This window comes from Bos grunniens, chromosome 4 (assembly GCF_055505025.1).
Source record: "Bos grunniens cultivar Pamir isolate PY7600 chromosome 4, Bosgru_T2T1.0, whole genome shotgun sequence".
Classification (NCBI taxonomy): Eukaryota; Metazoa; Chordata; class Mammalia; order Artiodactyla; family Bovidae; genus Bos; species Bos grunniens.
This window is the reverse complement of record NC_141168.1, coordinates 11,408,217-11,480,305: the sequence shown is the minus strand read 5'-3', so window position 1 is coordinate 11,480,305 and position 72,089 is coordinate 11,408,217.

Below are 72,089 nucleotides of genomic sequence, written 5' to 3'. Positions count from 1 at the left end.
CTGCTTTTCAACAGCAATTATCACAGCATTTGGAAATTCATATTTTGTTCCTCAACTAGACTGTAAAGTCCAAATGGTACAAACTTTTCACAGTAAACCCAGTTCCTAGATTATTGTTTGGTGGCCCTAGCGGTAAAGAACCTGTCTGCCAATGCAGGAGACATAAGAGATGTGGGATTGACCCCTCAGTTGGGAAGATCCCTTGGAGTAGGAAATGGCAACCCACTCCAGTATTTCTTGCCTGGAGAATCCCATGGACAGAGGAACCTGCTGGGCTACAGCCCATGGGGTCACAAAGAGTCAGACACGACTGAAGTGACTTAGCACACCCACACGAAGGTACAAAAAATACTGATTGCTTATCTACATGAGGGAATTCTTTTATTATCAAGAAAGTAAAATATCATTGGTAAGAAAGTAAAATATCATTTTTATGTGGAAATACACACGTACTAATAGCACAAACTTATATATGAGATTGAAAATAGAATTTCTCAGGGCAGAGAATGAGACCATTGACATAAGTGGGGGTAGAAATCAACTCCCTAAATAATGTATGTTTTTAATTTTAAAAATCTGAAGATTTTCCAGATATTAGAATTAGGTAGAGGAGGATGATTGGTAATTGGGTGTTAATTTTATGTCTGTATGTTTTAGAAAAAATATTTTGACAAAAATGATTAAACAAATAACATAATTGAAGACAATCAGACTCGCTATGTTCAGTGCTAACTTTTTTTCCTCTTCTTGCTTTAAATTAACCTTTCTACTGCCTTGATGATGAAAAAGTACATTTAGCTTTATGTGGAAGTGAGCAATAATGAGAACAGGGAAATTAAAGGAAAGTGCTTACCTAAAACTAAATTGTTGACCTTAAAGCACCACAAACGTAAATTCTCAGGCAGCAGCATTTTCTGTTTTCAAGTGGAAGCCACTACCTACATGGAGAAATAAAGGGGCAAAAAATGTTAAAAAGTTGTAGACCTTGTCCTCCAAATTGGAAAGACTATTTTTAAAATTCTAGTGATGCTTAGTTAAATATGGAGTACAGGTCATCTCATTACATGTTATTCAAAACAACAAGAAATCTGAATGTTAGGTCATATGGCTATGCATTGTTCAGATTTCATTTAGAAATCTGTGAAAATTGCTTTAGTAATAGAATAAACAAACATTCCTCCTGATAAAGCTTCTATCTTTGCCTTTCTTTGTTTTAAGCGCTGTTTCAGGCTAAGAAGAACAAAAAAAAGGTTCAGACATTGTCTCTTAGAAATTATACTGAGGCAAAGTTAACATCCTGATACTTTAGACATGCAATTCTGTGGTTGCATGAATGAGGGTGGGAAGGTAAACAATTATTTACAATTGCGGTTTGGTGCATTGCCAAGATGCACAGCCTTACAGGAAACAGAGCTAATCACTCAGTCAGGGGAGAGGCTTCCAGAGAGGAAGGAAAACTTTATGCATCAGACACTTTCCTTATCCAGATGCCCGTCTGTCAAAATACGCACAAAGTGCATTCACTCCTTTGCACAGCTTCCTTTTGTTACCTAGTGTGGGGCAGCTGCTAGGGGAAGCCAGAGCTTCTCTTGTTGTTGTTTTTCAGCCACTCAAGTTGTGTCTGACTCTTTGCGACCCCATGAACTGCAGCACGTCAGGCTTCCCGGTCCATCGCCAGCTCCCGGAGCTTGCTCAAACTCATGTCCATTGAGTCAGTGATGCTATCCAACCATCTCATCTGTTGTCCCCTTCTCCCCTTGCACTCAATCTTTCCCAGCATCGGGGTCTTTTCCAGTGAGTCAGTTCTTTGCATCAAGTGTCCAAAGTATTGGAGCTTCAGCTTCAGCACCGGTCCTTTCAATGAATATTCGGGGTTGATTTCCTTTTAGGATTGACTGGTTTGATCTCCATGCTGTCCAAGGGACTCTTTAGAGTCTAAAAGCCCACTTACACACAAGGACTGCTGGTGCTGTAGCTTGTTTGATGCAGGTCTTGTAGAAGAATCATTCCCATGCCTGGGAGAGGCTGATACAGATGGGGTGTCAGATGACCCCAATCAAAAGTCATCTGAAGTAGCTGAGGCTCTTCTTTGAGCAAGGGGATGAGGATGGTGGGCAGAAGAATCAAGGGAATCTAGAGGGCACAGAAACTTGGCTGTACAGTATAGGAACTCAAGAAGATTTTCCAGAAAAATTTGAATGGGTAGACTCTTCCTTAGCTGAACAATGAATACATGAAAACACTTCACATAAGCAGAATCTTGTTTTGGATACATACACTTCTTGTAAAATGCGGAAGGAAATGAACAGTAATATTAATCTAATGGAAGCCAAAAGCCTTAAGTCAAAAAAAAAATTCTGAGAATTCTTTTTTTTTATTCTTTTGTAAAAATATTTTATTGAATTATGGTTGATTTACAATATTGTGTTAATTTCAACTGTACAGCTAAGTGTTCTGGATCCATAATATATGTATTTGTTATTTTTATATTCTTTTCTGTTATGGTCTATTAATAGGATATTGAATATAGTTCCCCGTGTTATGCAATAGGTCCTTATTGTTTATCTATTCTATATGTGATATTTTATATTTTCTAATCCTATCCTCCTAATCCAGCCCTCCCCACCCCCCTGCCTGGACAACCATAAGTCGGTTCACTATGTCTGAGTCTGTTTCATAAATAAGTTGATTTGTGATATAGTTTAGCTTCCTTATGTAAGTGATATCATGTGGTATCACTTGTATGATAATTTCTAGGCCCATCCGTGTTGCTACAGATGTCATTATTTCATTCTTTTCATGACTGAGTAATATTCCATTGAATATACGTATCACCTCTTTATCCATGCATCTGTCAATGGGCATTTAGGTTGCTTCCACGTCTTAGATATTGTACACACTTCTGCAGTGAACCCTGGGGTGTGTGCACCTATACTTGTTTCTGTATGTAAGGTCAGAAATGGAATTGCTGGATCATATGGCAACTCTATTTTTAGTTTTTTGCCTGTTTTTCATTGCAGCTGCACCAATTACATTCCCACCAACAGTATAAAAGGGTTTCCTTTTCTTGAGGAGAATTCTTCAGTGAAAAAGACTGAGATGAGGCTGAGACTCCATTAAGAGCAGCCTAGTGTGTGACAGGCTCCAGCTGGGAAGAGCTGCTTGGAAGATATGCAAGATGCATTTGATTTTTGTGATTGGGGTCAGGAAGCATTTTATCTGATCTAATAAATTCCTGTTTTTCACAGAAAGAATCTAGAAATGCTCATGAGAGAATGGTCAAGGCCTTTTTTAAGGTCCTTCTGACAGCTCTTCTGGGGTTTCTCTCAGGGACATCCAGGGCTGTCTGTTGAGACATTACTGAAATAAAATGACTGAGCTCAAACGTTAACCTGGGTATTGGCATTTTGTTTTTGGCAGACTGCCTAAGAGGATCTATTTTGGATAGACTCTTCTCTGAGGCCTCAACAGCTATATTCTTTAATAGGGTTACAATCACATGTCTCAGAAACAATTAGGAGTACATCGAGTGCTTTAAACGCAGAAAGCAGAGTGACTGAGTCTAAAGGCTTCAGAGCCCTAGCTCTACTTCACTGTGTGACTTTCTCCAAATTTCCTTCTCTGTTAACTGTGAGGAGGGGATAGTCATATTTAATCCATAGGTCTATGGTGAAAATTAAATGAAAGATTCATATATAATGATATATATGTGTGAGTGCATGCTCAGTCATGTGAGACTCTTTATTACCCTCTGGACTGTAGCCTGCCAGGCTTCTCTGTCCATGGAATTTTCCAGGCAAGAATACTGGAGTGGTTGCCACTTTGTACTCCAGGGGATCTTCCCAACTCAGGGATTGAACTTGCATCTCTTGTTTCTCCTGCATTGGCAGGAGAATTCCTGCCAATTCCTTCTTTACCACTAGAGCCACCTGGGAAGTAATGGTATATATACAAGCACTTGATATGAGTTGATCCTATATATTACACAGTTCTTCCCAACAAACTCTTAGTGCCTTGGAGTATAGCACATTAAATTTCATAAAAACATAGAATGATAACAAGGTTGTGGGGGGGACTTTAGGGTAAATTAGCTCATCCATTATTCTCCACAAAAACTCCTGTTTTCTGTGTTAGACCATTTTTAGTGAATGGTTATCTAGTCTCTGTGTATCACTCATGGTAATGAACACACTACCTTGCATGGCTGCTTCAGTTCAGTAGCTCAGTCACGTCCTACTCTTTGTGACCCTATGGACTGCAGCACACTGGGCTTCCCTGTCCATCACCAACTCCCGGAGCTTACTCAAACTCATGTCCATCGATGATGTCATACTACCATCTCATCTTCTGTCATCCCCTTCTCCTCCTACCTTCAATCTTTCCCAGAATCAGGGTCTTTTCTTTGCATAAGGTGGCCAGAGTATTGGAGTTTCAGCTTCAGCATCAGTCCTTCCAATGAATATTCAGGACTGATGTCCTTTAGGATGGACTGGTTGGGTCTCCTTGCAGTCCAAGGGACTCTCAAGAGTCTTCTCCAACACCACATTTCAAAAGCATCAGTTTTTCTGAACTCAGCTTTCTTTATAGTCCAATTCTCATACCCATACATGACTACTGGAAAAACCAAAGCTTTGACTAGATGGACCTTTGTTGGCTGCTTCACTACTGGGCAAACTTCCTTCTCCATGCTAAGTGGAATTGATCCTATGTCTCTGCAGTGAATTATATTGTAGTTTTCTGGAAATAGCAGTTAGTCACATTATATTCAATCTTATTTGTTGGCCATCTTCAATTGACATTGGAAAAATACAATTTTCTTGATGGAATAAAAAAGAGAACAAAAGTAGTAGTAATTTATAATTTGATTTCTTATTCTCTATCACCAGTAATTAAACATTTTTAATGTCAGGAGTTGAGAATAGGCCTCTACAATTGCATTACGAATTCTTTTTTGTTGTTTTAAAATTTGTTACAATGTTCTGTTGGTTTCTTCTGTACAACAATGCAAATCAGCCATAATTATATATGCACCCCCTCCCTGTTTAGCCTCCCTACCACCCACCCCCCATCTCTCCCATCCTACAGGTTATCACACAGCTCCAGACTGGGCTCCCTGTGCTATACAGCACTTTATCACCAGCTCTCCATCTTACACCAATAGTGTATATATGTTGATAATACTTCGCCCACGCATCCAACTCTCTTCCTCCCACACTGTGTCCACAAGTCCATTCCCAACCTCTGCGTTTCCATTCCTTCCCTGCAAAGAGGTTCATCAATATCATTTTTCTAGATTCCATATATACGCATTATGCATGAATTCTAACTTGGAAGTGACCTACAAAACTAGAGAATTCTTCTCAGATCAACACCACCGTCACCACCACCATCATTATCAACAATAAAACCTGTCATACTGAACCACAGGCACAAAAGAAAGCTTTTAATTAACCTGTTCTATTAGCTGAAAGTCCAGGATATGTTGCCTTAATTGTTCTCTTTAGGAATCTACAGTAGGAAGATAAAATGAATATTGCTTTCTTCCAGTTGTCAAATGGAATTAGATAAAATAGCTTGAATAAATGCCTCTTTTCATATTATCATATTTTCAGCTCGCATTATCTATTCTCTGTGGAAATGGATGGCATATTTTCTTCTAATAGAGGGGAAGCACTGACAGCCCATTGTACTTTAGGTTAAGTTATTAATGATTGCTTTGAGGGTTGGACAGAAAGGAAAGGGAAACTTGTACACAGAAGCCCAATAAGTGCACTGCCATTTCCATCATCAACAGGTACAAAATTCTCTGTCTGGAAGCCTGAGACATGTAGTTGATTTTGAGAGGAATTAAAATACAACAACAGCATAGCTGTAGCAAGTAATTCAACTTTTTGCATATTATCTAAAGACTTTCATCTGATTATGTATCTTAAGAAGTACAGCATTTGGAGAGAAAAAAAATGAATGCTTAAATTAACTATTAAGTCTTCCTGAGTATTCACATTAATACAGAAAGAAAGAAAAGCATGAATAGTGATGTTTAGACTGGTATGGTTTACAAATGCTAATGTGCCCTTTTGCAAAAAATGACTAGCTTTATACTTTAAACCACATTTATTTTATTTGTTATAATTATATGGGTAGCGTAAATGTGGACGGGAAGGGTCAATGTTGTATTTATAATTATTTTCCTTTCATATGAAGAATTATTTTTTAAAGAATCAATAGGTGTCATTGGAACGGAGCTTCCAAGGCATAAGTCAAAGAAAGCTTATGGATGACGATAGCATTGTTCTCTTTTGCACATACCTTTCCATTAGTCCTAGGAAAGCCATAAGATCAATTTGGAGCCATTATATTCCCATTGGTGAAAAAAAAGAGAGGTTACAGTCTATACGCTCCTTACATGACTGAGATTTTGAGATCAGAAGACATATGTTTTAAAGAACTTTGTTTTGATAATGAACCTCAATGATACAAAGAATTATTTTGATAATAAATGAAATTTGATTAATTTGGTGTTTAGCTTGAAGCATCTAGAGTTTTGAAATTTTATCCCTGTAAGTGTTATTAAAAGTTCAATATTTTTAAGTGGTGATATTTTTCTCTCTCTAGATTAATGATACATCACTGTAAGTAGACAAAATGAGTAATTTCTAAATACTTCAATATCCACATATATATATATTAAAATATAATATGTTCACATATTCTGGACTGATCCCTCTCTGATAGCCTGCAACTTCTTTTACCAACCACATATTTCTATACTATATTAAAACAATTTTTTGACTATTTAATTCATTTAAAATTACTATGAAGTTTATAAAAGCTGCTCAATATTGCAAATTGTTCAAGACATATATGACTTGATTCTCGTATCAATCTTTTGAGGTGAAGTATATTTTTTGTAGATGAGGTAGTTTGTAGATAAGTATGCTATGGTTTATGTTTTTATTCCAGACAAGAAAGAAAATAGTATATACTAACAGCACTCACATAAGATTTATATGTAGAAAGTTTAATTTCCACTTGAAATAAAGAACATGGTGTTATATGTGCTGCTTGACTTTCTCAGAAAAATGTACACTATATAATCATAAAAATGTTTGAAAAATAAAGTAATATAGTTATATTTTTTAAAAGAAGTAAGGATACTTAAACATGATTCAATAAAGCTAAAACACGAAGACAATTTTGTATATGAATATAAGATGTCTGTATACTGAGTATATTTCAGATAGTAAACTTAGATAAAAGAGTTCTGATTAAAGAATTATAAGAAATAAAAAGGATAAATCTAAGTATTGTTGTTCGGCTGCTAAATTGTGTCCAACTCTGTGACCCCATGGACTGCAGCACACCAGGCTTCCCTGTCCTTCACTGTCTCCTGGAGTTTGCTCAGACTCATGTCCATTGAGTTGGTGATGGCATCCAACCATCATCCTCTGTCACCCTCTCTCCTCCTGCCCTCAACTTTCTCAGCATCAGGGTCTTTTCCAACAAGTCAGCTCTTCACATCAGGTGGCCAAGTTATTGGAGCTTTAGCTTCAGCATTCTTCCAATGAATATTCAGGATTGATTTCCTTTAGGATTGGCTGGTTTGATCTCCTTACTGTTCAAGAGACTCTGAAGAGTCTTCTCCAGCACTACAATTTTAAAGCATCAATTCTTCAGCGCTCAGCATGTGGTCCAACGCTCACATCTGTCCATGACTACTGGAAAAATCATAGTTTTGATCTAAATATACCAGTGCAAAAAACTTGTCTCCTGAGCATTTCTAAAAGGAGAAAGTTCAGAATGAAATACAAATCCAGTAATTATAAGTAAATGTCTGAAAGGTATGATATATAAAATATATTATCTCTCTGAATTCTTTCAAAAATTATCTCCCTCCATTTCCCCAACACTTGTATTTCTATATTTCAGGTATGGGTATGATGCTTAGTTTCAAACAATGATTTTTTAAAGTCCTTACCAAAAAATTACTAAGGAAGTTTTGTTGGAATGTGTCTAGGCTTTCTTCTATAATATAGTTTTCATTCAGTTCTTTTTGGCCTTTTTGAGGCCAGGGACAGAAACAAACATCATATATAAGTCAATAGCTTTTATAGAAAATTATTTTTATGTGGGTGATGCGGATAACGTTGTCTTTCAAAACTTAAATTTGTTCATTTTTTACACTGGAGGAAGATTTTAATTGTTAAACTTGAGAAAATACAAATATAACTTGAACTACTTGCATGATAAGAAAATAATAGTAATAATGGTATAGTAAAGAACCCCAGGTTCCAGTGTTGATTTCCCTTATAGCTAGTTTTTATTTTTGTATGTATTTATTTATATTTTGCTTTGCCAGTAAACATGACACAGTTTAAGTTCTTTCTCCCTGTAACATTTTTCTGATAAGAAGCTCAAGTTTTTCTGGTCTTATTCAACTGAGCATTTTTATATAATTTTAAGAAACTTTTCCTTTATAGACACTTTATAAATAGACTATCCACTTACAACCAGAAAAAATAAAACAATTATGGATAATTTGTGGTTGAGCACTTCTGAAGCCTACAGGAGTAGTACAGGGAATTTTAGTAAAGTTAATGTTTAAGTCCTCCAAGAGGATGGTAGTCAAAAAGACTCTGTCTCCCAGGAGTGCTTGATAGCCTGCAGCCATGCTAAAGAACTTCTGTTAGTGGTTGCGTGCCTAGAAGCAAGAGCCTGTAAAACAGAAATAGGGAAGAGAGAAATTGACTTAATTAAGCTGGAAAGTCAACTGAAAAGTCAGAGTGAAACAGAATCTGGGGGTTCAGGGGAGGGAATTGTAGGAAGACAGTAATGAAGAGGACAGAGAAACAGCAAGGTCAGGGTCAAAGAAAGAGTAGCCTGTGGTTTAATGTCTCTCAGAGCATTCTTCTTCCATTTGGTTAACAGGGTCATTTTGCTTTTGCTATCAGTGTCAGAAGTATGCCAAGTATCAACTCTTGAATACTGACTACAGAAATTGACAACCCACTCCTTGGCTGCACTGACTTTATGCCTAATCTATGTTGCACTGGCCAGTTCAGTGGAACCCCTTTTGTTTTTCTGACATAGTTGATCAACACCATGTTTTATGCTTAACTAAGTAATACTACATTCTTAAATATTAATATTCACTCTGCTTTGAAAGTTTAGTTTCTCTAAACTTTCCTGCAACCTTCACTTCCTCTCCTCTCTTATTAATAGAGCCAGAGAGAAATTTGCAATTTGAAAGCACTATGGTGCCAGCTGTGATCCCAGCTCTTATGCCCTTGGCAGATTCAGATTTGCCCAATAGAAGATCAGGCTGAGACTAAACTCAGCCTGGTGATTTCCTACAAGACTCATGTCTGGTGGTAAAAAGTTAGATTTCTGCACTCAGCCAGATCTACATGAAAAATTGGAGCTTATATAATACTTAATCCTAAAACACTTTGCAGCCAATAATCCTATGTTAGCACACTTGCTCTGGTGATTTCTTTATTGCATTTTGTTTCATGGTACTGAATTCTATGAATTATCATGGTCTAGTGCCTTAGAAATGCTTTCAAATTACATGATAAGCTCTAGTTATTTTTTTTCTGCACTACATTATAAATTCTTGAAAGCAGAGACAATTTCATCTTTCTTAAATATCGCCAAATACATTCTAGCAGAATTTTCTAGAAATCAATCTTTAATATTCATTGGAAGGACTGATGCTGAAGCTGAAGCTCCAATACTTTGGCCATGTGATGTGAAGAGCCAACTTATTAGAAAAAACCAAGATGTTGGGAAAGACTGAAGGCAGGAGGAGAAGGGGAAAACAGAGGACGAGATGGATGGATGATATCACCAACTCAATGAACCTGAGTTTGAGCAAGCTTCAGGAGGTGGTGAAGGATAGGGAAACCTGGCATGCTGCAGTTCATGGGGTCGCAAAGAGTCGGACATGACTGAGTGACTGAACAACAGCAACAACAACAAGAGTTTGCTGCCTATTAAACACTAAATCAAAATTTTTTATCATTCTTAAATGAACTGTTATTACTTGTGATTTCCAAATGAATCACATTTGAATTTAAAATTTAGTTATTAATATAAATATATTTTTTTCTAATTAAAAAAAAAAACTCCTGAAATTTGGGCACTGAACAATTAATTCATAAGCTAAATGATAATTAATTAGTCACTCCATTGTGTCTGTCTCTTTGTGACCCCATGGACTGTAGCCTGCCATGCTCTGTTGTCCATGGGATTTTCCAGGCCAGAATATTGGAGTGGATTGCCATTCTGTTCTCCAGGGGATCTTCCCCACCCAGGGATTGAACCTCAGTCTCCTACATTGCAGGTGGATTCTTTACCATCTGAGTACATTAATTTACTTTTCAGAAGTGTCATGGAGGGGAAAGGGTTGAGATTAGAGCCTCTGTTTCAGGAATTGAAAATGTGAGCAAAGTAGAGGGGCACTCAGATTTAAACTGGGGACATCTTGATCTGCAGTCAGATGCTCTACCCCTGAGCTATACTCCCTCTAATTAGTTAATAAGTGATTTTTAATAATAATTAATCAATTAATTGTCTCTGTTAAATGTTATATGTAACATGGGAAATATTTAAATTCTGGACACAGATGATCTGTCTGGGTGTATTGTGGTACAACTTGCTGGACAATTCCAAAGCAGTTCAGTGCATTCAAGAGTATGTTTTGGGATCAGCTGTCTTCACTGTATCCAACACTTGCTTTCAAATATACTGAATTTGATTTTACAGTTTGGACCTTGTTTGATCCTTACTTACTTATGACAGTGTGCTAAGTCGTATCTCAGGCCAGCAGAGTGAGTGCCATGTTGAATATTGCAGCAACAGCTATTTCTTTTCCTTCTCCTGAAATACTGATGATCACTGAACTTCCTATTGTGTTTAGCTTTCAGCTGTGTCATGGCCTCCTCCAGCGGAAGCTTAGCAGTCCAAAGAGCTGATTGACCAGTGGGAAGGAATATGCAACTACAGCCCAATATCAAGGTTTAGGCCTCTGAGAAATAGTATTATAAAATCAATTTATCAATATCTCTTTTAAACAACTCACCTAGAAAGATTTCTCGGGTAACTTTTCTTCCTTGGAAAAAATGCAGATGGTGTAATCATAAAAAAAAGTTTTGCTCAAATAAATCAGAAACGATTGAAATGTGAACAAAAGTTTAAACCGAAGCTGCTGTTTCAAATGCTGGTACATTTTAGAAGGAAGAGAAGAACCTAGAGAAGATGGTAACCAATCTAGCGTATCAGCCAAGGTCGATATGCTGCTTGGTCAGAATCAAGCTAGGAGTGATGGATGGGGTAATATATTAAGTTGAGCAAATATTGGAAAAAGTGCTTAAAGAAAGCAAACCCAGTTTAATCCACTGTTATCCAGGCTCCTTTCAAGTTTTATGCTTGGATCTTAACAGATATTTTTTTCAGTAAATAAAAAAATAACATTCAGTCCCCAGTTGCTTGGATTCCTGAAGAACTGACTAGTTATTCGTGTTTATTTTACTTGGAAAATGATTCTGTGTACATAAAGACAAAATGTGTGGTCAGTCACTCAGGCACTCAGTCGTGGCGACTATGCTCCTCTATCCACATAACTTTCCAGGCAAGAATCCTGGAGTGGGTTGCCATTCAGTTATAAAATGTAGTATTACAAAAAGATAAGAGCTACTTTTTGCACTAAACTATATAAAATACTGAACAATCACATATATACTATTTTTCTCTATGCTCCTGTTTTCAGGTCTGCTTTATACAATGTAACCATGGTTCAAGTAAGATTTTAAGATGCCTATCCTTTTAGTTTTTGAGGCTATTGTTTTTTGCTTATCATCTCTGATTCATATGTTTACTTATATACTGTAAAACATGGAAGCCAATTTAAAAGAAGAATGACTTACCTTGCTGGGGAGTTTCCTTTACTCTGAAGAAGTTTTGTAAGCCTTCTGACAAGTTTAGTATTAAAGAAGGTATCAGTTAGGAAATCATTAGAAAACAATACTGAGGCCACTGAAAAATTTGAGACGGAGTTTAGGGTGTTGAATTTTATGAGTAAGGTATATAAGTGCCATTACAGAGGCTAATTCTATACCACAGATGTCATGAAATTATATTGCCATTAATCTCCTAAAGCGAATTTTTCTAGAAGACCTTGGGAAGGTGTGTGGGAGCAAGAAACAGGAAAGCTTGTGTTAGTTTCCTTAGATTAATATTCTCTGGAAAAAGCAGAGACTTGTTTAGTATCATTTGAAGACTACTCCTAACAATACATTTGGAAAACAAGCTAGAAATTTAAAGAAATGTTTACTAATATCAACCTTTTTAGTCTAGCAAATTATCAAACCTTAACATTGAAAGTTTTTTTTTTTTTTTTTTAAAGAACAGATTTCTTCCTTCCAGTCAATGCAGAAAGCCCTTTCATCCTATCTTGTATAACTGGGCAGTTGACAGGAGTTCACTTACTTCCAATACAAGGTACTCAGAGCCCAGGATTAAAGACACACACACTTCATTCTGAGTGAGCCATTTTGGAATTTAAATCTTGGCTTTGTTGCTTAAACCTTTCTGAATCTCTCTGCTCCTACCAGTAAACATTCCTAAAAATTTTACAGAGTAGTGAGGATTATATTAGTCTCTGCATATAAAGGGACTAGGTTAGCAGTGTGTGTGTGTATATATATACACGTATAGTTATTCATTCGCTCAGTCGTGTCTGACTCTTCATGACCCCATGGACTGCAGCATGATAAGCTTCCCTGTCCTTCACTATCTCTCAGTTTGCTCAAACTCATGTCCGTTGAATCGGTAATTCCATCTAACCATCTTGTCCTCTGTTGTTCCCTTCTCCTCATGCCTTCAGTCTTTCCCAACATCAGGGTCTTTTCCAATGAATGGACTGTTTATATCAGGTGGCCAAAGTATTGGAGCTTCAGCTTCAGCATCAATCCTTCCAATAAATATTCATGTTTTATTTCCTTTAGGATTGACTGGTTTGATCTCCTTGCTGTCGAGGGACTCTGAAGAGTCTTCTCCAACACCACAGTTCAAAAGCATCAGTTTTCAACATTCAGCCTTTTTTATGGTCCAACTCTCACATTGGTACATGACTACTGGGAGAAAAAGCATAGCCTTGACTATATGGACCTTTGTCAGCAAAGTGATGTCTCTGTTTCTTAATATGCTGTCTAGGTTTGTCATAGCCTTTCTTCCAAGGAGCAAGCATCTTTTAATTTCATGGCAGGAGTCACCCTGTGCAGTGATTTTGGAACCCAAGAAAGTCTGTCCCTGTTTGTACTTTTTTACCGTCTATTTGCCATGAATTGATAGGACTGGATGCCATGATCTTAGTTTTTTGAATGTTGAGTTTTAAGCCAGCTTTTTCACTTTTCTCTTTCACTCTCATCAAGAGGCTCTTATATACAGGGCTTCCCTGGTGGCTCAGATGGTAAAGGATCTGCCTGCAATGCAGGAGACTCAGGTTCAATCCCTGGGTTGGGAAGATTTCCTGGAGAAGGGAATGGCCACCCACTCCAGTATTCTTGTCTGGAGAATTCCATGGACAGAGGCATCTGATGTGCTACAGTCTATGAGGTCACAATGATTCTGACATGACTGAGTGACTAAAGAAAAAAAAAAAAAAAACTCATGTTCTTTTTTACAGTGCCAATTAAAACTGTGTTTTGTTTTGGAAAAGAAAAAAATCCATCAAAGACTGCATTACTATAAATTCCATTCGTTCAATTCCTGTTGTATTACCAAGAATTAGTCTATTTCATGTATATCATGATATGTTTTAAGTATTTAAAGTCAGCCTCAAAATTTATTTTATTGTTTCTAGACCAAATAAGGAGAAGGCAATGGCAACCCACTCCAGTACTCTTGCCTGGAAAATCCCATGGACAGAGGAGCCTGGTAGGCTGCAGACCATGGGGTCCCTAAGAGTCGGGCACGACTGAGCGACTTCACTTTCACTTTTCACTTTCATGCATTGGAGAAGGAAATGGCAACCCACTCCAGTGTTCTTGCCTGGAGAATCCCAGGGACAGAGGAGCCTAGTGGGGTGCTGTCTATGGGGTCGCACAGAGTTGGACACGACTGAAGCGACAGCAGCAGCAGCAGCAGCAGACCAAATAAACAACCACTCCAACAAAATAGCAAACCCCTTGATTCTCAAGAATTCCTTAAAGACAGTATTCAGATCTTCCTCCACACACATTTATAATTTTTCTGAGCCCCTTTAAATAGAAAATTCTCAATTTAACTCAGAAACTAGGAAGAATAGAAGAACAATTTTGATGTGAAGTGCTCCAGAAGTGTCATTTTAGTGAAATAGCAAATAGTGTGGAATATGATTGACAAAAGATTGAATGTGAACAGTGTGATTGAGAGATTGCTAAAAAGTTATCTGGGAATTAGATTGAGACAGGCCTTGAAACCATATTAATATATTTAAGTAGTTTGAAGTTTCCTTTCAAGGAAAGGGAGAAATATTGATGATTTTCTTTAAAAGAGGAAAAAAATGTATCTGGATCTGCATTTTTTTGCTTAGATTATTAACCTGACAGCATTGATTGGCAGTGGAGGCTGCAAAGTGTAAAGTGACAAAGATCTCAGAAATTTATACAATAATCTAGATCATAGTGATGGGACCTGAGTAGGAGCAATGACAGTGAACTTGGAAGATGCAAAAGCAAGAGAATTCTGAGATTCAGAAGAGGAAGCAGGGAGAGTTGACAATAGACTGTAGCCCACCAGGCTCCTCTGTCCATGGAATCATCCAGTAGGAATACTAGAGTGGGTAGCCATTCCCTTCTCTAGGAGATCTTCCCAACCCAGGGGTTGAACTCAGGTCTCCTGCAATGCAAGCAGACTCTTTACGGCCTGAGTCACCAGGGAAGAAGCCTCTTATATGAGTAGTTATGAACAAATAGAGACTCTGATACAACTGAGACTCTGGGAAGGAGTAGGGTAGCTGAATGAGCAGATGGTGATAAATCCACTTAGAACATCCTTACCAGGAAACTCTTTTTCAGATGCTCTGATGAAATAGTGCAACTCTACATCTCTTTAATTTTCACTCATTCTTTCGAAAATGTTTGAATTTCAGTTTATGCTCCACTTGAAGTAAAAATATCTCCTAGCATTTATAATATATTTTGAAGTTCCAAAAAGATCTCAGAGGAGCAGAATATTCAAAAAGCAACAAGTCTCTAAGGGCCCATGTCCTGTGGCAATACTTCCTAGAAGCATTTAGTTCTCACAGAAACAGAAAAAAATGTGAAAAAGTTGAAACATATTCAAACACCATATCATTAATTATTTCTACATGACTGAATCAATAATATCATTTTCTGTGTCTTTGGAATAAAAAAGAAATATCAACATTGAATAATAATTTTCAAAGCACATAGGCATATATATGCCATATACATTCCTTACAAAGTCTTTTGAACAAACTTGGGCTGCAAGGAGGCCTTGCTTAGGTTTGTTCAAAAGACTTTGTAAGGAATGTATATGGCATATACATGCCTATGTGCTTTGAAAGGAGATCCAACCAGTCCATTCTAAAGGAGATCAGTCCTGGGTGTTCTTTGGAAGAAATGATGCTGAAGCTGAAACTCCAGTACTTTGGCCACCTCACGCGAAGAGTTGACTCATTGGGAAAGACTCTGATGCTGGGAGGGATTGGGGGCAGGAGGAGAAGGGGATGACAGAGGATGAGATGGCTGGATGGCATCACCGACTCAATGGACGTGAGTTTGAGTGAACTCCAGGAGTTGGTGATGGACAGGGAGGCCTGACGTGCTGCGATTCATGGGGTCGCAAAGAGTCGGACATGACTGAGCGACTGAACTGAACTGAAACAAGGCCTGAAAACATCATTGCTTGTTAAAAAAAATTTTTTTTCAAAAATAAATGCAAGAAGATACTTTTTTCTAAGGTTGGTAGTTTTTCCAGGTTATTGGAAAAAAATATATCGCTATTAGCAAAACTTGAAGGTAAGCCTGGGTCTCCAGGTGAAATCTAGTGAATACTCATTTTAATTCATTATGATAAGCAATTTTTAAGGCAATGCATAAACTCTGCCACAAGAACCTGCAAGATTCTTATATTGTATTAGCCAAAAATTTTTTTCAGGTTTTTCTGTAACGTCTTCAGAAAAACCTTTTGGCCAACCCTGTGTTATCAAAATCACTACCAATGGCAATGTGAGGAATGAGGAGAAACTGCAGGATCAAGCAGCTGGGCAGAACAGCATTCTGATGGAAACAGCTACTGCAGACAGTTGTTGCAATAGTACTAGCAAGATATAGCAATCCCTGGCAATTCTTACAGTAGTTTAATGAGGGTTCCCAGGACCTACAGGAGGCAAAAAATGAAAGCAGCTTTTAGAAAAAGACTGCTTCTGTACATTTGAATATTAAGTTGTTTATACATTTGCCTTAAATGTGAAGTGTAAGGTCAGGCTTCAGAGGAAGACAGTTATATTTTAATTGTATATAATTAAGATTGATGGTTCAGTTCAGTCACTCAGTTGTGTCCGACTCTTTGCGACTCCATGGACTGCAGCATGCCAGGCTTCCCTGTCTATCACCAACTCCCAGAGCTTGCTCAAACTCATATCCATTGAGTCGGTGATGCCATCCCACCATCTTATCCTCTCTTGTCCCCTTCTCCTCCCACCTTCAATCTTTTCCAGCATCAGGGTCTTTTCCAATGAGTCAGTTCTTCACATCAGCTTGCCAAAGTAAAGTATATCCCTCAGCCAAGGACTCCACGGAGGGGAAGGCGGGATGAGGGTAGGGGCGAGAGCAGGCTCTGACTCCCCTGCTGAGGGGATGAAGGAAGCAAGGTGCCAAGGAGTCACGAATCAGATTCCTCAGCTACAAGGATGCACTGTGGAGAGTTACACATGTAGAGCTGAAATGACTGAAAGATGCCTCCAGGAGGACTTGTGGACTCTCATATCACATGGTTCAGCACTGCTTCATCAGGGAAGTGCCTGGGGATGGAGTGCCTCCAAAAGTTGCTGGGTGATAAATATGAGTCCAGCATAAGATGGTGGGGTAGAAGGATGTGCATTCATCTTCTCCTGCGAGAACTCCAAAACTACAACTCACTGCTGAACAACTGCCGACTGGAGAATGTTGGATCCCACCATAAAAGATACCCAACGTCCAAGGGCAAAGGAGAAGCCCAGCAAGAGGGTAGGAGGGGCGAAATTGAGTTTAGAATCAAACCCCTTACCTGCCAGAGATGCTCAGAGGGCTCAAGCAAACCTTGTGTGCACCAGGACCCAGGGACCCCACAGACACTGAGACAGAACTGTGTTTGAGTGTCTCCTGCAGAGATTCAGGTCAGCAGTGGACTGCTTCAGGGACAGGGGCTTTGGGTACAGCAGACTTGGGTATGGCATAAGTCCTCTTGGAGGAGGTTGCCATTAACCCACCACAGAGCCACCAGAACTTACCCAGGACTGGGAAACAGACTCTTGGAGGATACAAATAGAACCTTGTGCACACCAGAACCCAGGAGAAAGGAGCAGTGACCCCACAAAAGACTGACCCAGACTTGCCTGTGAGTGTCCAGGAGTCTCTGATGGAGGCATGGGTCGATGGTGGTCTGCTGCAGGGTGAGGGGCACTGAGTGCAACAGTGCATGCATGGGACCTTTTGAAGGAGGTCACCATATCTTCATTACCTCCACCATAGTTTGGCTTCCCTGGTGGCTCAGTTGGTAAAGAGTCTTCCTGCAATGTTGGTGATCTGGGTTTGACCCCAGGGTTGGGAAGATCCCCTGGAGAAGGAAATAGCAACCCACTCCAGAATTCTTGCCTAGAAAATTCCATGGACAGAGGAGCCTGGTAGGCTATGGTCCATGGAGTCACAAAGAGTTGGACAGGACTAATTTTCTTTTCACTTTCAGTTTGACCTCAGGTCAAACAACAGGGAAGGAACACAGCCCCTCCCATCAACAGAAAATTGGATTAAAGGATTGACAATTGGTGAGAAAATTTACCATGGCAACATAATTATAGGACACCACCATGCAGGGTTCAGTGTCTCAATCTATGAGAAGGAAACTGGGGGTTAAAAATCAGGCACTCTAGGTAAAGAAAAAACAGATCAATGGACATAATAATCCAGAAATAGACCCTCATGAATATAGTCAACTGATCTTTGACAAAAGAGCACAAGTAATACAATGGAGAAAAGATTTTTCAAAAAACAAATAATCATGGGTAAAAGAAAAATATCTAAACACAGATGATATAACTTCACCAAAGTTAACTCAAAATGGATCGTAGATTCAAATATAAAAAAAAACTCTAAAACTCCTAGAAGATAACATAGGACAATATAGACGACTTTGGGTATGGTTATGATTCTTGAGCACTGAATATTTTTCCCATGTGCCTGTTGGCTATCTGCATGTCCTTTTTGGAGAAATGTCTATTCAGTTATTCTGCCCATTTTTAAACAGAGCTTTTGTTTTGATGTTGAGTTGTATGAGCTTTTCATGTATTTTGGATGTTAACCCCTTACTGATCCCATCGTTTGCAAATGTTTCTTCCCATTTGGTAAGTGGTCTTTTAATTTTGTCAATGGTTTACTTTGCTGTGCAAAAGCTTTTAAGTTTAATTAGCTTTTACTTGTTTATTTTTGCTTTTACCTTCTTTGCTTTAGGAGATAGATCCAAAAAATATTGCTATGTATTGCTATGATTTATATGAAAGAGTGTTCTGCTTATGTTTTCCTATAGGAGTTTTATGGTTTCTGGTCTGATAATTAATTCTGTAATCCATTTTGAGTTTACTTTAGTATATAGTGTTAGAGAATGTTCTAATTTTATTCTTTTACATGTAGCTAGATGCTTATTCCTTGGAAGAAAAGTTATGACCAACCTAGATAGCATATTGAAAAGCAGAGACATTGCTTTGCCAACAAAGGTCCATCTAGTCAAGGCTATAGTTTTTCCAGTGGTCATGAGAGTTGGACTGTGAAGAAAGCTGAGCGCTGAAGAATTGATGCTTTGGAACTGTGGTGTTGAAGAAGACTCTTGAGAGTCCCTTGGACTGCAAGGAGATCCAACCAGTTGATTCTAAAGAAGATCAGCCCTGGGTGTTCTTTGGAAGGAATGATGCTAAAGCTGAAACTCCAGTACTTTGGCCACCTCATGTGAAGAGTTGACTCATTGGAAAAGACTCTGATGCTGGGAGCGACTGGGGGCAGGAGGAGAAGGGGATGACAGAGGATGAGATGGCTGGATGGCATCACTGACTCAATGGACGTGAGTTTGAGTGAACTCCAGGAGTTGGTGATGGACAGGGAGGCCTGGGCGTGCTGCGATTCATGGAGTCACAAAGAGTCGGACACGACTGAGCGACTGAACTGAACTGAATTGAACAGTAGTTACAGTTTCCCCAGCAACACTTATTGAAGACTGTTTCCCCCATTAGATATTATTGCCTCCTTTGTCATGGGTTAATTGACCAAAGTATATGGGTTTATTTCTATGGTCTCTGTTCTATTCCAACAATCTACCTATCTATTTCTGTGATAATGCCATACTGTTTTGATTACTGTAGCTTTGTAGTATACCCTGAAGTTGGGGAGCATGATTCCTCCAATTTTGTTCTTTTTCTCAAGATTATTTTGGGTATCCAGGATATTTTGTGTTTCAATACAAAATTTAAAATTTGTCAAGCAACTGTAGTTATAAAGTTAACATGGTCAATGTATTGATGCCACAAAAATAATAGAAAGAATTCTGCAGGTTATCTCTAATGCACAGAAGCTAATACTACTACTGGGCTTTCTCCATATCTTCTGAAACTGACCTTTCTAATATGTACTACATATTTCTGATACTATCAAAAATATCCTCCATTACAAGCAAAATTGACCATGTAAGTATCAATCAAAAATGTCAGCTGAATGAAAAAATGAGACTGAGTGAAGAATCCATCTCGGCTAATTCCATAAGAGTGGATGAATTGTTATAGAGTCAACAAAGAAAATCAAATTAGGGTTATGAGAGTAAAGAGTGAACACTATATAAAAATTTCAACTGATATTTTTTCTCAACATGTTTCTTACCCTTTCAATAACACATTGATCTTGCAATACCTAGGAATTCTTCTTTAAAAGTAATGCTTTTATTTTTTGTGAAATTTATTTTTTAAAAGCAACATTAGCTACTCTTAGATTTGGATACCTATTTAAAAGGCAATAGTGTTATAAGAAAGGCAAGCAATTGAATTGACTCCAAGAATTTGTGAACCTTTTACCAAGTCATTACCTAACACTAGCCATCTCTGCTACTGTAAATAATAAACAATCCAACTTGATTTGGATCTTCTAGAAAAAAAGCTTAGGTCAGACAATAAGGTGTTAAATTCTGTCTTTTTGATTAAAGAGGAAGTTAAAAAGAAAAGTAGGGTAAAACTTGGACTCTCTGAAAATATTATGTTCTGAGCAAATGAGCACAGTAATCATAAAAAATCATGTAACTTCAGTGCAAATATACAAATATGTTTCATTGTCTTGGAATTAGAGTAAGTTATTCACAAAAGCAAAAGTAGGTCCTTATATAAAAATTCTCTGTAGTGATTCCCCTTAGGCAAATGATTCTAATATACTAAAGAAATACATGCAAAACAGCAAGGAAGGGAGCTCTTTAAATGACATTTAAATTGTAATTATAAATAGAAAATCGATTTCTAAAGTGATCTGGTGAGTTTTGAACACATTTATTCACTCTCAGCGACTTTTATATTGAATGTTCTCAGTTGATAAATCAAAAGATCATTTTTTTGCTGCCAGTGTTGTAAATTCCACCCGCAATCTATTAATCACGCTATGTTCCTTTCCTCTGACATCATCAGCAGTAATAAAGATTCTGCAAATGGAACTTAGCCGACAGTGCTGGAGTTGATGTATGAGGTGAAAAGAATCCAGCCTGCTTTTTCATAAACTGCATTGGCTCAGCAGGAGGTAATGGTGTTAAAAACTTGCTTTCCATTACCAAAGTCTGTAGATACTGGGCCAAGATACCTAGGGAGAAAAAAGTGTTGAATGAAGCTCTGCAGATTTCACCATCTGGCATTAGCCATGCTTATGGTTTACTTCCATTCATTTGGCTCCCTTTTCATTAAATTGTATTTTGTTTCACTTTAACACAAGTACAGATGGGAAGGGTGATAGGCAAAACAAAATCAGAGGATTTCCTTCCAGTGTGTAGATTCATAATTCCTTATAATGCTTTGTCTTTTCTCTGTTGTAATTGAATAATCAACCAGCACAAAATTTTCATTATGTGGCTCAAGAGAACAGCCCAACCCAAACTCCAAAGAAATGTCTGCCCTTTAAAAGATAACACTGTATTCTAAAAGAGAGGCAGGTAAAGTGTGTACTGTTCCAAAACAGAAATACAGAATACCTTTAGAGAAGATCCAATTCAAATTCTTCATTGCAGATAGGAAGAAAATAATGTTACACACCTCAAGTTCAAAAGCTAGTTAGTGTGAAAGAAGGTATCTGAATCTGGATTCTCCGAATCTTTTTTGATCTCAAGTGTTCATTCTGTCACATTTTGCAGTCAAGTACACTCGAGTCTCACTCCTGATTGGACCATATATTATCTTGTTGTTCAGTTGCTAAGTCATGTCCAACTCTTTGCAACCCCTTGAACTGCAGCATGCCAGGCTTCCCTGTCCTTCACTATCTCCCTGAATTTGCCCAAACTCATGTCCATTGAATTAATGATGCTATCCAATAATCTCATCCTCTGTCACCCCCTTCTCCTCTTGCTCTCAATCTTTTCCAGCATCAGGGTCTTTTCCAATGAGTTGCTTCTTCACATCAAGGGGCTAAATGTCTGGAGCTTTAGCTTCAGCAACAGTCCTTCCAATGAATATCCAGGGTTGACTTCCTTTAGGATTGACTGGTTTGATCTCCTTGTTGTCCAAGGGACTCTCAAGAGTCTTCTCTAGCACCACAGTTCTAAAGCGTCAATTCTTTGATGTTCAGCCTTCTTTATGACCCAACTCCCTCACATCCATACATGACTATTGGAAAAACTATAGCTTTGACTGTACAGCCCTTTGTCGGCAAAGTAATGTCTCTTCTTTTTAATGCACTGTCTAGGTTTGTCATAACTTTCCTTCCAAGGAGCAAGAGTCTTTTAATTTCGTGGCTGCAGTCACCATTTGCAGTGATTTTGGAGCCCAAGAAAATGAAATCTGACTCTGCTTCCATTGTTTCCCCATCTATTTGCCATGAAGTGATGGGACTGGATGCCATGATCTTCTTTTTATGAATGAGTTTTAATCCAGCTTTTTCACTCTCCTCTTTCACCCTCATCAAGAGGCTCTTTAGTTCCTCTTCACTTTTTGCCATTAAAGTGGTATCATCTGCATATCTGAGGTTGTTGATATTCTTGCTGATATTTCTCCTGGCAATCTTCTTGCCAGCTTGTGAGTCATCCATCCCTGCGTTTCTCATGACATACTCTCCATATAAGTAAAATGAGCAGAGTGACAATATACAGACTTGACATACTCCTTTCCCAATTTCAAACTAGTTCATTGTTCCATGTACAGTTCTAACTGTTGCTTCTTGTCCTGCATACAGGTTTCTCAGGAGGCAGTTAAGGTGGTCTGGTATTCACATCTCTTCAAGTATATTCCACAGTTTGTTGTGATCTACACAGTCAAAGGCTTTAGTATAGTCAATGAAGCAGAAGTAAATTTTTTTTTTTTTTTGAATTCTCTTGCTTTTTCTATGATCCAGCTCATGTTAGCAATTTGATTCTGGTTCCTCTGCTTTTTCTAAATCCAGCTTGTACATCTGAAAGTAATTGGTTCATGTATTGTTGAAGCCTAGCTTGGAGGATTTTGAGCATGACCTTGCTAGCATGTGAAATGAGTGCAATTGTGCAGCAGTTTGAACATTCTTTGACATTGTTCTTCTTTGAGATTGCAATGAACACTGACTTTTTCCAGTCCTGTGGCCACTGCTGAGTTTCCCAAATTTGCTGGCATATTGAGTGCAGCACTCTCACAGCATCATCTTTTAGGATTTTAAATAGCTCATCTGGGACTGTCTTTGTGACTTTGGACAAAAATCATTTTTCAGAGAATCAGTTTCCTCATGTCACAAGTGAAAATGGCCACAGATAATTCATAAGCTTGTACTGAGGATTACAAGGGACTCCTCACTCAAAGCAGCAAGAAAATAACCTATGACATTTTAGGTACTAAATAACTGGTACTAAAATGAATACATATCATCACTTGTTGGTTAATCTTATGTGTCAACTTGGCTAGGCTGTTGTATGCTGCCCTATGAGTTTTGGACTTGCTATCCACCAGTTATGTGGGCCAGTTTTCTCAGTTACCTACTGTTCTCTCTTCTCTCTTTTGAAGAACCCTAACTGATACAGTCACTAAAGAAACAGATTAAAAATATGAAACAAATGACCCCTCACCCCTACAACACAAAGTAGTTTATTATTCTGGAAACAGTGTCTAACTGTGTTCCACTGTTACACAGCTGAAGCTAAGCTCCACTGACAGATTTACATGAAGCTATTTAAGTCCCTTGGACTTCAAGGAGATCCAACCAGTCCATTCTGAAGGAGATCAGCCCTGGAATTTCTTTGGGAGGAATGATGCTAAAGCTGAAACTCCAGTACTTTGGCCACCTCATGCAAAGAGTTGACTCATTGGAAAAGACTCTGATGCTGGGAGGGATTGGGGGCAGGAGGAGAAGGGGACGACAGAGGATGAGATGGCTGGATGGCATCACTGACTCGATGGACATGAGTCTGAGTGAACTCCGGGAGATGGTGATGGACAGGGAGGCCTGGCGTGCTGCGATTCATGGGGTCGCAAAGAGTTGGACACGACTGAGCAACTGAACTGAACTGATTTTATGCTTGGCAATCACAATTTGGAAGGTGTTATTGACTGTAATTATTAGTAGATAATTGGCATTATTTTATAATAGGGAAAAGAAAGATCCTGATTGGTGCATGAACAATCCATTTAGGTGCATCTTGATCTTAATGCCTGGTTTTCTTTGTAAATGAACAGGTCAGCATCTTCAGGCTGAGAAGGGTTTGGTGATGAGAGGATTCAACAGCCCTCAGGGATCAGGTCTAGGTCACATCCTCAGGTAAGACACCAAGGCAGTTAGGGGTATAGCTCAGGGTAAGGTGACAATGTGCTGTAGGATAGAGCAGATGCAAATGTGCTTGTCATCAGGGTGTCAATGGGATTATAGAAACTAGGAAGAACAAAGCAATAGAAGAGTAGGATTATCGATTTAGGTAATTTAAGTCTAGTTTTTGAAACAAAGATTGTTGTTTTTCCTCTGTATGTTATGATGATTGGGGGTGTAAAAGTACAGGTTCTACACTGAATAATGGGCAGAGAAGTTTATCTGCTAGTAAAGTTGAAGGGGACAAACCAGAGAGATCAAGAAAGATGGCAGCAGAGGGGATCAGTGGCAGGAAGTGCAAAGCAGCCTGTGGCGGGGAGGATGGAGACGCACCAGAAGTGGTCCCTCCTGAATGTGGCCATTTGTCAATAGTTGCCTTTGTCACCTGGGTTTGTTGATGAACTAGGGGATCTTGGTGTAAAAATACGCACTCGTACTTTACTCTCCAGGACTGTTCTATTCAGACTTGAGTTCTGATTAAAATATGATTTAATTATAAGTTTGTTTGTATTTAAGGTTGTCTGGCAAATGGTAATTTCTATGACTAATGAATTAGTGTAAGAGTATTGTTGTTCTGCCACTCAGTCCTGTATGACTCTTTGCCGCCCCATGGACTGAGCATGCCAGGCTTCCCTGTCCTTCACCATCTCCCAGAGCTTGCTCAAACTCATGCCCATCAAATCAATGATGCCTTCCAACCATCTTGTCCTCTGTCGTGCCCTTCTCCTCTTGCCTTCGGTCTTTCCCAGCAACGGGATCTTTTCCAATGAGTCAACTCTTCATATCAGGTGGCCAAATTATTGGAATGTCAGCTTCAGCACCAGTCCTTCCAATGAATATTCAAGATTGATTCCTTTAGGATTGATTGGTTTGATCTCCTTACAGTCCAAGGGACCCTCAAGAGTCTTCTCCAGCACCACATCTCAAAAGCATAATTCTTCAGTACTCAGCCTTCTTTATGGTCCAACTCTCACATCCGTAAATGACCACTGGAAAAACCATAGCTTTTACTATATGAAACTTTTGTCAGCAAAGTAATGTCTCTGCTTTTTAATGCACTGTCTAGGTTTGTCATAGATTTTTTCCAGGGAGCAAGAGTCTTTTAATTTTGTGGCTGCAGTCACCATCTGCATTGATTTTGGAGCCCAAGAAACTAAAGTCTGTCACTGTTTCCATTGTTTCCCAATCTATTCACCTTGAAGTGATGAGATTGGATGCCATGATCTCATTTTTTGAATGTTGAATTTTAAGCCAGCTTTTCCACTCCCCTCTTTCACCTTCATCAAGAGGTTCTTTAGTTCTAGTTCCTCTTCACTTTCTGCCATAAGGGTGGTGTCATCTGCTTATCTGAGGTTATTAATGTTTTTTTCTGACAATCTTGATTCCAGCTTGTGCTTCATCCATCCTGGCATTTCATAAGATCTACTCTGGTATCTGCCTCTTGAGAAATTTGTATGCAGGTCAGGAAGCAACAGTTAGAATTGGACATGGAACAACAGACTGGTTCCAAATAGGAAAAGGAGTACGTCAAGGCTGTATATTGTCACCCTGTTTATTTAACTTATATGCAGAGTACATCATGAGAAACTCTGGACTGGAAGAAACACAAACTGGAATCAAGGTTGCCGGGAGAAATATCAGTAACCTCAGATATGCAGATGACACCGCCCTTATGGCAGAAAGTGAAGAGGAACCAAAAAGCCTCTTGATGAAGGTGAAAGTGGAGAGTGAAAAAGTTGGCTTAAAGCTCAACATTCAAAAAACAAAGATCATGGCATCCGGTCCCATCACTTCATGGGAAATAGATGGGGAAACAGTGGAAACAGTGTCAGACTTTATTTTTGGGGGCTCCAAAATCACTGCAGATGGTGACTGCAGTCATGAAATTAAAAGACGCTTACTCCTTGGAAGGAAAGTTATGACCAACCTAGATAGCATATTCAAAAGCAGAGACATTACTTTGCCAACAAAGGTCCGTCTAGTCAAGGCTATGGTCTTTCCTGTGGTCATGTATGGATGTGAGAGTTGGACTGTGAAGAAGGCTGAGCGCCGAAGAATTGATGCTTTTGCACTGTGGTGTTGGAGAAGACTCTTGAGGAGTCCCTTGGACTGCAAGGAGATCCAACCAGTCCATTCTGAAGGAGATCAGCCCTGGGGTTTCTTTGGAAGGAATGATGCTAAAGCTGAAACTCCAGTACTTTGGCCACCTCATGCGAAGAGTTGACTCATTGGAAAAGACTCTGATGCTTAGAGGGATTGGGGGCAAGAGGAGAAGGGGACGACAGAGGATGAGATGGCTGGATGGCATCACTGACTAGATGGACATGAGTCTGAGTGAACTCTGGGAGTTGGTACTGGACAGGGAGGCCTGGTGTGCTGCGGTTCATGGAGTTGCAAAGAGTTGGACATGACTGAGCGACTGATCTGATCTGATCTGACTCTGATATAATTTACATAAACAGGGTGACAATATTAAGCCTTGACATACTCCTTTCCCAATTTGGAATCAGTCTGTTGTGCCATGTCTGGTTCTAACTGTTGCTTCTTGATCTGCATACTGGTTTCTCAGAAGACAGGTAAGGTGGTCTAGTATTCCCATCTCTTTAAGACTTTTCCAGTTTGTTGTGACCCACATAGTCAAATTTACCATAGTCAATAGGAAGATGGAAAGGATAAAAAGAGGAAAGGAGGTAAGTAGAAAACGAAGGGGGCTTCCTTGGTTGTCCAGCAGCTGAGACTCCTTGCTCCCAATGCAGAGGGGGTGGATTTGGTCCATGGTCAGGAAACTAGAGCCCACAAGCTGCAACTAAGTGCTTGCAAGATGACTAAAATGAAAACACATCTGGTGTGCTACAACTAAGACCCACACAGCCACATAAATAAATAATATTTAAAAAAGAAAAGTAGGGAAGAGAAGAAAAGGAGAGCTGAGCTAAGAATGCAAGGGAAGGAGAGAGAAAAAGTGGGAGAAAAAAAGTGATCAAGAGAAAGACAAAGAAATTGAAAAAAAAAAAGAACTCTTTTCCATGTAGAGATGCTGAAACAATGAGCACTTTTTAACTTTGGACTCTTAGACATCTATTTTCATGAACTTTTAGCACTCAATTTGAATAACCACAGAAAAATACAATCCCATTACAAATAATTTCATAAAGGTCTCAGGAGTGCATACTGTGGCTATAATTTTATAGAGGAAAAAACCTTGGCTTTGGCTTTCATCTGACCTAGAATCTAGCTCCCAGGGAGACTGAGGAAGTAGATCTCTCTATGCAGGCATTCAAGGTTATGAAAGAGGTTAAGAAAGTCTGCATCACTTACGCCTACCTCATTAGTTTTTTGGGTTTTAAGTGGGGAGATTATATCATGTTGATTATTTTAAAGCTTTTCCAGAAAGAAATTGAAGTTAATAAAAATAAAAGGAGAAAGCGCTTCTATGGAATTCTCTGTGAGGTTAGTAGATATGTCAGGTTTTCTAATGATAGGATCTTGACAAAACTCTGAATTCAGAGCTGTGCCTAGAGGTTGAGCAAAGTTCCTGGTGGATCCAGTCATTGCCTAACTTGAATCTGCAAGGAAAGTGAGCCCCCCAAAAAACAAAACATGCAGAGAAGTGTCAGAAGGGTGAGTTTATATGCCAAATACAACTTCACTAACGAAGGTCAGCTCATGGGAGTTGAAGAAATCATCCAACATGTCCATGCACAAACTGTGGAGTGAAGCCAAAAAGGAGAGGTGTTCTATTGCAGACCTTCCTCAGAAACCATGATTCCTGTGGCCATCAGGCCTTGCTCCTGGTTTTCGTCTGAGGGCAAAGAAGGGTGGAGTATTTTCAGGCAGAGAGCAGGGGGAATACAAAAGGCAGTGCTTGAAGGTGAGACATGAAGGATGTCTGGGGGGCAAAGGAGAGACTGAAGGCTTCATCTGGGAGAAGAGAGAGAAAGCCAACCGACTGGTCAAGAAAGTGTTAAGGTTGTGCTCAGTGTAAGGGGTTCAGACACGACCTAGCAAGTACTCAAGAGATTGCCGTTAGGAAGAAATGAGATAACGAATGGGAGAGCAGTCTGTAAATGGAAAACCTCTGTGCTAATGTGAGGCATTAATACTATTATTATCATCCACTACAGGTTCCTGAGCAGGGCAGTGACATGATAAAAGCTTCATTTTAGAAGATTAGTGTGGGAGTGATGTGCAGATTGGCTTGTAAAGGAAGGGAGAGTGCAGACAGGGAGACTCACTGCATTCTGCTAAGGCCAGCAGAAGCGAGAGTTGGAAAAAGTGTTAATTGCTCAGTCATGTCCAGCTTATGAGCCCCTGGACTGTAGGCACCAGGCTCCTCTGTCCATAGAATTCTCCAGGCAAGAATACTGGAGTGGGTAGCCATTCCCTTCTTCAGAGGATCTTCGCAACCAAGGGATCAAACCTGGGTCTCCCACATTGCCAGTGGATTCTTTACCATCTGAGCCACCAGGGAAGTATTCCTTTGAACGTAAAAGTCCCCTGTTCTCTCCTCTCCCTTCCTCCCCATGCCCTTGGAGAAAGCATCCTTTTGGCCCCAGGAGCCAACTGACAATCAGATCTTGCTTCATTTTAATGTAAACCAAGAAAGAATTGTAAAGGGTGCTGAACAATTACAAACACAGGTGATGGTGTAGACCTATCTGGGCTTCTACTTCTTCATTTGATTAAATGTATTTCTCTCTTCTCCCTGCACTTTTTGTTCAAGAGAAACAGATGCCATAATGCTAAGATAAATCTATACATGATTCTAGGAAAGAAAACTCCATGAAAAGAGAACCTGGACCTCTCTTTTTGGCTTCCTCATGGCTTGGGAGTTTCTGGTTATGCAGTTTATACCACTAATGCAATATTAAGGTTAATCGAGTGGCTTTTTCCTACTTCCTCAAAAATCAGGCTCCCAAATCAATCCCCCTGTGTGTCTTGTAACAAAGTTTAATACTTCATTAACAAAAATGCCATGAAGAAACATGCATTTTTAAACAAGTTAAATCCTTAGGGAGAAAAAGAACCCTGAGGTATTAAAAAAAAAAAAAGAGAGATAATGTTGCTTAGAATAAAGGATCAAGATGGATAATATGAAACTTCAATTCCCAGAAAGAATAATGTATCTTACAAGTTGAATGATGAGCTGCCAGCAACAAAATTAGAAATCAATATTCTGTAGAAGAATTAGTCAGTGTAAGACCAATAGCAAAATACAGTAATCATTTTCAGAGATGGGATTGAGAATAAAAACAGAAGTACTTGGATCCAATTGACGGCTGCCACACATTTGTCAAGGGAAAAATACTGAAGACTGTCAATACATCATCATCTTTTCTTCTTCTTGGTTTAAATAAACAAAAGCCCCCAAAGAGTCAGCCTTTATTTGTGAGCCAGGAAGGAAAAACAAACAAACAAACATATATTAGATTAGCATTTGCTCATAAACCATACTGTTTGCACACATCATTTATCATTTACATCATTGTAATAAGTGTCTACTTGCAGGCTGGCTTGGAAAGCTAGACAAGTTACTATGGGTTACTTGCCAAACTTCACTGGGGAACCAGGAAGAATGGCTGAGGAGATCTGAGCCTCTCAGTACAGAGGCTCTTATTCAGTCAAAGCATGTACCTATGTGTGCACACACACACACAAACACACACAACCAACTATTCAAGTGGTTCTCACTCAAGGTAAGTATGAAAAAGGGATTATAGGGTTTCTCACTTCATAATGGTTCATAGCAAAGTGTTCATAACTAATGTTATAATAATAATATATGCTAAAACATAATTATATCTTATAACTTATAATTAAAACTTATTGTTCACTTATGTTATAACTTAGAATGTTATTATGAGTCAGCAAAAATCAATTAGAAATCCTAAGATACCCTACTTTTTCCATAGGGATAGTACAAGGCTATGGAACTATCTATTTATCTCTCTTAGAGAAAGCAACAAAATGTGCACAGGACCAAGGGAAGAGAAAGATAAAGGAAAATAATCACTTCAAGTGAAAGAAAAGTATGTATGCAGGAGTGTAAAATATAAATGTTCCTAAGAATACTTGACTTATACTTTATAGATTATAAGAGTGAGCAGTTGTTTTGTTTTGATGATATTCTTCTTATGTTGGTCCTGGATTCACTTGGAAGACTGTTTTGGGAAAAGAAATGATGGGACTGGGCCCAAGAATAAGATTCTGTTACACGTGGAACAGAATCTGCCTCATCCTGGGGAAGGGATCCTCTGAGAGGAAGTAAATATCTCCAGTTTGAGAAGGTGACTCCTTCTCCTAATTATTTATGTATGGCTAGGGTTTGGTATATACAATCATTTGTTAATGGAATGAAGAAAAACCATTAATAATGTGTAAATGGATTTTCTACTCACCCAGAACCAAAAATATATAGATGAATAGTTGACAGATACAGAAGAGAGAGAGAAAAGGGAGAGATTCATTATAGGAACTGGTTTACATCGTTATGGAGGGCAAGAAGTTCCACGATGTGCTGTTAGCAAGTTGAAAAAACCAGGAAAGAGGTGGTGTAATTCAGTCTAAGTCTGAAAATCTGAGACTTGGGAGCTAATGGTGCAAGTCTCCATCTGAGTCTGAAAGCTCAAGAAACAGTAACATTAATGTTTAAGAGCAGGAGAAGATGGATATCTAACTCAAGCAGAGAGAGTGAATTTGACCCTCCTCTACTTGTGTGTTCTATCCAGGCCCTTGAAGGACTGAATGGTATCCACCTGCATGGTTGAGGTGACTGTCTTTTCTTAGTCTACTGATTTAAATGCTAATCTCTTTTGGAGACACCCTCACAGACATACCCAGAAATCGTGTTCTACCAGTTATCTGGGGATCCCTTTGCCTGGTCAAGTTAAAACATGAAACTATTATCACAAGTCCACCCCTTATCAATTTGTCACTCACACTCAACTTTTTGGGGCTTCCCAGGTGGCTCAGTGGTAAAGAATCCACCTGCAAATGCAGGAAATGTAGATGTGGGTTTAATCCCTGAGTTCCAGACCTGGGTTGAGAATATCCACTGGAGTAGGAAATGGCAACCCACTCCAGTATTCTTGGCTGGAAAATCCCATGGACAGAGGAGCCTGGTGGACTATAGTCCATGGGGTCACAAGTTGGATATGACTGAATGACTGAGCACACAGTTGTCTCTTTAAACTTAATCTCCAAACAAGACAATAGCAAGGTTGTGATTCCAACTAACATGATATAATTATCCTAATTCAAACCAAAAATGTACTAATCTCTTCCCCAGGAGAAGAAGTATTTAAGTGTTATTTATTCTTCTTCTGATGTCCTGTAACTTAAATGCTGCTGCTGCTGCTAAGTTGCGTCAGTCATGTCCAACTCTATGGGACCCCATAGACAGCAGCCCACCAGGCCCCACTGTCTCTGGGATTCTCCAGGCAAGAACACTGGAGTGGGTTGCCATTTCCTTCTCCAATGCATGAAAGTGAAAAGTGAAAGTGAAGTTGCTCAGTCGTGTCCTACTCTTAGCGACCCCATGGACTGCAGCCTACCAGGCTCCTCCGTCTATGGGATTTTCCAGGCAAGAGTACTGGAATGGGTTGCCATTGCCTTCTCCATAACTTAAATACTATAATATAAAATTAACAATAATTAAATACTGATATAAAGTCAATACATCTTATGCTATAAGATGAGAGAATGAAAGAGGAAAAAAAATGAGATATTTGTTTAATATATGTATAAATGCATACAAACATATTTATTATGAAATAAGAAGAAAATTTCATTGACCCTTGAATGATGTGGATTTGGACTATGTAGGTTCATTTATACACAGATTTTTTTTCAATAAATACAGTCACCCCATCTGTATTGACAGGGTTTGCATCCATAGATTCAACCAACCATGGACTGAATTTTAATCCAAGGTTGGTGGAATCAGTAGATGTGGAGCCATGGACAAAAAGTGTTGACAGTGCTGTGCCATTTTATATGAGTGACTTGAGCATCCTTGGATTTTGGTATCCATGGGGGTCTAGGAACCTCTCCCCTGCACATACAAAGTGATGACTGTACTTACAGTCTTCATTTCTATAACTGCTCACAAGGTTGTAGGTGGTATTTATAACTACCTTCTTCTACTACTCATTCTGTAGTCTCTTTGCCTTCATCAAGCACCTGATCATGGTTCTTTACCTGATGTTGTTCAGTTGCTCAGTCTGGTCTGACTCTTTGTGACCTCATGGAATGCAGCATGCCAGGTTCCCCTGTCCTCCACCATCTCCTGGAGTCTGCTCAAACTCATGTGCGTTGATTGAATTGGTGATGCCATCCAACTTGATGGAGTGATCCAAACCTTCATTCTAAAAGCTTCTGGCTGAGTAATATTCCATCATATGTGTATACCACATCTTCTTTATCCATTCATTTGTTGTTAGACATCTACATTGCGTCCATGTCCTGGATTCTGTAAATAGTGCTGCAATGAACATTGGGGTACATGTGTCTTTTTGAATTGTGGTCTTCTCAGGTATATATGCTCAGTAGTGGAAATTCTGGGTCATATGGTGATTTTATTCTTAGTTTATTAAGGAGTCTCCATATTGTTCTCCATAGTGGTTTCATCAATTTGTATTTCCACCAACAGTGTAGGAGGGTTCCCTTTTCTCTACATCTTCTCCAGCATTCATTGTAGGTTTTTTGATGATGACCATTCTGACTGGTGTGATGATACACCTGGCTGGTACAATTATACCTCATTGTAGTTTTTATTTGCATTTCTCTAATAATGAGTGATGCTGAGCATTTTTTCATGTTTATTAGCTATCCGTATGTCTTTCGTCTAGTCAAGGCTATGGTTTTTCCTGTGGTCATGTATGGATGTGAGAGTTGGACTGTGAAGAAGGCTGAGCACTGAAGATTGATGCTTTTGAACTGTGGTGTTGAAGACTCTTGAGAGTCCCTTGGATTGCAAGGAGATCCAACCAGTCGATTCTGAAGGAGATCAGCCCTGGGTGTTCTTTGGAGGGAATGATGCTGAAGCTGAAACTCCAGTACTTTGGCCACCTCATGCGAAGAGTTGACTCATTGGAAAAGACTCTGATGCTGGGAGGGATTGGGAGCAGGAGGAGAAGGGGACGACAGAGGATGAGATGTCTGGATGGCATCACTGACTCTATGGATGTGAGTCTGAGTGAACTCCGGGAGTTGGTGATGAACAGGGAGGCCTGGCGTGCTGCGATTCATGGGGTCGCAAACAGTCAGACACGACTGAGCGACTGAACTGAACTGAACTGATGGAATCTAGAAATTTACTACTGATGAACCTATTTGCTGGGAAGTAAAAAAGATGCAGATATAGAGAACAGACTTATAGACACTGTGGGGGAAAGAGGGTAGGACAAATTGAGAAAGCAACATTGACATATATACACTGTCATATGTAAATATATAGCTATTAGGAAGCTGCTATATAACACATAGAGCCTAGCCTGGTGCTCTGTAATGACCTAAAGGGGTGAGGTGGGACTGGGGAGGGAGGATCAACAGGGAGGGGATATATATAATTATGGCTGATATATATAAAAATTATGGCTATTTCCCACTGTTGTATGGCAGAAACCAACACAACATATATTTTTGCTCAGTCACTTCAGTCCCGTCCGATTTTTTGTGACTCTGTAGACTCTGACCTGCCAAGCTCCTCTGTCCATGGGATTCTCTAGGTAAGCATTTTGGAGTGGGTTACCTTGCCCTCATCCAGGGGATCTTCCCAACCCAGGGATCAAACCTGCAACTCTTATGTCTCCTGCATGGCAGGCAGGTTCTTTACCACTACTGCCACCTGGGAAGACCAATAATCCTCTAATTTAAAAAAAAAAAAAGAAAAAGAAAAAATCTTCTGGACCATTCTGCCCTGACTGTGTTGTTAGTTTTCCATTGACCTTAATTACAGGGCATGATAATACTGAGATACCCTAGTTCAGTTCAGTCCAGTTCAGTCCCTCAGTCATGTCAGACTCTTCACGACCCCATGAATCGCAGCACACCAGGCCTCCCTGTCCATCACAAACTCCCATAGTTCACGCAGACTCATGTCCATCGAGTCAGTGATGCCATCCAGCCATCTCATCCTCTGTCGTCCCCTTCTCCTCCTGCCCCCAATCCCTCCCAGCATCAGAGTCTTTTCCAATGAGTCAACTCTTCTCATGAGGTGGCCAAAGTACTGGAGTTTCAGCTTAGCATCATTCCCTCCAAAGAAATCCCAGGGCTGATCTCCTTCAGAATGGACTGGTTGGATTTCCTTGCAGTCCAAGGGACTCTCAAGAGTCTTCTCCAACACCACAGTTCAAAAGCATCAATCTTCACTGCTCAGCCTTCTTCACAGTCCAACTCTCATATCCATACATGACCACTAGAAAAACCATAGCCCTGAGTAGATGGACCTTTGTTGGCAAAGTAATGTCTCCGCTTTTCAATATGCTATCTAGGTTGGTCGTAACTTTCCTTCCAAGGAGTAAAGCGTCTTTTAATTTCATGGTTGCAGTCACCATCTGCAGTGATTTTGGAGCCCAAAAAAATTAGATGATGATCCAGCGGATGTTGGCTATTTGATCTCTGGTTCCTCTGCCTTTTCTAAAACCAGTTTGAACATCAGGAAGTTCACGGTTCACATATTGCTGAAGCCTGGCTTGGAGAATTTTCAGCAATACTTTACTAGCGTGTGAGATGAGTGCAATTGTGCAGTAGTTTTAGCATTCTTTGGCATTGCCTTTCTTTGGGATTGGAATGAAAACTAAACTTTTCCTGTCCTGTGGCCACTGCTGAGTTTTCCAAATTTGCTGGCATATTGAGTGCAGCACTTTCACAGCTTCATCTTTCAGGATTTGATATAGCTCAACTGGAATTCCATCACCTCCACTAGCTTTGTTCATAGTGATGCTTCCTAAGGCCCACTTGACTTCACATTCCAGGATGTCTGGCTCTAGGTCAGTGATCACAGCATTGTGATTATCTGGGTCGTGAAGATCTTTTTTGTACAGTTCTTCTGTGTATTCTTGCCACCTCTTCTTAATATCTTCTGGTTCTGTTAGGTCCATACCATTTCTGTCCTTTATTGAGCCCATCTTTGCATGAAATGTACGCTTGGTATATCTAATTTTCTTGACGAGATCTCTAGCCTTTCCCATTCTGTTGTTTTCCTCTATTTCTTTGCATTGATCGCTGAGGAAGGCTTTCTTATCTCTTCTTGCTATTCTTTGGAACTCTGCATTCAAATGTTTATATCTTTCCTTTTCTCCTTTGCTTTTCGCTTCTCTTTTTTTCACAGCTATTTGTAAAGCCTGCCCAGACAGCCATTTTGCTTTTTTGCATTTCTTTTCCATGGGGATGGTCTTGATCTCTGTCTCCTGTACAATGTCATGGACCTCATTCCATAGTTCATCAGGCATTCTATCTATCAGATCTAGTCCCTTAAATCTATTTCTCTCTTCCACTGTATAATCATAAGGGATTTGATTTAGGTCATACCTGAATGGTCTAGTGGTTTTCCCTACTTTCTTCAATTTCAGTCTGAATTTGGCAATAAGGTGTTCATGATCTGAGCCACAGTCAGCTCCCAGTCTTGTTTTTGTTGACTGTATAGAGCTTCCCCATCTTTGGCTGCAAAGAATATAATTAATCTGATTTCGGTGTTGACCATCTGGTGATGTCCATGTGTAGAGTCTTCTCTTGTGTTGTTGGAAGAGGGTGTTTTCTATGACGAGTGCATTTTCTTGGCAGAACTCTATTAGTCTTTGCCCTGCTTCATTCTATATTCCAAGGCAAAATTTGCCTGTTACTCCAGGTGTTTCTTGACTTCCTACTTTTGCATTCCAGTCCCCTATAATGAAAAGGACATCTTTTTTGGGTGTTAGTTCTAAAAAGTCTTGTAGGTCTTCATAGAACCGTTCAACTTCACTTCTTCAGTGTTACTGGTTGGGACATAGACTTGGATTACTGTGATATTGAATGGTTTGCCTTGGAAACTAACAGAGATCATTAGGTCATTTTTGAGATTGCATCCAAGTACTGCATTTTGGACTCTTTTGTTGACCATGATGGCTACTCCATTTCTTCTGAGGGATTCCTGCTTGCAGTAGTAGATATAATGGTCATCTGAGTTAAATTCACCCATTCCAGTCCGTTTGAGTTCACTGATTCCTAGAATGTCGATATTCACTCTTGCCATCTCCTGTTTGACCACTTCCAATTTGCCTTGATTCATGGACCTGATATTCCAGGTTCCTATGCAATATTGCTCTTCACAGCATCGGACCTTGCTTCTATCACCAGTCACATCCACAGCTGGGTATTGTTTTTGCTTTGGCTCCATCCCTTCATTCTTTCTGGAGTTATTTCTCCACTGATCTCCAGTAGCATATTGGGCCTCTACTGACCTGGGGAGTTCCTCTTTCAGTATCCTATCATTTTGCCTTTTCATACTGTTCATGGGGTTCTCAAGGCAAGAATACTGAAGTGGTTTGCCATTCCCTTCTCCAGTGGACCACATTCTGTCAGAGATACCCTAAGGGATTTCCTATTTTCCAGACATACTCTTTCTTACCGCTGCTGCAGAAGAGTCGTCCTGCTTTCCCTTGGTAATCAAGATTCATCACCCCAGCCACAGCGTCATTCTTGCTTCTCCTGTTGATGTAGAGGCATGAATGCCCCAAGTGACCAGATAGCAGTCTTAACTTCTAGTTCAGTGGGATCATTGCTGTGGTCTGATGAAACTGTCCTTCCCACTGGAATTAAGATCTCTAGGCCAGCGAAGTATAAATTTGAGGGAACAAGAAGCAGCATTTTGCTTGTAGCTCCCTAGGGTCATAGTGCCTGGTGCCCCTCCAATTATCAGCGCTTGATTTGTGGACTCAGCACTGACTCAGCCTTTTAGAGCAGTGGTCCCTAAACTTTTTGGCACCAGGGACTTTGCTGGGAGCAGGAGCTCCGCCCCTGGCAAAGGTCATGAGGAAGGAGGCTCGGCATACGCAAAGGCGAGCTCGAGCCTCAGGAGTCCCCCTGGAAATTCCCGAGCATCTACCGCCAAAACCAGAGTCTGCCTACTTTGCTTTGTGCTCCCACCTACACCTCTGACTTTACGGGGGGCTGTCCCCCACTACCTATCTCTGAAAAAAGAGTTAACTTACAGCTCCAGTTAATAATTCCTGGGTGTGACAGTGTTTCAACCTACAAACTCCCTTGGAAGTCCTCTAGCCTGCCTGAATAGGTTTTTCCGGCCACATGTGATTGTTCAGAGCCTCCCAACTGTGAAAGGCATGAGATGTTCTAAACTGTCTAAATACAGATTCCTTTGAGCAGTTAAAGATTGATTAGAAATTGTATTGGTGAAGGGTTTTTCACTTGTTGGGCCAATGTTTGCTGCTAAGTCTCCATATCCCTTACCTGCTGTGTCCCTGGCAGTGTATTGATTAATATAATTGGTGTAAGTAGTACCTTTAATGTTTGTAACCTGGGACCCTTGAGTTAATTCTTTTTCTTGTTGTAGCCCACCACACCTTTGCCCTATAGGAATGCAACTTTCATGCTTTTGGAGGGTGGCACCTGACTAATCACCTTTAGAAAAAAATAAGTTTTCTGAAGAAAGGGTCTTAAAATGTTAACAGGCCTCCAGGCCAGAAGATGATGCAAATCACCTAAACTTTTGCATATGATATGTTTGCAGGAAGAAAGCCTGGCTTAGTGCATGACTCTACCCCTTCCCCCATTATCCTCTATGCATAACTTAAGGTATAAAAACTACTTTGGAAAATAAAGTGCAGGCCTTGTTCACTGAAGCTTGGTCTCTCCAGGTCGTTCTTTCTCTCACCTTCTGGCTGAATTATTCAGCCTCTTTTCTCCACTGAATTTCCTCTCTGAGCTATCCTTATTTCAGCCTCTTTTCTCCACTGAATTTCCTCACTGAGCTATGCTTATTCTATTACTCTTTATATCCTTAATTAACGTTTAATTAAGCAATTGTTTCCTGATCCTCGACGACACAGTCCCCGCTTCGAATTCCCTGGATCCACCGGGGCTGGACCCCGGCAGGACTTATTTTGTGGAAGACAATCCTTCCATAAATGGGAGGCAGGGATGGGGGATGGTTTGGGGGGGGGATGTTTCAGGCAGTAATGAGAGTGACGGGGGGGGGGGGCAATGGGGAGCAACTGGGAGTGGCTGATGAACCTCACTAGCTTGTGCCACTCACCTCCTGCTGTGTGGCCTGGTTCCTAACAGGCCAGGGACCAGCACTGCCCCAGCCCTGCCCGATATTGCCTGGAAAAGAACCGTTGCCAGAACCCAGTCATTCTTGAACCTTGATCTTGGATTTCCAGCTTTCAGAACTGTGAGAAATACATTTTGGCTGTTTATAAGCTACACTGTCCCAGTCCATGGTATTGGGTTGGCCAAAAAGTTCATTCGGTTTCAAGTGGGGGGAAAAAAGGACCTATTTTCATATTCGCCAAGAATTTCACTGAACAACATATTCCCTAATCGAACAGACTTTTTGGCCAGTCTAATATTTTGTTACAGCAGCCTAAACAGGCTAGGATGAATCCTAATATATAGTTTGGGAGATGTGCATGGTTTTTAAATTTTGCTTTATGATTGCCTTCTTTTTTCTTGTAACAGATTCACTAACAATATGGACTAATTAACTTTACGCTATGGCACAGCTACAGATTGTAATTTAATTTCAGACAGTTGTTTTGGGATGAAGTACAGATCTGAAGAGGGGAGCGGTAAAGTATGCAGATGGTTGTGTGTGTGCCAGACCCAAAAGGCTGCGAAGGCAGCTCAAAGCACAGGGCCTTTTGTGTATTTGTGTGAATGAATAATATCACTTCTAATTATTAATGATTAAATTGAATTTCAAGGATAATGAAAATCTCTAGCTGTGTAATAGAAACCTTGCATTCTTGATTATAGAAACAGCTCGCTTTTGTTGTTGTTTTGTTGTTCAGTGGATAAATCATTTCCTACTCTTTTGTGACCTAAATGGCAACCCACTCCAGTATTCATGCCTGGAAAATCCCATGAACCGAGGAGCCTGGTGGGCTACAGTCCATGGGGTCACAAAGAGTCAGACACGACTGAGCGACTTCTGTGTGTGTGTGTGGACTGTAGTCTTCCAGGCTCCTCTGTCCGTGAGATTTCTCAGGCAAGAATACTGGAGTGGGTTGCCATTTCCTTCTCCAGGGGATCTTCTTGATCCAGGGATTGAGCTCGAATCTCCTGCATTGCAGGCAGATTCTTTACCACTAAGCCACCTGGGAAGCCGGGCTCACTTTTCAGAGACCTCTGATTTCAACCTCAGACATTTGAAACCCACCCTGTAAACCTGCAATGAACAACAACAAATTCATTATCAGAACTAGAGTAACTAATGAAGAATAATTAAAGTGTATTTAATTTTTGTGGGAGTATAAATTTATTTAACTGCTAAAGAAAGAATTTGACTTTTGTAACTATTGCCTAAATTTTTCATAAACTTAGACCATGAATTCACAGATAGAAATCTATTTTAATTGGACAAAAATGATTTTTATAGCATTAGATCCAAAAAATGAAAGCAATAGCAACATTATGTTCCTTGAACCAAGGGAAAAAGTATGTAAACTGTGACATATTCAAGTCATGAAGTTCATGTGGAAATCAAAATTAATGTGTTTGAAAAATTTTTATTGACATGAGAAAATATTTCAATTTAAATTCTAAATGAAAAAAAGCAGGATATAAGATGTTCTCTTTGTATATAGTAAAGACATTAATGGTAATCACACTAATAGTAATAATATTAAAATATGCAGAGTGGAAAGTATGCTAAAATATTGAGTTATCTGGCTGTTGAGATTAAATATGACATATTTATTCTTCCTATTTAGATCTTTCTACATTTTATTTTTAAACTAGTGAGCATGGGTTACTTTTCAGTCAGAAAAAAGTTATTGAAAGCAACCAGATATCTCCTGTAAAATGCAAGCTCATACGCTTTACTTTTAAATGGTCTCTCATAGCCAGCAGATTCCTATTTTAAACACTTAATGATTGGATTTCGAGCCAACAGCAAATTGGTAGCAGGAATTTAAAAGGAGGAATTATGGGAGCTGCTATAAAAAGGCAGAGTAGCAAAAAGATGAAAAGTAACTGACAACTTGTTCCCCATGGGAGGAGCAGGAATATTATGGGAAAGTGTGCATGTCCTCTAACATCATAGCTTCAGTAAGGCCATTTTGAGGAGGGACAAAAGAGCTACCAATTTCAGCAGGCTTTCAGGAAATCAATAATATGTGGAGGAAAGATTTCTGCACCAGAAATTAAAATAATTTGATTTCCATCCTTGGTCTGATACTTCCTAACTTACAGTTCTTAAGATAGTCATGTAAGATATTTAAGACAGGATTCTCAGCCCCTAAGTGGGGACAATTAAGTGTTCTTTGCAGTTTGTGCAGTTTGGGTTTTGTTGTTGTTGTTTGTGTCATGTAAAAGCGCTTTAAAAATAATGATGTGCCAGGCACATGTGCTTGATGTTAATAGCCCACAGCGTATTAACTGACGTGAACAAACATACACATTTTAGAATCATTTATTTTCTATGTAGTCTAAGAAATTAGAAAGAGGTACAGCGTTCTTTAGAAATATGTTTTTGTAAGCAGATTACATTGAATATTTTAGTATTTGGCCCATCTCTGTTACTACTCCTTTTCTCAAAGATAATGTGTCATAGTGGAAAGAAGTTAGGGTTTAGCTAACCACTAATATTCTAAAGAAATCAGTATTTCTTGCAATTCTATTAAAGAAGTATACTGCGGTTTTCTATGAGAAATGTTTATTTATTAAAAAAAAAAGAACAAACTGTGGCATCTCCTATGTGCATCCACCAAGGGACGTTTCACAGTCTCTGAAAATTAGCTCCTGAGCTACAGAGATTGAGACCCTTCTATTTCTAGTACCTCTAACAAATTTCAAAACTGAGAATACAAAGAAGAATTCCAAACATCTGATGCAAACCTAAGTCACCTTTTTAAAATTAAATTATTGCAACTGATTAATGAAGTTAATCACAATCGTTTCCTAAGGTTTTGTGAAATGTTAATGTCATTAAGGAGATGGAGTTATTGGCACTCCCCTGGTGGTCCAGTGGTTAAGATGCCATGCTTCCATCACAGCGGGTGGGGGTTCAATCCCTCATCGCGGAACTAAGATTCCTCACGCAGTGAGTCTGGCCATAAATAAGTAAACACACTGTAGGCAATGTTTTGGTGACTTTGTAAAAGTGATGTGCAAAGATATTTAAGATAAAAAAGATGGAGATATTTACTTCAAAGGTTATCCAATTTAGAAGGTTGTTTCAAAGCAATGAGTTCTCACCTTCTTAAATCAATTTAAAAAATATCTTATTCAGGGAAACCACATACACGTTAGATATTTTTGAACTGTGTCTAGAGTTAACAAACCAGTCAATCCTAAGGGAAATCAGTCCCGAATATTCATTGAAAGGACTGATGCTGAAGCTGAAGTTCCAATATTTTGGCCACCTGATGCAAAGAACTGATTCATTTGAAAAGACCCTGATGCTGGGAAAGACTGAAGGCAGGAGGAGAAGGGGGCGACAGAAGATGAGATGGTTGGATGGTATCACTGACTCAGTAGACATGAGTTTGAGCAAGCTCTGGGAGATGGTGATGGACAGGGAAGCCTGGCATGCTGCAATCCATGGGGTCGCAAAGAGTTGGACATGACTGAGTGACTGACCTGTACTGAACTAGAGTTAAAAGAGCCATTGCTTAGCTTTAGAAATTTGATATCAAACTTGATTAAATGAGGATTTGAAAGAATGCACAAATTTGCTATATAAAACTGTCTTTCATTTATAATTAATTTTTATATTTAGAAAGATCCAATCATGCTCTCCAAAAGCCAAACTCCCTTAATCTCTTTGGTACAGACTCTTCATTTCTATTTATTTTATCTGGACCAAACATACTGATGTTTATTTGGTCTCAAAAAAGCTTGTTGAATTTATCAAGATTTACATAACCTAGCAATTTTGGCAAACTGGAACAGTCATCTTGAAACCAAATAGAAGAGAAAGAAGGGTAAAGCACAGTTTAAAAAGACAGGAGTTGGGATCAGACAGTTTTCCATTAAAATCCCTCCTGTGTTTTGGGACTTTGAGAAAGGTAATTGAGTTCAACATGCCTCAGTTTTCTCCTCTGAAAAATGGGCATCATTATATTAAACTCATATAGCTATTTTGATTGTTAAATAGGATAAAACACTGGACACAATGCCTGGAGAATTTCACTGTTTAATATCACTGTTTAATAAATGGTAGTTATTTTTTACTATAGTAGTAAATAAATTAGACCTCAGTTCAAGGTTCCAAAGTCATTTTCTGGGAGACACCCAGAAAATAGTGACCAAAATTGTAGTTTGTACTTAATACTGGGCAGTGTCTGAGGAAATAATTTAGATAACTAGTACAATGATATTATAAGCATGGATGATCTTTTGATAACTGCATCATTATTCATCCATCTTTTAAGTCACAGAGAAACCTTCACTATGAGCATTTTGGGAGGACGGAGTGGATGGGGCAGGCTTCTCCATCTGCTGCTGCTGCTGCTGCTAAGTCACTTCAGTCATGTCTGACTCTGTGCAACTCCATAGATGGCAGCCCACCAGGCTCTGCCATCCCTGGGATTCTCCAAGCAAGAACACTGGAGTGGGTTGCCATTTCCTTCTCCAATGCATGAAAGTGAAAAATGAAAGTGAAGTCATTCAGTCCTGTCTGACTCTTCACGACCCCATGGACTGCAGCCCACCAGGCTTCTCTGCCCATGGGATTTTCCAGGCAAGAGTACTGGAGTGGGGTGCCATTGCCTTCTCTGTCTCCATCTAGAAAGCATGAAAAAATTCAACAGAGTCATTGGTTTCCAGTCATTGGAACTGGAGTATCCTATTTAAGAATGTTTTAAAACAACCAAAGTCATAACGACCTAACTGCCAATATTGGATTCTGACTAACACCTTTGGTAAACTTGGCAAAATGAATTTGTTTCTCGATTCTGGAGAGCAGAGTTGTCTATCGGCAAAGTGTCAAATGGAATATTTGACAGTCTTGATTTTTTTCTTTCTTTCTTTTTTACTCCTTATCTTTCTGCCTACATAAATTTCTAGCCATGGCATAGATACATTTTTCTAAGGGAAGCAGATAAGATAGGAAATAATAATTTTGGAAGAGAAGAAAATGAAACACCAATTCTGATGAAACTTCTGCTAGTTTCACAGGGTCAGTTATTCCTCAAGTATCCTCAAGAGAGCACCTAGAAGCGTCATCTTCTGTCTGCCCTAGAAATGTAGCCACACGTGGGATGAGAAGGGAAATAAGCTCTCCTGGAGGCCCAATGAATCCACTTCCCTATGATTCACCAGATTATCAAGCACAGCTGAAACCAAAGAGCCTGAGAATAAGTGGAATTAGAAAGGTAAACATTTTTGTGATCATTTAATGCTCTCCTTCATGCCTTATGAAAAAGCTCTCTTCTCTAGAAGTCTTATGACCAAGAAATTTGGAAATCCATTCAATTTTTTTCTCCTTGATTAGCAACTCCTAAGACTTAGCTGACATGCTTGTTCTGTTGAATCGTTTAGGCAACACTCCTTGGAAAATAGTTTTAGATGACATTTGGTCTGCACTCACACCCCACCAGGTTAAAATTGAATTGGTGAAGCTAGTTTATTTTTGGTCCACTGTTGTTTTTCTAAAATGATAAGTAATAGACCTCTGCATTAGGGATGCATTCTTGAGTATTCTCATACAACTAATGATGAGCAGAGGGACAAAAATAAAATGATGATTTTGTTAAATGTATGACACTCAACACTTCAAACTCTACCTGTTTGGAGTTTCAAGATGGAATAATATTTTCTTTTTTCATAAATTATATGATGGTTGGGTAAGAGAATTTATAGAGAGTACTTTAATAACTGGATGAGAAGATAATAAAACTACATAGGTAATGACAATGGAGAGAGAAAATTGTGTGTTTTTGAAGGTAGAGTAGGGTTCCAAGATTTTGTGCATGGTTTGAAAAATCAATATAGAAAATAACAGAGGCATAAATAGAATTAAAGAGGTATTTGTGGCGGATCCATGAGAATTTACTTTCCTTCCATCCAAAAAAATGATCTCTAGTCAGAGTAAATTTGACTATTTCTCCTGTAGTCAAAATAAATTAAGCTTTTTTGGAGAAAAAAGTGATGCTGATCTATGACAAAGAAGAGCCAAATGGTTCATGGAACTTAATCACTGTCCTGATGGATCTTCAGTATCACAGAGCAGATGACTAAATAGTTTTTACTTTTACTTTTATTCAGACATATGCTATGTTTGACATGAGCAAATTCTAGGAGACAGAGGACAGCAAAGCCTGGCATGCTGCAGTCCATGGGATTGCAGAGTCAGAAATGACTTAGTGACTGAACATGCTAGGTTTTAGAACAAACCTGAATTTTCAGAAAAAGCCTCACACCCCCAAAGTAACAGATTTCATTTATTTCAATTCTTTACTTAAAATAAAAGTTGAGTCATTACCACAGGGAGATCAGTGACAAAGATTCTAAAGATGGACAGAGGGACTATCTCTTTATTTAAAGAGCAATATCCAGACCTTTGCTTAGAGGCAGGTCAGCAAACCATTCTTTAGGAGTTTATTAGAAAATGTAATTTCAAAATAGCATTGCCAAGGGCTTGCCAAAGCTAATTAATTGCAAATCCCTTTCATTCATTGCAGGGGATGGTGGAGTTTGGAAAACAAACTGGAAAGTGTGTGCTCTGAGCTTTGCCTCAGGGCATTGTGGACTCTGTAATGAGAAAGAAAACAAAGTCACTCTGTGTTTTCTCCAGATAGAACCTCATTCTCTAAAACTTAGAAGACTTGCATAGCACGCACTAAATATACCACAGCTTTAAATTTCTGAGACAGCCATGAAAGTGCCATAGAGCAGAGAAAATGATCAAGCTAACTTGAACCCACATTGTAAGAAATGATTGGTGTTTAGTTGTTAATTCATGTCCAACTCTTTTGCGAACCCATGGATTGTAGCCCCCCAGGATCCTCTGTCCATGGGATTTCCCAGGCCAGAGTACTAGAGTGGGTTGGCATTTTCTTCTCCAGGGGATCTTCCCAACCCAGGGATTGAACCTGTGTCTCCTGCAGTGACAGGCAGATTCTTTACCACTGAGCAACCTGGAAAGCCGTTAATAAATGATATAAATCTATAAACATTAATTTTCTAGTGTAGTAGTTATTATCATTTGCCTAATGTCTTATGTTTACTACTAGGTTTGGCCAGTCCTTTGTGGTTTAAAATGGAGCTCCTTTATATTTCAACAGTTTTAAAAAAATGTGCTTAAATCAGAAGTCTATAATAAAGGATAGAAAAGCCTAGGAGAAGCCAAATGCAGAAGGAAAGATACAGACAGACAGACTATAGCCCTCTGAAAATATGCACAACTCTATGAATTCGGATCTCACCTTGATACCCTCTGTGATATGTTATAACTTAATTTTTTTTAACTTCTCTGCAGCAATGTTATAAAGGGCTAGCTCATCATGCTATCTATTACTTCATCCCAGAATATGGATTAAAAAAAAAGAATTATAACTCCTATGACTGGTTGCCTACTTGATAATAAAATGAATGTGTGAAAAGTAGCCTTAGGAAGAATATTTTATTAGATCAATTAATATTGTAGAGGAGTTTTGTTCCTGGGTTAATCATTGGTATGAACTCTGAGCTTGTAGTCAAGGTTTGGGGCTAGTCATAAAAGTGACTTGAAAAGGACACCTCTGTTCTTTATTCTCTATCAAGGACTTTAACTCAGATTTATTCAACTGGATACCTGCAGATTTCTCAAAGTACATATTGAGAAAGGAATTCTAAGAAGAGTGTTGAGCTACTTTTCAAGGGTGTTTCACTTGTTTTGATTCGGATGTTTTTGCAGATGAGGAATAGCTGAGAATAGCGAGGAACTCTCTAAGTTTTATCGCTCATAGCTGTTTTTAATAGAAATAATACAGATTTCAATTGAATGGAAGTGCAACCTAGATGTCTGTTGCTCTTTCTAACTCTCCTCTTTTTCCAAGGCATCACCTTTGCTCACCCATAGGATGGTCTTACTAACTAGTTTGCTCCTTCCTATTTTTTGCTGCCTAGCCTGCCTTGGGGTGTGGGGCTTTGGACCAAATAAATCCTTTCTTAAGCCTTTCTGTGTCACATCCTCAAGCCCTCCCACAAGGAAGAGGGACCAGACTTCAATTACATCTTAAGGAAGATTGGATCTTTCATAGGAAGAGATCTTACTCCTAACAATTTCCAGCGCCTTCCACGTTCTATAAGTGCCCTAAACTTCAGCTCAAGTGAGCACTAATTAATATTTTTTCTCCCTAATATCCTAATATCATCATCCTGTCTGATGAGAAATGGTGAATGAGTATCCTTCAGTTCTAGGTTAGCTTTCTCAATACAGAGAGAGCAGAATCACTAATTACCTTATGAACTGATATTTTAAGTAAGAACGCATCTCAAAGATAAGTATTATTTGTTTCTCAATCTCAGCACTCTTTAAATTGATGATAAGAGAAGAATATTTTCCCAGCCCTGGAACGTACTGTAGAGTGGTTGTTCCCCTTCTTTCCCAGCTCATCTGAAGGTTTGGTGACATTATACTAAAGATCACAGAACTTGATGTCTGCACAGTCTGTTTCTAGGAGAATAATACTGTCTTGGTTTCACATACACACACACACACACACACACACACTGTGCTCAGTCACTCAGTTGTGTCAGACTCTTTGGGACTCATGGACTGTAGCATGGCTGGCTCCTCTGTCCATGAAATTTTTAAGGCAAGAATACTGGAGTGGGGTGCCTTTTCCTGCTCAAGGAGATTTTCCTGACACAGGGATCAAACCTGAGTGTTTTCCATCTCCTTCATTGACATGCAGATTCTTTACGACTAGTGCCATCTGGGAAGCCCCATACACACATATATGTGGGTATATATGCTCAGATATGCAGATGACACCACCCTTATGACAGAAAATGAAGAGGAACTAAAAAGCCTCTTGATGGAAGTGAAAAAGGACAGTGAAATAATTGGCTTAAAGCTCAACATTCAGAAAACGAAGATCATGGCATCTGGTCCCGTCACTTCATGGGAAATAGATGGGGAAACAGAGTCAGACTTTATTTTTTGGGCTACAAAATCACTACAGATGGTGATTGCAGCCATGAAATTAAAAGACACTTTCTCCTTGGGAGGAAAGTTATGACCAACCTAGATAGCATATTCAAAAGCAGAGACATTGCTTTACCAACAAAGGTCTGTCTAGTCAAGGCTATGGTTTTTCCAGTGGTCATGTATGGATGTGAGAATTGGACTGTGAAGAAAGCTGAGTGCTGAAGAATTGATGCTTTTGAACTGTGGTGTTGGAGAAGACTCTTGAGAGTCCCTTGGACTGCAAGGAGATCCAACCAGTCCATCCTAAAGGAGATCAGTCCTGGGTGTTCATTGGAAGGACTGATGCTGAAGCTGAAACTCCAATACTTTGGTCACCTGACGCGAAGAGTTGACTCATTGGAAAAGACTGATGCTGGGAGGGATTGCGGGCAGGAGGAGAAGGGGATGACAATGGATGAGATGGCTGGAGGGCATCACTGACTCGACGGACATGAGTTTGAGTGAATTCCTGGAGTTGGTGATGGACAGGAGGCCTGGTGTGCTGTGATTCATGGGGTTGCAAAGAGTCGGACACGACTGAGTGACTGAACTGAACTGAACTGATACTATCTGTATAATATATACATACATATATATTTCCCCTTTCTTATTAGCTCAGGTAGAAAATTGGAGGAGAGAAGCAAGCTATTGATTCTTTGCCACAATATAAAAATAAAATCTTAATAAAATTCTGGTTGTACCCTGAGGAAATCATAATTGAATAAGACACATATATCCCAGTGTTCATTGCGGCACTATTCACAGTAGCTAGGACATGGAAGCAACCTAGATGTCCATCTACAGATGAATGGATAAAGAATTTGTGGTGCATACACACAATTTAATATTAGTCATACAAGGAAATATGTTTTACTCAGTTTTAATGAAGTGGATGAGCCTAGAGTGCACACTTACACAGAGTGAAGTAAGGCAGACGGAGAAAAACAAATATCACATATTAACTCATATACACTGAATCTAGAAAGATGGTATTGATGAATTTATTTGCAGGGCAGCAATGGAGATGCAGAGATAAAGAACAGATTTGTGGACACAGCCCAAGGAGAGGACAGAGTTCAGTTCAGTTCAGTTGCTCAGTTGTGTCCGACTCTCTGCGACCCCGTGAATCGCAGCACGCCAGGCCTCCCTATCCATCACCAGCTCCCGGAGTTCACTCAAACTCATGTCCATTGAGTCAGTCATGCCATCCAGCCATCTCATCCTCTGTCATCCCCTTCTCCTGCCCCCAATCCCTCCCAGCATCAGAGTCTTTTCCAATGAGTCAACTCTTCACATGAGGTGGCCAAAGTACTGGAGTTTCAGCTTTAGTATCAGTCCTTCCAAAGAAATCCCAGAGCTGATCTCCTTCAGAATGGACTGGTTGGATCTCCTTGCAGTCCAAGGGACTCTCAAGAGTCTTCTCCAACACCACAGTTCAAAAGCATCAATTCTTTGGAGCTCAGCTTTCTTCACAGTCCAACTCTCACATCCATACATGACCACTGGAAAAACCATAGCCTTGACTAGACAGACCTTTGTTGGCAAAGTAATGTCTCTGCTTTTCAATATGCTATCTAGATTGGTCATAACTTTCCTTCCAAGGAGTAAGCGTCTTTTAATTTCATGGCTGCAGTCACCATCTGCAGTGATTTTGGAGCCCAGAAAAATAAAGTCTGACACTGTTTCCACTGTTTCCCCATCTATTTCCCATGAAATGATGGGACCAGATGCCATGATCTTCATTTTCTCAATGTTGAGCTTTAAGCCAACTTTTTCACTCTCCTCTTGCACTTTCATTAACAGGCTTTTTAGTTAGGAAGGAGAGGGTGGGACAAATTGTGATAGTAGCATTGAAACATACACATTGACATGTGTAACACAGATAGCCAGTGATACTTTGCTGTATGTCACAGGGAGCTCAAATCCAGTGCTTTGAGACAACCTAGACAGGTAGGATGGGGGTGGGTGGTGGGAGGGAGGTTGCAGAGGGAGGGGACATATATTTACCTATGGCTGTTTCATTTTGATGTATTGCAGAAGCCAACAAATGTGATAAAGCAATTATCCTCCAATTAAAAATAAATAAATTTTTTAAAAATAAAAAATTTCTGGCCGAACCAAGTTCAATGAAATCTACTCTGATAACAATGTGTAAACACACCTTCATAAGTTAGCTAATATATCTGTCAGAAAATATTTAATAAATCTTCTAATTCTGCTTTTATTTAGAGGAAAATAGAATATTAAAAATACTTGTAATTTAGGTAATACTCCAAGTATTAGGTAAATATAGGTAAATACCCCAAGTACTAGGCATTATAAGTGTTTCTTAGAAATGAAACCCAAAAGGCACAGCTCCTCTTGAAGACTTCTAATAACATGCTAATAATTTAAAAAGAAAAGTGGGCTTCTCAGGTGGTGTTAGTGGTAAGGACCCCACCTGCTGATGCAAGAGACATAAGAGATGCAGGTTCAATCCCTGAGTTGAGAAGATCCCTGGAAGGAGGGTTTGGCAACCCACTCCAGTATTCTTGCCTGGAGAATCCCCATGGACAGAGGAGCCTGGTTGGCTACAGTCCACAGGGTCGCATAGAGTTGGACACGACTGAAGCAACTTAGCACAATAAAGGAGAGTAATAGAAACTACAAATCTCAAATAACTGGAGTACAAGAAACAAAATATTGTTATTTTATAAAGTCTTACAAAAAGGGTAGTCTCACCTTTCATTCTATCTTGGAAGAAAAGTTATAATCAACCCAGATAGCATATTCAAAGGCAGAGACATTACTTTGCCAACAAAGGTCCATCTAGTCAAGGCTGTGGTTTTTCCAGTGGTCATGGGTGGGATGACTATAGATGTGAGAGTTGGACTGTGAAGAAAGCTGAGCACCAAAGAATTGACGCTTTTGAACTGTGGTGTTGGAGAAGACTCTTGAGAGTCCCTTGGACTGCAAGGAGATCCAACCAGTCCATTCTGAAGGAGATCAGCCCTGGGATTTCTTTGGAGGGAATGATGCTAAAGCTGAAACTCCAGTACTTTGGCCACCTCATGTGAAGAGTTGACTCATTGGAAAAGACTCTGATGCTGGGAGGGATTGGGGGTGGGAGGAGAAGGGGACGACAGAGGATGAGATGGCTGGATGGCATCACTGACTCGATGGACATGAGTCTGTGTGAAGTCTGGGAGTTGGTGATGGACAGGGAGGCCTGGTGTGCTGCAATTCATGGGGTCGCAAAGAATTGGACATGACTGAGCAACTGAACTGAACTGAACTGAAGAAAATATTGGCCTCCTATAAGCACCAGGCTCTCTGTTGGTGCTGAAAAAACAATTGTGGAGAAGGTAATGAGGTTTCTGATCTCTTGGGGGGCATGTAGTTGATGAATGAATATTTATTTCTTGTTTTAGCATTGCAATCTTCTGCATTTTACAATAAAACTAAAGCGTTTGGGACTAAGAGATACTTATTGGGAGATATTCATATTTTAACACTGGCACAATTTGAAATTGGGTGGAATTTAGCCTCCTTAATAAATGTTGAAAATGGTGCAAAATCAATACTATTGTGTACCAGGATCAATATCAGGACTGAAAAACAATTCTGATTAATTGTGACCTTTTAATTAGTTAAAACACAGTGAAACAAATACTTCAGTACTTGGTGAGTATAAAAATTTGAGATGATTCAGAAGATTATGGAGTAAATATACACAGTACGCTTATTTCATGAGAATTTCTTTCTCAAGTACATGTTCTTCCCCACAATCTTTTATGAAATCATCATAGTTCTAGCTTGGATTTTCGGTAACTGCTATACAGTATTCCAAAATAGAAATTTGTCTCCATCTATGTAAATGTATATTTGGGTTGTTTAAAATTCTCTAATATTACAAGCAATTCTACAATAAAATTATACTGCAATGAACACTCTTGTAAATGTATCTTTGTATACAAATGCTCAGAATATTGGTTGGCCATATTCTTCCAGGTGAGATTATTGAGTTAGAGTCAGTAGATTCAAAATTTTGATAGATGGTGGAAAATTCCCTCTAAAATGTCCTCCAACTTATACATTGACTGGCAATATGTGAGAATGCTTATTTTCTCACAACTGAATAGTGAACATTATTAAATGCTTTTAATTTTTGCCATTCTAATGAGTAATGAATAATTTATCATTATTGCTTAATCAATGTTTCTCTGATTATCAATAAAGTTTAATTTAATTCATGCATTAATTAATATTCCTGTATTAAGTGGCCATTGCATTTTCCTCTATGCCAGAAGTATATTTTAATTAAATATTTTTATGTTTCTATTGAAAATTTTCTTATATACTATATTGTGGACATTAAATTTTGTTATAAATATTGCAAGTTTTTTATTTCAGTCAATTGTATATCTTTCAATGGTGTGCATGATCTTATATCCTATTCATATATTTTTAACATAGAATTTTTTTCACATTTTACTATTTGCATTAGGATTTTATGCCTTTATTTAATGGTATTTGTTTGCTTTTTAGTGTGGTAGGAATAGCCAATATTCTTCTTTGCAATTATCGAGTAGTTCAACTATTCCATTTATTTAAAATGCATGCATATTATATACAAATTCCCGAGTGTGCAGGGGTTCTTTTGTGTACTCACTACTGTATTCTTCTAACCTATTTGTCTATCTGTGCATCAGGGATATACTGTTTTAATTATGGCATTTTTATAGTTTTTTTTTTTTTTAATTTGGTAGCTTTCGTCTTTGTTCTTATTCATAATCTTGTTAGGTATATTAGCACATTCATTTTTTTATGGGAGTGTTAGAATCAGCTTGTCAGGTTTCAAAAATGCCATTGATAATGAATTCAAGGAGTAGATTAACTTGGGGAAATGAATATCCAGGTGTGCCATTTATTAACCATTCCCTTGTGGGTTTCAATAATGCATTTTCATTTTTCTCATATGAAACTTTGATGGTCTTATTGGATTTATTAGTGGGATTTTGCAATTTAGATGTAAAATAGATTGTTTGGGGTCACTTTTGGGTTTGTGGTAGGTAGGTCGGGCACTGAAGTATGATTCATTTCTCTCTGTTTATCCCACCATATTGAATACATTGTACATTCTCCCCCTTATCTGCACTTTCTCTTTCCAAGGTTTCAGTTACCTGAGGTCAACTGCAGTCTGAAAAATATTAAATGAATAATTCTAGAAACAATTCGTGTTTTAAATTGTGCATTTTTCTGAGTAGTGTGAAGAAGTCTTACAGGGTCTGGCTCCATCCTACGCTGGATATGAATCATCTCTCTATCCAGCACGTCCTGCTCTTCTGTCACTCAGTACGGTCTTAGTCTCCAGGTTCAAAGTAACTGTGTGGCAGTGCTTATGTTTGAGTAGCTTTGATTTCACTTAATAAATAATGATCCCCAAATTGCAAAAATAGTGATGCTGACAATTCACATATGCCAAAGAGAAGTCATGACATTCCTCCTTTTGGTGAAAAGTTACCGACTTAATAAGAAAAGAAAAAGTTGTATATGATGAAGGGAAAAGAAATTAGTGCCAGTTTTGCTGTCTCCCCTCAAACTGCAAACATTATGGCCATAGTTATTGATAAGTGCTTAATTACAATGGAAAAGGCATTAAATATGTACAATAAGATACTTTTTGTGTGAGAGAAAGCCTACATTTACATATCTTTTATTATAGCATGTTGTTATAGTTGTTCTATTTTATTATTAGTTACTGTTAATCTCTTACTGTGCCAAAATTATAAATTAAACTTTACCATAGGCATGAATAAGAAAAATCACAGTATATATTATCAATAGTTTCAGGCATCCACTAGGGGTCTTGAAACATAGTCCCTGTGGAAAAGAGGGGCTCCTGTAATACTGGGTTGGCCAAAAAGTTTATTTAGCCAGCGAGGGAAAGTGAAGTGGAAGTCCTCAGTCGTGTCCAACTCTTTGCAACCCCGTGGACTATACAGTCAATGGAATTCTCTAGGCCAGAATACTGGAGTGGGTAGCCTTTCCCTTCTGCAGGAGATCTTCCCAACTCAGGGATCAAACCCAGATCTCTTGCATTTCAGGTGGATTCTTTACCAGCTCCCCACAAGGGAAACCTTTGGCCAGTGAATACACTATTAAATAAAGTTCCTGATGAAAATCAAAAATGGGCCTTTTTACTTAAAACTAAACAAACTTTTTGGCCAACCCAATATACTCCTGTTCAACATAGATGTTGGATGCTTTGGTGAGACAATTTATTATAGTTCTCCTTTTGCTGTTGTTCAGTTGCACAGTCATGTCTGATTCTGTAACTCCATGGACTGCAGCACACCAGGCTTCCCTGTCCTTCACCATCTCCCAGAGCTTGCTCAAACTCATGCCCATTGAGTCCGTGATGCCATCCAACCATCTCATCCTCTGTCATCCTCTTCTCTTTCTGCCTTCAATCTTTCCTGGCATCAGGGTCTTTTCTAATAAGTTGGCTCTTCACATCAGGTAGTCAAAGTATTGGAGCTTCAGCATCAGTCCTCCCAATGAACATTCAGGGTTGCTTTCCTCTAGGACTGACTGGTTTGATCTCCTTGCAGTCCAGGGGACTCACAAGAGTCTTCAACACCACAGCTCAAAAGCATCAATTCTTTGGCATTCAACCTTCTTTATGGTCCAACTCTCACCTTCATATGTGACTACTGGAAAAACCATAGCCTAACTATACAGACCTTTGTTGGCAAACTAAAGTCTCTGCTTTTTAATACACTGTCCAGGTTTGTCATAGTTTTTCTTGCAAAGAGCAAGCACCTTTTAATTTTGTGGCTGCAGTCACCATCTGCATTGATTTTGGAGCCCCAAAATATAAAGTCTGTCACTGATTCCATTGTTTTCCCATCTATTTGCCATGAAGTGATGGGACCTGATGTTATGATCTTAGTTTTTTGAATGTTGAGTTTTAAGCCAGCTTTTCCACTCTCTTTCACTTTCACCAAGAGGCTCTTTAGTTCTTCTTGACCTTCTGCTATAAGGGTGGTGTCATCTGCATCAGTATCATCTGTTATTGATATTTCTCCTGGAAATCATGATTCCAGTTCTTCTTTACCAGATTGTTAATTCCAATTTGTAGAAAGAAGGAGCTTTAAAAAAAATCATCTCTATTAAGAATAAATGAAAGTCAAAGATGCTCAGTCATGTCTGACTCTTTGTGACCACATGGACTATACAGTCCATGGAATTCTCCAGGCCAGAATACTGGCATGGGTAGCCTTTCCCTTCTCCAAGGGATCTTCCCAACCCAGGGATCAAACGCAGGTATCTGCCTTGCAGGTGGATTATTTACCAGCTGAACCACAAGGGAAGCTGGATTAAGAATAAGAACAGGTTTAAATGGTAAAATGAAACTTGAAACAGGATCTCAAGTTGAGCCCTCTGATTTTCACCAGAATAAGAACAGTTTTAGACCTATTTGCCTCTCATAAAAAGAAAAAAAAAAGAGGGGGGTAGTATTGGGAGGTCTTCTGCCTTTGTTGGCACTGGAACAGGAATTGGTGGAAAAAATTGCTCGAAGGGAAGTAAAACAGGGTACAGGAATCTGTTTGGGTATATCACCGGGTGTAACACAAATCTGAATTTCTTATTTTTTCCTACTTTTTGGGAGAGAGAGAATGGGGAAGAATTAGACAGAGGATTCAGTTTTGAGAGACTTTAGGGTCTTTGTGTGACGAGAGTTTTGGAATAATCAGAATCTCATCCAGCTAAGCTCACTTTGGTCAAAATCTCAGCCCTGTCTTTCTCCTTGGATAATGCTCTTTCTCCCTTGTGTGAAGAAAGACACTGTTAGTGCCTTGTCAGAGGAGTTTACCTTTTAAGAGGAAGTTAATTTTCTGCATGTCCCTTCCCCATCACTCCTCATTCTCTCCAGGCCTATAATTAGAATCCAATTCCAGTATGTGCAGGGGACCAATTGCCAACTGAAACAAGTAGGGAGGAGGCTCACAAGACAAAGAATTTCAGAATTTAGATATTTTTCTTTTTCTTTCTTATCCCTTTCCTCCATTGTTGTGTGTAGGATTTGTTTGTGGAGGCTAATTATACATTCTGGTCTATAGATAGCTGATTATTGAAACAAAATGGCAAAAGAAGCAGAGGGAAAACAGACATGATTCAGTGATTTTTAACTTGGAGCTGAATTAGTTAAGAATTAAGAATTTGAAGATGTCTGGATGGCATCACTGACCCGATGGATGTGAGTCTGAGTGAACTCTGGGAATTTGTGATGGACAGAGAGGCCTGGCGTGCTGCGATTTATGGGGTAGCAAAGAGTTGGACATGACTGAGCGACTGAACTGAACTGAACTGACTGAAGAATTTGAATTGTCTTTTTTGGTGGGTTGTTAAGAGTGTGTTTTGGGCTATTTATGCAGTTGCTTTGTTAGTTAGGAGCTTTAAAATATTTTATTACCAAAAAGAATGTAGCTATTAGAAAAGTAGCTAGAACATGGTAGGAATTAAAAAATATATATTTGTTGATTGACTAAATGCGTTGAGAGGCCAGTGAGGTGAACTACAAGGTAATTTGAATTTTTCAAGGTTTCTGGCTTATTAGCTCTCAAATATCCTTCCTCTTTAATGTAATATCCCATATTGTATGAGGCATGGTAAGTGGTTGTGTATGTCTTTAAACTAATTCTGTTCTTTGAAATTCATTTTTTCATCAATAAAATTTGCTGTTTTGAAATGATGCCCTGTTTTCAATTTCTTTGATTTCTGCTTGAATTCTTACTATTTCTTGTCTTCTGCTTACTATGAAGTTCATTTGCTCCTCTTTTTCTAGTTTCTGAGGTGAGAGCTTAGATTGTTGACTTTAAATACTTATTTTTAAATTTCCCTGGAAGTCCTGCTTTCACTGTATCCCATAAATTTTGATGGTATGTTTTCATTTTCATGTAGTTCAGAATATTTGAAAATTTCTCTTGTGATTTATTCTTTGACCCATGTGTTATCTCAAAAGTTCCACATATTTTGGGACTTTCCAGTTATAGTTCTGTTACTGATTTTTAATTTAATTCCACTGTGCAGCCATTGTACAATATCTACTCTTATACCTTGTTAAAGTGTATCTTATGGCCCTAAATGTGGTCTATCTTGGTGACTGTTCAATGTGAGCTTGAGAAAAATGTGTACCTAATATTGTTAATGGGCCTCCCTGTTGACTCAGTGGTAAAGAATCTGCCTGCCAATTCAGGGATGCAAGTTCAATCCCTGGGTCTGGAAGATCCCCTGGAGAAGTAAATGGTAACCCACTCCACTATTCTTGCCTAGGAAATTCCATGGGCAGCGGAACCTAGAAAGCTACAGCCCATGGGATTGCAGAGTTGGATATGACTGAGCAACTAAACAACAGCAACAATATTGTGGGATGAAGCGGTCTGTAGATATCAATTACATCCAGTTGATGGATGATGTTGTTGAGTTCAATGGTGTTCTTACTGAGTTTCTGCACGTTAGATCTGTTCATTTCTAAGAGTGTTGAAGTCTCCAACTATGATAGTGGATTTATCTATTTCTACTAAGAGTTGTGTCATCTTTTGCTCCACATAGTTTGATGCTCTGTTGCTAGGCACATGCACATTAAAGACTATTATGTCTTCTTGGATAATTGATTTTGTTATCATTATCAATGCCCTGCTTTACCTCTGATAACTTTCCTTACTTTTAAGTCTGCTTTGCCTGAAATTAATACAGCTACTTCTGCTTTCTTCAAATTAGCAAGGTATGTATTTCTCTATCCCTTTACTTTTAATGTGCATGTTTCTAGAAATGTAAAGTAGGTTTCTTGTAGATGACATGCAGTTGGGTTGTGTTTTTTGATCCATTCTGACAACCTCCATCTTTGAATTGGTGCTCTTCGACCACTGACACTCCAAGTGACTAGGGATATAATTGGATTAATATCTATCACATTTGTTGTCCCTGTTCTGTGTTTCCATCTTTGTCTTCCACTCTTCCTGCCTTTTGTTGTTAACTGAGTATTGTCTATCATTCCATTTTATCTTCAGTCTTAGAATATCAGTTACACTTCTTTTCTTTTTGTAATTTCTTTAAATTTTGCAATATACATGTATACCTAATCCAAGTCCACTTTAAAATAACACTGATGTGAAGAGCTGACTCATTGGAAAAGACCGTAATGCTGGGAAAGATTGAGGGCAAGAGAAGAAGGGGGCAACAGAGGATGAGATGGTTGGATGGCATCACTGACTCAATGGACATGAGTTTGAGCAAACTCAAGGAGATAGTCAAGGACAGAGAAGCATGGCCTGCTGCAGTTCATGGGGTGTCAAAGAGTCAGACATGACTTAGAGACTGAACAACAACAACTGAGCCTCCTGGGTACTGCGAATGCTTTTAAAAATAAAATAATACTAATTGTTTTCTTCTGTCCCTTCCTAGATCTGTAGTTTGATATCTGACATGAATTTGGGAGAGATTCTCAGTCATTATTGTTTCAAATATTTTTCTGTTTCTTTCCTTTTTTAACCTTCTGGTATTCTCACACTTTCTTTTCACTATTCTCACTATATTTAGGTTACAGCTTTTGTGGTTGTCCCATGGTCTTAGAGAGCAAAAAAAGATGTCCTTTTTATCATAGAGGATTGGAATACAAAAGTAAGAAGTCAAGAGATACCTGGAGTAACAGGTAAGTTTGGCCTTGGAGTACAAAATGAAGCAGGGCAAAGGCTAACAGTGTTTTGTCAAGAGAACACACTGATCACAGCAAACACCCTCTTCCAACAACACAAGAGAAGACTCTACACATGGACATCACCAGATAGTCAACTCTGAAATCAGATTGATTATATTTCTTGCAGCTGAAGATGGGGAAGCTTTATACAGTCAGCAAAAGCAAGACCTGGAACTGCCTGTGGCTCAGATCATGAGCTCCTTATTGCAAAATTCAGGTTTAAATTAAATAGGAAAAATCACAAGGCTATTCAGTTATGACCTATATCTAATCCCTTATGATTATACAGTGGAAGTGATGAATAGATTCCAGGGATTAGATCTAATAGGCAGAATGCTTAAAGGCCTGTAATTGCAGCTTTGTACAAGAGGCAGTGCCCAAAACCATCCCAAAGAAAAAGAAATGCAAGGAGGCAGAGTGATTGTCTGAGGAGGCTTTAAAATTGCTGACAAAAGAAGAGAAGCAAAAGGCAAGGAAGAACAGGAAAGATATACTCAACTGAATGCAGGGTTCCAGAGAATATCAAGGAGAGATACGAAAACCCTCTTTTATGCAAAAAAGTAGAAGAAAACATTAGAATACCAACAAGGGTCTGTCTAGTCAAGGCTATGGTTTTTCCAGTAGTCATGGATGGATGTGAGAGTTGGAACATAAAGAAATATGAGTGAGGAAGAATTGATCCTTTTGAATTGTTATGTTGGAGAACTCTTGAGAGTCCCTTGAACTGCAAGGAGACCAAAACAGTCAATCCAAGGAAATCAACCCTGAATATTCATTGGAAGGACTGATGCTGAAGCTGAAGCTCCAATACTTTGGCCACCTGATGGAAACAGCTCACTTATTGGAAAAGATCCTCATGCTAGAAAAGATTGAATGCAGAAGAAATGGGTGGCAGAGGATGAGATGTTCAGTTAGAATCACTGACAGTGAAAATGAATGTGAGCAAACTCCAGGAGATACTGAAGGACAGGGGAGCCTGGTGTGCTTCAGTCCATGGAATACAAAAACCTGGGCATGACTTAGTCACTGAACCACTGAACCACAAGAACTATATGTTCTTGAATTTTTTTTTTTTTGTATCCTATTTTTCAATCTTTGTTCTCTTTGTTTCTTAGTTTTTGAGGATTCTATTGAAGTATCCTCTGAGAGATTCTTTCCTCAGCCATTTCCAGTGTAACTACAAGCCCATCAGACATTGATTTCTCAAACAAGCCTCTTTAGTTCCACCATTTCTATTTGTTTGCTTTTTTCTTCCTTCTTATGTTTTCTGTCTCTTTGCTTACGCTCACCATCTATTCTCTGCTGCTTCTACTTTACCTATGAGAGTCCTTAGCATCTTACAATGGTAGTTTTAAATTCCCAGCCTGATAATTCCTACATTTCCACTATGATTGGTTTTGAATCTTACTCTGTCTCTTCGGATTGTATATTTTGTCTTTTGGCGTACCTCAGAGTTTTTCTTCATAGTAGGCATATTGTCCCAAGTAAAAGGAACTGCCATAACTGTGTCTTTAATAATGTGTTGGTGTAACTTAGAGGGGTGGGGAATATCTACATATTTATATTTGCCATTAATGTCTTACATTATATAATTTCAGTTAGCATACTTATCTCTATGACTACAATTATATACATACTATTGCCTTTCATTTCATGTTTTGAGCCATATGATATTTGTGTTAGTCACTCAGTCATGTCTGACTCTATGCAACCCCACAAATGGTAGCCTACCAGGACCCTCTGTTCATGGACTTCTCCAGGTAAGAATACTGGTGTGGGTTACCATTCCCTTCTCCAGGAAATCTTCTGGACCCAGGGATTGAACCTGGGTCTCCTGCATTGCAGGCAGACTCTTAACTGTCTAAACCATCAGGGAAGCCTACTTTGTATAGCAAAATTATTTTTGTTTAGTTGCATGAAATATTTAATTTTGTTGTATATTTAATCTAACAAAAGAGATAAATTTGCTTCCCCAAACCACACTCTGAAGCACAAGCTACAATCACTTTTTTTCATTGTTAAGAATGCAAAACCAAAGTTTTATGATTAGGTTTCAGTCTTTTAGAGAGCTGTGTGTATCTGGGCCAAGAACTTCAGAAAAGTTTCTCTTTTACCTTAGCCTTGGATGTGAGAGGATGGTTAGAGTGGGCTGGAATTGGGAATTTCCCACTTCCTATGCAGAAGGCAAGACAAAGCTGGAGCTGTTATCTCTCTTTCCAGGGTCAGTTAGACTCTGATAATATACAACTGGTTGGGCTCCAGTCAAATACTCCTCCCTGAGGGCAGGCCTTGTTGAGCAGTTAGGCAGCTCTGGAGTGTTTCAAGATGGCTTTTTCTCCTCTTTCCCTGTGGGACGTCTGAGGGAATTTCTGATAATTACTGTGGGATCTGGTTGAGCACCTGAAAGCAAACCTCACAAAATTGTGGGAGCCCACCTATGGCATTGCTCAGAACTGTCCTCAATGACTCTCCAGCAATTCTTCAATTTTGGTTCCTGTTCTCCTCCTACCCAGATGTGGTTGGTGCAGTGATTTCAGCCTGTGACTCTCTGCTTCCATAAGTCTTGAATCCCTGTATTTGTCTGTCTCCAATTTGGGGGGCAATTGTTTTCCTGTGTGCCTTCCCCTCTCTTATGGGTCCAATAAGAGTTGCTGAATTTTTTTTTTTTTCTCAGCCTGTAGAGTTTTTCTTTTTTTTTTTTATCTGTTTGTGATGACAGGGTAGTGACTTGAAGCTCTTTACATGTGGAACCTATAACGGAATGTTTCTTATCAGCTTTTTTATTCTTTTATATGTGTGTATGTGAAGTTATCCTGGGCTGATCCAGTTTCGGGGATTTCTACCTCTGTTTTGTTATAGGGTATTTAGATTTAGCTTCACATACTGCCCTGAGATATTTTTCACATTTTTGTTCTGAATGGTAATTTCTCCTATATATTACAGTTTTTATAATGATTATTTTATTTTATTTTTTTACTACCTAAATATTTTTTCTAAGTTCTTTAAAAATTAGATGGTTTCTTACTTGTTTACATTCCTCTGTCCCATTTCCAGAAACTATAATTGAACCTTCAATAAAGATGAGAGGGCTAATTCTCAAACCTTTCCTTTGGAATCTCTCTGTTTGCTTCCTAGAAGAGCTTATGCTGTATATTTCCCACTCCATAAACATTGGTTGTTTTTGCCCCATTCTCTCCTATTGGGATTGGGTCAGGCCACTAAGTTACAGCTACAATCTAAGCATGATCAGTCAATAGTTTATGTCCCTAGCTGGGATAAACTGTTTATCCAGTAGTAGTTTAGGGTTGTATGCATAATCTGTTTCATTCCTTATATTATTATCTTCTCTGAGACTCTTCTAAGAGAGGTACTGACTAAGAAAGATGTTCCTAGAACTAGAAGGTGTATGGTTAGTTGAATATGTGTCTTCCCACTGGCCTCATTTCCAACCAGGTAGACACAGCCTCAGGAAGATGGAGGGGTGGTGTCAGATGACAGTATCTGAATCTCTAAATTTAGCACCTTAACCACAGCAGTGTGTGTATGCTCAGTCATGTCCGACTCTTGGTGACGCCTGTGGCCAGTAGCCCACCAGGCTCTGTCTGTGAAACTTTCCAGGCAAGAATACTGGGGTGGGTTGCCATTTCTTCCTCTGGGAGAATGTGTGTCTCATCCATCTCCTGCACTGGCAGGCAGGTTCTTTACCACTGAGCCACCCGGGAAGCCCATAACCATAATTTTAAGTGGGTTTCAATAACTTTACCAAAGTTCTGTCAATACATTTCCTCTGTTTCTATTGTTCCAGTGGTTCATTTTTTCCCGTTTTTCTAGCGGTTCATTTCTGAAGCTTGTACTTAGTCTTGAATACATCTTACTAAGCCCTCTCTGGACTTGTTGGTTCTCTTTTTCCTTCTCTTTTTATTAAAGCTTCTGGAAAACACATGTAGAGCTTTTGATATATTGTCCACTTCCCTTTCACGGTAGTGCTGATTTGGCTTCAGTCTCTTCCATTCCTTTGAAAGTGCTATTGCTAAAATTATTAATGCTTTCACATGGGGAAATCCATTAATTGTTTTTCTGGCTTTACATTATTTATTGGTTTTGCTACATTTGGCATTGAATAGGCTTTCATTCACATACCCAGCTTTACCATTATTTCCTCTGATACTGTTTTCTTCTGTTTCTTTTCCAAATGATTTACTGGTTTATCTGATTTTTCATAAACTCATTTGCTCAATTCTTCACATTTTCAAAGATTTGTCTTCAAACCTTTAATCTCTCACTCTATTGTTGTGGTTGCCTCATGTAAATATATGGCTTACCATATATATATCTACTTGTTAAACATTTGAAAACTGAGAGTTCTAGTTCCTGATAACAGTGAGGTAGGTAAGTCAGACTAAATATCCCATTGAAAGCCTTTGAAAATGTCATAGTAAAAATAAAAATGTTTGATTCTCTGAATATCAAATTCCTGATTTAGTTCAGTTCAGTCACTCAGCCATGTCCAACTCTTTGCAATCCCATGGACTGCAGCACACCAGGCCTCCCTGTCCATCACCAACTCCCAGAGTTTTACTCAAACTCATGTCCATTGAGTCGGTGATGCCATCTAAGCATCATCCTCTGTCGTCCCCTTCTCCTCCTGCCTTAAATCTTTCCCAGCATCAGGGTCTTTTCCAGTGAGTCATTTCTTCACATCAGTGGCCAAAGTATTAGAGTTTCAGAAACTGAAATTCCTGGTGAGATTATAAAAAAAAATCCAAAGAAAATTTGAAAGAAAATCAAAACCAGAATGCAGAGAGAGAAGCAGAGCACAAAAACTGCTATTACATTAAGAACAAGTGTTACCCAGTGGCTTTGTCCAGCCTGGGCTGCATAAAGCCAGGCAAAGGAGGAGTTCTGGTAGAGACATTCCCCACTAGAATCTGGGAACTTATAGGGTTGAACCATAAGTAATCAGTACTCTGTGGATCTGCAACTGTAGTTCGCATTGTCTCTGTTCCAGAGAAGACTTGATTTTTCAACGGGATGTTGGAGTTTTAGTTAAAGACCTCAAAGCCCTTCAGTTCAGTCAGTTTAACTGAATGTGTCTCTTCACTAGGTCTTATAACCAAGTAGTGAGATTCTGCAAGACCATTAAATAGACAAAGGATTTGTCTCTCTTCTTACTAAAGGTCTAGAGTTTCAAGTTTTAATTTAAAGAGAATATGCTATAAGTTTGTGAAAATTTGTTCACAACATTCAGTAGTAAAGGTTAACTTTAATTTTAATTATGAGTTTGAATCTTTTGAGTCATTGTTCACTAAGATATATTTTTAATTCTGAAATAGTTTAATTAGGATGACTTAGTTGGTAAATCACCAATTTACCTTTTAAAAAGAAAAGATTTGTTTTAATACTGCAAGGAGTGGATACTCTAGGTAGCTTTAGAGGCTAACCAATTTCCCTCTTTCGCTTCCTAATATTGTTTTCTCTACTAATTTTTTTATACCTGGTTTCTCCTTATAAGTTCAGTTTCCACATGATTTTGGCTTTCTGTAACTTCTTTTCATTTTGCTGAACATTTTCTTTAAAAAATTTTCAAACACACATGAAAAATAAAGAGAATTATGACAGATTCACATTTAATAATTAATTACCTTGCTTCAACAATTGTCAGTTTTTCCCATACCTCTTCACACATCCTTTCCAATTTTATGTGTTCATTTATTTATTGTTGTTCAGTTACTAAGTTGTGTCCAACTCTTTGTGAACCCATGGACTGCAGCACACCAGGCTTCTCTGTCCTTCACTATCTCCTGGAGTTTGCTCAAATTCATGTTGATTGAGTCGGTGATGCTATCTAACCATCTCATCCTCTGCCTGTATTATTTTTTTGTAAAAGCTAATCCCAGTTACCATGTATGAATCAGGCTTTTTTTCTTGATGTAGCTAGTATCTCATTAGGAACCCATGAATTAACAGTAGCTCACTAATATCATTTAATGCCTAGCTCATATTTAAAGCACCCAGATTGTCTGAGATGCTTTTGAATTTGCTGATTATTTCCTCATGGAGTTATTTTGCTTCTCTCTCCAGTATTTCCTGTAAATTGAAGTTAGATCTATAGACTTGGTGTTTGGGCAAGGATTCTTTATGGATGACTCTAATCTTTTTACATCGTATCATTAAGATAATGGTGAATGCCTCTAGCACCCATTGCCTTAGTATTTTTAAATGGAAATTTTCTAGTACTATCTTTTCCTCTGCCTGTATCTCCTGGAATTCTATGAAAAGGAAATTTACCACATCCACGTTTGGGTACTCTGCATCTAAACATAAGGCACAAGTAGCATACATACTTCACACTGATGAATTGGTGACCCAGCAACTTGAGTGATATCTCATAGTTATTTTTTAAAAGTGCAATTATCTTATGAATTTTTATACATTTACCATAGTTCACCATAGTCATTCTTCACACTGTTTAAGTTGTCCCATGGGAGTTCTGTCAAAATATCTTTGTTCTTTTGTCATAACCTCATTGGACTTTTTCTTCCTAGCACAAACAAATAGCCTACACTCATCTATTTGTTTCTAGATCGTTTTAATTCATAAGTCAGACAATATTTTAAAGAGAAATAGCATGTATATATTCTGGTATTTCAAATTCAAATTTAATATTACATAAGCATTTGAATATTTTATACTCGATAAAAATATTGCTTCATTTTTATTGAAATTGTCAATTTACAATGTGCTAGTTTCAGGTGTACAACAAAGTGATTTAGTTGTACACACATACACATGTATCAATAAATCATGATTCTTAACAATAGTAGCAAGATTATTTACTATTCCTACAACATGCCTATAATGGTTCCAAAATAACAGCTCAAAATAGTTTACTTTTTAGTAATTGGAAATAATTATTTTTCTCTCTGACTTGCAGCCATTGTTATAAAGTTAGCTATATTTATTTTAGCTCCAACCCCTAGCCTCCACCCCAGAGTTTAGGGGTGTCTTATGGTTTGAATTTTTAACATTTGTAAAATATTCACCTAATTTCAATGCCAAAATAAATGTTTAGTCACTAAGTCGTTCCTAACTCTTTACAACCCCATGGACTGTAGCCCACCCCATGGACTATTGTTGTTTAATCACTAAATTCTGCCTGACACTTTGTGTGACCCCATGGACAGGCTCCTCTGGAGTGGGTTGCTGTTTCCTTCTCCAGGGATATTTCCAACCCAGGGATCGAACCAGCTTCTCCTGCTTGGCAGGCAGACTCTTAACCACTGAGCCACCTGGGAAGTTTCCAAATAAATAATAATGTATTTTCCCATAAAACTTGTTTTTATCCCTGTTCTTTCTTCTGTTTTCTCTATTTAGCTGTAGGAAATCATTATGAATGTTTTTCTTATTCTTCCATACTGATACTCAAACACAATTCTGAAAATTAATTAGCAATTTAGAAGCAAAGGTTTTTTTTTTTTTAACATCTTGTCACATGTCTAAATAAATACCATAATTAGTGAATAGCTACAGGTAAAAGTTAAATTAATTTAAATAAAATGGCAATTAATGTTGATCTGAGTTCTAAAAGAAAAAAGTTATCTAAACATAGACGCTCTAAAACAAAAACACACTGAAACAGAAAACTTTCTTCAAAATAAATTATCAAGTTAAATGATAAATTATCATAGGAAATTTTTGCAATAAATATAACAAAAGTAAATTATAAAAAATAAGTACTATTTATTATCTATTCAATTCCAGGAACTTTTAAAAAATCATCTTATTGGATACTACTTTTGTATTCTTTTAATTTATGATTTTAGAAATGGAGAAAGCTTTAGAGACAAATTAATTTGGTGTTCAGGCTCAATGTGTCCCTGCAAAATTCCTGTTGAAGCCCATTCTCCCCATTGTGACTATGTTTAGCGGTAGAGACTTCATGGGGTGTAGTTATGATGAATGAAGTCATAAGATTGGGTTGGCCTGCTTTCTGATTCCCCATGCTTTCTGGGATCTTCATGGTGTTCAAGCATCCTATGCAAATCTGGTCCCAGGGGTGTTTTGATACTGTGGGGAGGCCGAGAGGCCTAATCTTCTGAGAAGGCCTCTTTATGCCCATGGGTTTCTTTCCTGCAGCAGCTTCTTGACGAATACAAGAATATTTTACCTAAAGATAATCAACTTTGGGGTTGACATTTCTCACCAAAAAAGTGAAATAAAAGCTTAACTTATGTAGTCCAGTATAATTTGATTTTAACTGATGCATGGAAGTTATATTAGTTCAAAATAAGAAAGAGACCTCCAACAGGAGGACACTTAAAAAAGAAGTTCTCTGTCCCAGTGCATTGAAGAAAGGCTCAATGACTTTGTGTCCAGGAGACCACACATGGGATTCTTACCCCAGATAGCTCCACGAACCTTGGAAGCTTCCTTTGGCTCTCAGTTATGTGATGTGATCCTATGTCATCATTTTCATTTTCAGGGCCATATTACTTTCTACTGTATATTCTTGAGTCAGTAGTTTCTTTGAAATTAAAATGTTCCATCCCAACAGTCTCATAGAATACAATCTTTTCCCTTCACTCAATTTATGGTTTGTTAGCATTTATTTAGCCTAAGTTCTCTGTTCCCTCTTTCATTTTCTTCCAGTCCTCTGCCTCCCTGGACACTTGTCATTTTTCTTTTTAAAGGAAAACACATTTTCATTTTACAGGTATAAAGACTTGGGATATAACTGGGCTATTGAAGGTGAAAGAGACATATATTGTTTAATAGCTATTTCTATACTAGAAAAAGGGCTTGAATACTTTCCTTCTCCCTATAGATGTTTCTTTCACTTAACTGACTTGATATTGTATATATATTTCATCTGAGGCAAAATTAGAAAGACCAGGAGACAGAGCAGAAATGATCCTGCTGCCAATTCATCTTCACTTGCGCTGTTTTCATTGAGCCTGTCAGATGCAACGTGGAGAGGAGACAAAGCTGCAGGGTGACAAATAGACCCCATGATTATTTTCAACAAGTCACAAAAATGTAGGACAAAATATCTTAATGTTTTCCTCTTCCTCCTCATCTTTCATTCAACAGAGATTTGCTGTCATTTATAAAGGTCATTGGGCCTGTGAGGAGTCAGGTGGAGAAAAAGTTCGGTCATTGCTCAAGTAGACTTCTAAATAGTGACTGTATTGAAATACTATAAAATAAGAGCTTGGATATAGAATGTGTCCATGTCTTTCAGGGGAATAGATTTTATTAGGCCACTCACGGACTTCTATGTACCTGGGGCTGTCATGCGCATAAGATAATACAGCATTTTCACATGGAAATGATGGGAATATTAAAAGCATATTTTCCCCCCTTTGTTTCTCTCTATAAATAGTTCAGACATGAAGTTCCAAAGAAAAAAGAAAGTTCACATAGGAAACTGTTTGGCACTTAATATATATACTGATTTATTTAGGAACTTTTTTCTCCTCTTGGGAGGCATTTTGAAGTAATAGACTCTTCAAACTGTGAATGTGAATACAGCTAACATGAATAAAAGATGGGCTGAAATGAATATCTATAACCACTTAGCCACAGTCACTTTGGTCTTGGAAATGGGCATCATACCTGAAGGATTTATACTAATTGAAGAACTTTTAGAGGAGATATTGAATATAGTGCCTTCAATTTACTCCTGAGATAAGCCACGACTGTACTTTTACTAGGAAACTTGTCACTATAAATTTTTATGGGACACTGTGATGTAGCAGCAACAAAAGGAAATGGCTAATGACTGCTTATTGAATGCCTAGTCTGTGAAAGGCATGAAAGTGATGGTGGCACGGGGGTCAGAAAACTATTCAAGGGACTCCAAGCCATCAATATTATATCAGTCATCATCTTACTTGATTATGGCAGCATTTGAAACAATTCGGTACTTCTCTTTGGAAATACTTTCAGCTGCCTCCTGCGGCTCTCTTTATACTCATATTTCCTTAGCTTTTCTTTGTGGTCTTCTGTATTGACTCTTTAAAAGTTGGGGTGCTTGAAGGATCAGTTCTAGAATCTTGTTCTCTTTGACTGTCCGCCCCTAAGTAATCTTATTTGCATGCTGAAGTCTCCCAATTGGTATCTCCAGTCCAGACTTCTGCTTTTCATTCCACGTCTACTGTAACCTGACTAGTCCTCATTCCCACTTAGATGTATAATAGAAATACATAAGTAGAGATTTTCAAAACAGAGTTTGTGATTTTCCACCATGTAACTGCCTTTCTTTCAGTTTTCCCCATCTCTTTTAATTGGATTTGTATTCTACTAGTTTCTTAAAAATCTTAAAATCATCTTTGAAGCTTCTCCTTCTTTACCCTGTACTCTAATCCAATCCATCAGAAAATCCTGTCAACTTTGCCTTCAAATTATATTGAAAATCCTAGCATTGATTCCCCAGTCCAATGCTACCATTAGTTTAAGTCTTCAGCTGTCGTTGTCCAATCACTTACACTGCCTGCTTCCTCATAGTCTTCAATAAAGATGCCTGATATGATTTCGATTTTCTTGATTTTATTGAGGCTTGCTTCTAGTACACCACATGGAGAATGTTCCACGTGCACTGGAAAAGAATGTGTTTTGAGCTGATTTCTGATGAAATGCTCTATAAATATCAATTAAGTCCATTTAGTCTAAAGTGTCATTTAAAGACTGTGCTTATTGATTTTCTGTCTGGTTGATCTGCCCGTTGATGACGGTGGGGGTGTTAAAATCCCCCACTATTATTGCTTTATTGTCAATTTCTCCTTTTATGGCTGTTAAAATTTGCCTTACATATTGAAGTGCTCCTAAGATATGTGTGTGTGTGTGTGTGTTTAATTATTCTATCTTCTTCTGAGATTATCCCTTGATCATTATGTAGTATCCTTCTTTGTCTCTTGTAACAGTTTTTATTTTAAAGTCTGTTGTGGCTGATATAATCATTGCTCCTCCAGGCTTTCTAAGAAAATGTGAAGAAAGCATAGGCTAAGTGATTGGGGAACTGGTTGAGCGGATAACTGAGGGCAATGGATCAACAATTACAGCATTTTAATGGAGAGGAAAATCATATAATAAATATAGGTCAAGGCCAAATCATGGATTGACTTAAAAGCAATCAAGATTTAAAATCAAAAGAAGTATAAATTTTATCCAAGCAGAGAGGGGGCCTAGGAAAACTTTTAAACAGAAGGCATTATGAAAGTCATAGTTTAAGCTGTTTAATATGGCTATATCAGAAAGAATGCATCTGCCTTAAGCAACATGAGCCAGCAAACTACATCATAGGTGAAAAACAAAAAGTTACTATTCTGTATACTGGTAGAGTGAATTAGAATGATGCAAGATGCATTGTAAACATACACTTGGGGATTTAATAGGTTGAATCTAACAGCTGGATGTAGGAAATAAAGGAGAGAGATAATGCTTACAGTAAAACTTTAAGTTGGGAGAATGTAAGTAAAATAAGCAGAAGATTGTGGACAATGGGGCTTTACTGTTCTAGCTATAGTTGTTTTGAACTTCCTGTAATAAAAGCTATTAAGAACATCCATCCAGTAGACAGTTAACTAGTAAAATTCTGGTCTCTGAATCAGAATTAGTAGCTATCAGATTTTTAACAGAAATCATACTTTCAATATTGAGGGTACTGGTACGCTCTAGTAGAAGAACTTAGAGAACAGGTATTTGAATTGTGAGATCCAGGTTTTGGATCGCTAAATGTATTGGGTTAGCTGAATACAAAAATTGAGTGAGAAAAATGATCAGAGAATCACAAATGGAAAAAGAACAGTTTATGCAATGGTATAATACAAAAAAGTTGGAAGAAAGAATTTTCAGGCAATAAGGAGCACTACCAAATGGTTTAGTTCAGTTCAGTTGCTCAGTCATGTCTGACTCTTTGTGACCCATGGACTACAGCATGCCAGGCTTACCTGTCCTTCCAAATAGAAATGAAGAATAAAGATTTTTCAAAAAGTACATGTATTTGGTGTCTGTGGCATCATTGCTATTCCATTTTTTCTGTTATCAGTGAGAGGATGCTCACAAAAAGTGAATGGGTCATGACAAAACTCATGCAATTGATGTGATAACATTTGCTGGAAAAACTTCATGGTAAAAAGGATAGAGCTAGGTTAGGCAAAATAAACTTATCCAAAACTTGGAAATGTAAAAGTAATGATAACTCTTTAGTTTAATCCTGAATATTGCCTTACAAATCCATCTAAGGTCAACACACCTATTGTTCATCTGACCCTAGGGAAATGTAAATTCATTTGGCTTGCCATTTATTATTGATTATGCATATTTTCTTGTAGTGCTTTTTGACTTAATGCTTATTGATACTTTGTAACTCTAAAATTAGATTAATGATGGAGGGTTTTTTTTTTTTACTATCTAGTAGAGAAGTTAATCTCAAATTCATGCCTTTAAAACCTTTGCTCTGAAAAAAAAAATAAAAATAAAACCTTTGCTTTGGAGGACATCAACTTGTTTTGTGTCTAAACTATCTTATTTTAACTTTATTTTTTTTAAACCACAGAATGTAAAATGCAGCTTTTCCAAATTTCCTTTTGAACTGGATTTGTTTTCTTTTTGCATTTTTATTATTGAGTTATATGAGTTTGGCACATCCTCATTCCCATTTGTATGGGAATTACATTTTAACTTTTTTTTTTAATAATACTTTTACAGTAGCGAGGTTATTATTATTTAATTTCTGTTTTGTAAAATGGAGAAGATCTTTGTACATTAAAATAAGAGAGTAAAATGCATTGTGTCTGAAAGTCAGGCTGCCTTCTCATTGTCAGCAAGAATGTTAGTTGAGTTCTGTTATCAGGTATTAGGAGTAGATGGTCCAAAAACAAACAAGCCGCCCAAAATGTATTCTGTGGTTTAATTTTTTTTTCAAAAAAAACAAGCAATTTAAGCTAGTCTAGGGAAATACAGTCTGCAGTTTAGTATTCAGAAAGAAAAGTTAGATTCAGTTCAGTTCAGTCGCTTAGTCGTGTCTGACTCTTTGCGACCCCATGTATCGCAGCACACCAGGCCTCCCTGTCCATCACCAACTCCCGGAGTTCACTCCAACTCATGTCCATTGAGTCAGTGATGCCATCCAGCCATCTCATCCTCTGTCGTCCCCTTCTCCTCCTGCCTCCAATCCCTCCCAGCATCAGAGTCTTTTCCAATGAGTCAACTCTTCACATGAGGTGGCCAAAGTACTGGAGTTTCAGCTTTAGCATCATTCCTTCCAAAGAACACCCAGGACTGATCTCCTTTAGAATGGACTGGTTGGATCTCCTTGCAGTCCAAGGGACTCTCAAAAGTTAGATTATGGGCTTGCAAAACTTGGAGCAGGAATTGATTAAAAATTTTCTTCATATCCCTTATCTCCCAGCTTTTTACTCATCTTTGTAAGTCTTTATTTCTGAGTACTTGGACAAAGAAAAATCAAGAAAAAAAACCTAAAGATAGTGGAGGAAGGTCTTAGTAGAACCAGAAGAGATAAAATAAAAATATTAGTGTAATATTCTTTCTCTGTGGCAAAGATCTTTATTTAGAGAGTAACTCAGTAAGTCATATGCCTAAGCTTTTGTTTTCTTGTGTATTAAATAAGAGTATTGACATTACCTTAATATTTTTTCCACTGTGAATCCATTCTGATTATCCTAATATAGGAATAGGAACTTAAGTATGCTATTCTTTTTTCCTTTAACAGATATATATATATGTATATATATCATGCTTA